The 72089-nt window shown below is 31.8% G+C and overlaps 2 protein-coding genes and 1 pseudogene across 2 annotated transcripts; 1 reads left to right on the top strand and 2 right to left on the bottom strand.

Moving 5' to 3' along the window:
• Window positions 1–2326: 2326 nt before the first annotated feature.
• LOC145575636 (protein FAR1-RELATED SEQUENCE 5-like) lies at window positions 2327–10433 on the bottom strand (annotated as a pseudogene).
• Window positions 10434–22455: 12022 nt separating this feature from the next.
• LOC145574871 (beta-glucosidase 18-like) lies at window positions 22456–35503 on the bottom strand. The gene is made up of 12 exons (XM_081632742.1): window positions 35253–35503; window positions 35084–35150; window positions 30924–30982; window positions 30646–30721; window positions 30404–30478; window positions 28220–28307; window positions 27597–27849; window positions 27123–27238; window positions 26743–26998; window positions 26112–26214; window positions 24237–24339; window positions 22456–22873 (listed from the first exon to the last, which is right to left on the bottom strand). The coding sequence occupies exons 1-12, from the start codon at window positions 35451–35453 to the stop codon at window positions 22678–22680; spliced, it is 1593 nt and encodes a 530-aa protein (XP_081488868.1). The 5' UTR covers window positions 35454–35503; the 3' UTR covers window positions 22456–22677.
• Window positions 35504–46852: 11349 nt separating this feature from the next.
• LOC145576790 (ABC transporter G family member 9-like) lies at window positions 46853–52843 on the top strand. The gene is made up of 4 exons (XM_081634492.1): window positions 46853–47098; window positions 50349–51152; window positions 51498–51823; window positions 52105–52843. Exons 1-4 carry the CDS (start codon window positions 46972–46974, stop codon window positions 52771–52773), a joined length of 1926 nt encoding a protein of 641 aa, XP_081490618.1. The 5' UTR covers window positions 46853–46971; the 3' UTR covers window positions 52774–52843.
• The last annotated feature ends 19246 nt before the right edge of the window (window positions 52844–72089 follow it).

Below are 72089 nucleotides of genomic sequence, written 5' to 3' on the forward strand. Positions count from 1 at the left end.
TAACTGACAGAGGAGTTTTTCAGTATAAAAGATTTGTTTTTCAAACTGAAGTTGCTGTAAGTTTTTTTTTCCTTTCTTTACTTCATTCAGAAACCAATTTTATTTATTATATTCTGTACTTAATATAATTTTTTGTTTTGTAGAATGTTACCTGGAGGTACTTAGAAAAAAGGGCAGTTTACAGAAAAGAAGTTGCTAACATAAAGGAAAAGGAGGCAATTTTGAAAACTTTGAAAAACCCAGTGGAGTATAATAAGTTTAAAGAGAAATTGTTAAAAATGGAGATGGATTGTACATTGAATATGCATAGAGGTGAGGACATTTATGACTGCATTAGCAACTGGGTTAGGCGTTTTCCTTCATTCAACATAGCCGAAGCCGATTTGGTAAATTTTTAACTTTATTTCTTCTTTATATACTGTATATTCAGGAATAAGCTAAACCTAGTATGATTCAAGCTTTTATTAGTCAGATTTTATATTATTTTAAGTCAGGAATTATATTACTATAATCAGGAAACAATTTATTTATGTTAGTAATTAAACTATGTTAGTAAGGAAAAAATATTATATAGTTAGGAATTAAATTGTTTTAGTCAGGAATAATATTGTTTTAGCCAGGAATAAAATTGTTTTAGTCAGGAAAAAAATTGTGTTAGTCAGTTATAAAATTTTGTAAGTCAGGAATATAAATGTTTTACTCAGATAATATGATCTTTTAATCTGTTATTTGGTTCTTTTATTCAGTTAACAAATGTATTACTTATTGTGAAAATTATGTTTTATTTATTTTGCAGCTATTCTTTCCCATCGCGTTCGATAATCATCATACTCTGCTGGTTTTCAATTTCATTGATGGTATTGGTCCAAGAATAGATTGGATAAATAACAGGACTGATATTGATCGAGATAGATTAAATGGAATAGACAGAGTGCTGGTAAGCTAATTTTAAATTAAATTTGTGAAAATTATATTTTTAGATGCTTTTAAATTTTATAATTTATATATTTATAATTACAGATTAGAGCTGTTGGTATCTTTCTGAAAAAGCATGAACATCGACATGGTGACATAAACTTGGAAGAATTGGATTGGCATGAACCTAAGTTTACATGGCAAACAAGCCATGAAAATGAGGATTGTGGCCTTTTTACATTAATGTGTATGAAAAAGTACAATGGTGTATCTGGAGGTCTTGTCGATTTGAAATATGTAAGTATTTTTTCTCCTTTGTTTTTGGATTTATAACTACTGTTTTTTAGTGTTCTTATATTGTTTTTTATATAAATTTATAGAAGCAAAATCGGAAGATATATAGATGCCAACTTGCTTATCAAATGGCTACAAGAGAAGAGAATATTTTGCGGAAGAAATTGTGGAATGATTGCATTGAGTTTTCAATTAACAAGCTTAAAATTTGGAAAGCTCAACCTGCAAGAAAGAAGCTAGAGGCCAAATATCAAAAAGAAAAGGAAGCCATTGAAAGGGAAAAAGAGAGGCAGTGGAAGTTGATGCAAAAACAAAAAGAAAAAGATGAAAAAGAGAAGCAGCAATTGGAAATTGATCAACAACTTCAGAAAAATGAAGAAGAAGAGGAAGAGAAAGAGGAAGATTAGATTTTTTTTTTTTTTTTAAACAATTAATCATACATGTACATATTTTTTTTTTTTTTTTTTTGTAGTTAGGCATTATTTTTCTTTTGTATAGATACTTATATATGTATATATTTTCTATTAAATCCGTTTTCTGTTAATCATACATCTATATATTAGTCATATATTAAACTACTTGTGTCAGAAATTAATATCAAATTTTAATTTTAAAAATTTTAAATATCAAACTTAAAATGAATAAAATGTTTGTCATAAATTAAATTACTCTTCTCAGAAATTACTTTATTTATTTTAGCAATAAATTTCTTTTGGTTAAGAATAAAATTTTGTTGGTCAGGAATAAATTTGAGTCAGTCAGCAATAAACTTCATTTAGACAGGAATTAAGTTGAGTTACTCAGGAATAAACTTGAGTTAATCAGAATTTAGTTTTTTTAAATCAGGAATAGAGTTGAGTCTGTCAGGAATAATTTTGAGTTAATCAGGAAATAGATTTTTTAAATCAGGAATAGAGTTCAGTCTGTCAGAAAAAAACTTGGGTTAGTCAGGCATAAGATTTTTAAAGTCAGGAATGATATTGTGTTAGCCAGTAATACAATTAGTTTACTTAAGAATAATATTCTAGAAGTCAAGAATTAAGTCAGGAATTAAATTTCGATTATCAGAAATTAAAATGTAATAGTCAGTAATAAAATTGAGTTATCACAAATTAAATCAGGCATGAAACTGTGTAAATCAGGATTAAAATTAGTTTAGTCAGGAATAAAATTAGATTTTTAAAGTCAGGGATAAACTTCAGTTACTCAGCAATAAGATTTTTCAGAAGTAAAATCAAACCTCAAAATGGCAAAATATAGTATTGTTTAGACAAGAATAAACTTGAATTAGCCAGGAATAAACTTAAGTTAATCAGGATTAAGATTTTTTTAATCAGGAATAGAGTTGAGTCAGTCAGGAATAAACTTGAGTTAGTCAGGAATAAGATGTTTATAATCAGGAATTAAAATGAGTTAGTCTGTGATACAATTAGTTTATTTAAGAATAAGATTCTAGAAGTCAAGAACTAACTCAGGAATTAAAACTCGTTTATCAGAAATTAAAATGTAATAGTCAGTAATAAAATTGAGTTATCAAAAATTAGTTTAATCAGGAGTAATCAAACCCCAAAATGGCAAAATATAGTATTGTTTACAATTATCTTGAATAATAAAATAAAAAATTTGAAGATTGACTTTATGATAGGAGAAGGCAGCAATAGGGATAAATTAAATGAGTTGTGGATTAGGAGTTATTGTTCCAAACTCATTTGGATCTCTTGTTGCTGTTCTTCTTCTTTCAAAATGTCCTCTAATTCTTTTGTTCTTCTTTGGCCTTCCCTTTGTTTTTGGTCGTTTTGGATCTTTAACTGTATTTCTTCTTTCTTCTTCTTCATCAAGTTCACGAATTTTTTCTTCATTTGTTTGGAACACTTTCCTTACAGATTTGTACATTTGTTCCAAAGCATCATCACATATTTTTGATGCTTCTTCATTCCCTTGGCATACTGTCACAAGGTTGTAAAAATTCTTTGTTATTGATTGCCTCCAAGGAGTGTTTATTAATGAATAATCTGTGGTTGAATTTCCTAATAAAAAAAAAAAAAAAAAGATTACTACATTTTTGTTAGTAATAAGAATAATAATATTATAATATCAAAAATATAATTATTTATATTATGAAAATAAAAGTCAGCAACGAGCTATGTGATAATATTTTTATTTTCTGTTTCAGCCATAAATTTTCTGACAAAATTGATATTATTCCTGATAAATTTTAATTGTCAGTAGAAATGTCAAATTATTGCAAAAAGTCTTACAAAACAGAATAAAGTAATTTATTGCCTCATTGAAAATTCATTATAATGTAGAAAAAGTCATTTATTGCATCATTAAAAAGTGATTCTAATTTGACTAAGTTAATAAATTTTTCTGTTAAATTACAGATTAATTATTACTGTTCATACATAACTCTTTTCTATTTAAAGGCTGTTCTAAATTAAGTTTTTTCTATTAAAAGAGTTATATTATAACAACCTCTATTGTGTTCTATAAAAGGTGCATTCTTGTAAAAATAACTAATATTTTTCTTCATCTAATCTATCATCAAAATAATGGCTGATTTCTATGCAAATAAGGAGAAGTGTACAATTATTGTTAAACCAATTGATCGCATTAGTATGGTAAATATATTACATTAACTTTTAAATTTATAAATTTGTTTTGTGTTTTTAGTAAAGATTAAATGATATTAAAATTGATTTTTTTTTCTTTCAGGGTCTTCCTGATGATTGGAAATTTTTTCTTCTGAAATTCAAGAACTTTGTTAGAGTCTTTGCTGGGAAGAATGGCAGAGAAGATAGACATTGGGAAGTAAGTCTTAAGCATACCAGAAAATACAGGTTGTGGTGGTATGTTGATTGATCGTGAATGGGAAAACTTTGTAGCTGCAAACAACATAGTTGTTGGAGACAGACTTGATGTTTATCATGATCATTATAACATTTATATTAGAATTTTTAATGCTGATGGTACTGAAAGGCTTCCTAATGAAGGAGGAAGTGGTACCAATGTATAAGTTTTTAAATATTTATATCATTTTATGTGTAAAATAAATCTGATTTTATATCAGAAATAATAATAAATGTATCAGTTATTATAATATTTTGTTCATGAATAATAATATTATAATATGTTGTTCAATGTTCATTATGTTCAGGAATTAGATTGTTTTTTTCATTTATTAGAGTTGTTTTGTCAGGAATTAAATTATGTTTGTCAGGTATTAAAATTTTTTGACTACATGGGAATTAGATTGTTTCAGGAATAAAAAATTTTCAATCAGAAATTAGTTATTATAAATTAGAGAGGATCAGGAATAAGGTATATTTTTTCAGTTTTAAGATTTCTTTGGTCAGGAATTAAAATATGTATGTCAGGTATTTTAAATTTTATTCAGGAATTAATCTGAATATATCAGGAATTAAATTGTATGTTTCAGGAATATACTTGTTTCAATCAGTAATATTATTATCTTTTTCATGTATTATACATTAAGAAAATCTATGTCAGCAAATTATTTATGACAGTAGTTAAAATGTTTATCTCAGGAATAAAGATATTTTTTTTTATACTAAATAAACATGAAATTAATTTTAAAATAACAAAGTATGTACGTACCTAATTCACTGCCATCCCAAATGTTTGATTTAGCAAGCTTGGTCCAACGTTTCAGAATGTATCTCTCTGGTATAGCATGTATGCTGTACATTTGCATTATCTTGATAATGTGAAAGCACAGCAATCCAGTCTCTGTGAAGCACATACAAGAACACATAAACTCATTGTTTTGAGTGTAATATATGACTTGATAGGTGTGCATATAATCTTCATCAAGAGAAACATCAAAGAATTTGACATATTGCATTGAAGTGGCTTTTTCTCTTGCATATGCTCCAAGACTTGTTTCAAATTCCAGCCTAAAATCCTTGTATATGTTTAGAGTATAAACTTCAGCTGCATGTTTTAATATCTTTGTTGTTGTTCTTGGTCTCTCAGTAGTACATCTGAAGTTGTCACTCTTTTCAGTGCTTCTCCATCTTTTCACAGTAGCCTCAAAAATATGAAAGAACTCCAAAAGCTTTGTGGTTTTGTTGGCCTTAAATGAAATTGCTCTGTTTGTTACTTCTACCCTTTGAGATGAAAGAATTCCAGCTGAGAAAATATCCTTGCTCAATGCTGTGCACCATTTATCTCGTAGACCATATAACCTATCAAACCATTATTTTTTCTCTAGCCCATGTTTTTGAACCATCTTGTGCCAACAATCTTCAAAGTCAGATTCAGAATCACATCCACTTAAGCATTTGTGAAACATATTTTTGAATTCAGGATTTGTTTTTAGAGTACCAAAGTGTGAGACAAAATTCTTTTGCAAATGCCATAGACATAGCCTATGTCTTGAGTTTGGATAAACCTGCAACAAAATTAAAATTATTGTAGTCAGTAATATGACTATTATAATCAGAAATTAGAAACATTTAGTCAGAAATTACATAAATTATGTAAGATATTAGTATATTTTTCTCAGGCATAACAGAGTTAGAAATTAGCAATTTGATTATTTGTATAATCAGGAATTAAAACTATTTTGTCAGGAATTACATACTTTTCCTCAGGAATTAGATAACATAGGTAAAACAATGTAATAATAATAAAAAGGAATATATTTAAAAATTATCTTTTTTTTTAAAATATTTTTTCTTTGTCTATAAAAGTATTATTTACTCATACATTTTGCATGTTTTTGTACTTTGGTATATTCTCTCTCCTACAACAAACTTTTTTTGCAATATTCCTCAAAAATGGAAAACAATTCTCAGTCTTCTACTTCATCAAACGATCCTCAATATTTGTCAAATATGCAAAACAATTCTCAGTCTTCTACCTCAACAAACGATCCAGAAGAAAATGCAATTGATAACTTTGAAAAAAAGTTAAATGAACTGTTGGATAGAAGAGATAGAATGAAGAATGGATTGATGAAGCTCTATGAAAAGGTTGAAAAGAATGAAATCGAAGAACTAAGCAAGAGAAAGAGAGCACAAGAGATATGGCAGGAAACTCAGAACAAAAAGCAGAAAGAAGAAGATCAACACAAGAAGGAAGAGAAAGAACAAAAAGAAGATCAAAAGAAAAAACAAGGTTAATATCTGAGGAAGAACATAAAGAAGATTAAGATTTTAGGGTTTTTTTCTTTATTTTTATTTTCTGTTAATTTATAGTCACCATCAATATCATTAAAATATATGGAAAATATGATATGCTATTTTGTTTATGTTTCTGTATTTCCTGTTTTTATTATCAAAAGATTTATTTAGTAATGGTTTAAAATGATGTGGTTTTGTTGGTTTTTATTCATATATTGATTATTTTTTTTAGTATTAATAATTTTTCGTCAGGAATTATATTATTTTAGTCAAGAATTAAATATTTTTAATCAGGAATTATATTACATTAAATTATGAACATGAAATATATATTATTAGTCAAGAATTAAACAGATATTTATCAGGAATTATATAATTTCTGTCAAGTATTGATCTGTTTTTATCAGTTATTAAGTTATTCTAATCCAGGAACAAAATATTATGAAGAATAAAATTCTTACCTCTGGTATGGCGTTACTCATTGCAAGATCCTGATCAGTGAAGATTGATTTTGGTTCGATTCCACACATCGACTTTTTGAAAATTTTAAGAAGCCAAACAAATGTGTCAGTCTTTTCGTCACTTATGAATGCACATCCAAACATTGTTGTTCTCCAGTGACAGTTTATACCAACAAATGGTGCACATATCAACCCATATTTGTTTGTTCTGTATGTTGTGTCAAAGATTAAAACATCACCATAGGCTTTGAAATCTTCAAGCATTTGAGAATCTCGCCAAAAATAGCTCACGACATTGTTTTCTTCTCCAAATTTCAGTCTGTAAAAGAATGAAGGATCATTATCTGCTCTCTCTTGAAGGGTATCCAATACATTCTGCATGTCTCCACCTTCAACCATACTCATTTTCACCCTTGATACATAGTTTAGGTGATCTCTTTTAGTATGACCTACACATTCTTCTCCTCCAGCTTCATTGGTGATATAATTGTAAGCATCCATTGGTTTGATACCACTTTCAACCATGCTTTCAATTAGTTCACCCATTGGTGCTGATATTTGCCTTTCTGATCTTAGATGATTACGTTGAACTGCTATAACCAATTCATGATTATGTTCCAACTCATGTGTAACAGCTTCGAAATTTCCTTCTTTGGTTTTCTTGAAATGAATATGAGCTTTGCAACCAGTTCTTGTCTCATTTACCTCCCTATCTTTTCTCTTTTTTTCATCAGTTTTACCCAATATGGGTATTTCCGCTGAATGTTGTTCAGCTGCCATCTTCATTTTACCCTTTGTATGCCCTTCTTTAGAACACCTAAAATAAAACTCATACAATTGATTATTATTATCTCTTCTCTTTGTTGATTTTCTGACACTGAAACCAACAGTCCTTGAATGAGCTTTGTATAAAACAAATCCCTCATTGTAGTCTGATACAGTATAACCTGCTAGACATTTACTTATGTTTTCATCCTTCTCATATTTGTAATAATCTGCAAGAAAAGTATATATGAAACATATCATAATTTATTTTTGTCAGGAAATAAAATATTATACACAGTAAATAAATGTTCTTTAAATTTATGATACTTAAGTATTATCATGTCGTCAGGAATTACATTATTTAAATCAGGAATTATTAAATACTAGTCAGGAAATAAAATATCTCAGTCAAGATTATGTTTACATTTAATCAGGAAATAGATAATATAAGTTAGAAATAATAATATTTGTATCAGATTATAATATGTTGTTGATTATTTTTTCAGAAATTAGATTATTTATGTCACTTATTAGTTTTGTTTTGTCAGGAATTAAATTTTGTATGTCAGGTATTAAAATATTATGATATCAGAAATTAGATTATATATCAGGAATAAAATTGTTTCAATCAGAAATAAGATTACGTTTGTCAGCTTTAAGATTTCTTTGGTCAGGAAATAAAATATGTACGTCAGGAATTAATTTGAATATATCAGAAATTAAATTGTATGCTTCAGGAATAAACTTGTTTCAATCAGGAATAATATTAATTTAATTTCAGTAACAAAAAATAGTCAAAATATCAAAATAATGTTCGAATCAGAAATTAGATTATAATATTCAGGAATAAAGTCATATTAGTCAGGAAAATAGATAATAATTATTTAGGACATAAATGATATGGTCAGGTTTAAGATAAATATAGTCAGGAAATTAGAATTTAATAACTCATGACCTTCCCTCTTCTCTTTTCAAAAAACACGTAAAATCATTTACCAGACATAAAATTAATTGAATAAAAATGAAATGAATTTACTAGAAAAGAGGTTAATTATAAATGAAAAGACATAATTGAAAAGGTATGACTCTCCCTCTTCCAAAATACTGCATCTATTCACATTCTTAACATTATATATAAGTAACCATATTGTTAACAAACTGTATTCAGAAAAACAAAAACAAAAATTCGTATAAACTGCTTCAGTTAGAAATTTTAATTAATCTCATAAGAATTTAACTACTGCTATTACAAAAGGTATATTTTTTTTCGTATTATGATTATACCTTTGTTACTGTTGTTTTATTGAGTTTTGTTATGATTTATGTTTTCATTTTGTTTTGTTTAGATGGCTAATCAAATCCCACACCCAATTGACGCCTTAGAAGATGCACATCCAGCAATGGCTGTTGAAGAAATACTTTGCATGCATATTTTCCCTAGGTGCACATTCAAAGCCCAGGCAATGATTAACTGTACATGTAGATATTATAATGAATTATGGTATTATAAATATTGGATTCCAGAAACAGTAAGAAGAAATCAAAATTCAAATGAATGGTGGGTTGCATATGACATTATGAGGCATAAGGGTTATGGGTTTCATAATGGCATGGTGCAAGACTGGGCTGAATTTCTGAATGGATAACGTTTTGTTTTTGCTGAAGAAGAAGCCAGCAAATTAAAGAGAAAAAGAGAAGAGGCAAATCATCCATGCAGAGAGGCAAAAAGAATTAAAATTGAGGAAGATTATCTTTGTAGTTTATTTTCAATGTTTTGTACTTTATCATAATTAAATAACATTTCAGTAATATATAATTTGGAAATTTAGTTTATGTATTTTATTTTTTGAAATTTAGTTTATGTATTTTATTTTTGGAAATTTGGTTGATGTTATTTTATTTTTGGAAATTTGGTTGATGTTATTTTCTTTTTTGTTTTAGTTGATGATATCAGTAGCTTATACTCAGGAATTAGCATATCTTAAACAGGAATTAAATTCAGAAATAAAATTAACTCAGTCAGGTTTAAGATAAAATTAGTCAGGAAACAGATAATAATAGTCAGTAATTAAATGTTTGAAAATTTATTATACCAAGGAATTACATTATGTTAGTCAGGAATTAAATAGTTCTTGTCAGGAATTACATGATGTTAGTCAGGAATTAGATATGTATAGTCAGTTTAAAAATAATAATATTTTGATACATTATAACTCGTCAGGTTTAATATAATATTAGTCAGAAAATAAATAATAATATTCAGGAATAATAATATCTATATTTAAATAGAGTAATTACATCATGTTAGTCAGGAATTAGATAGTTCTTGTCAGAAAAAAGATATGTATGGTCAGTTTAAAAATAATAATATTCAGGAATAATAATATCTATATTTAAATAGAGTAATTACATCATGTTAGTCAGGAATTAGATAGTTCTTGTCAGAAAAAAGATATGTATGGTCAGTTTAAAAATAATAATATTTTGATACATTACAACTCGTCAGGTTTAATATAATATTAGTCAGAAAAAAGATAATAATATTCAGGAATAATAATATGAATATTTAAATAGAGTAATTTAATGTTTTAAGATTTATAACATTAGTCAGAAATTAGCATATATTAGTCAGGAATTAGATAATTATTGTCAGAAAACAGATATGGATAGTCAGTTTTAGGATAATAATATTCTCATGTATTATAACTTAGTTAGGTTTAAGATAATATTAGTCAGAAAATAGAATTATCTGTATACCTATTATACTTGCAGTATCTTCATCTCTTTCTGCATCATCTCTTTCTTCATTTATATTTTCTTCTAGAATAACATTATCTGCTGCATTCATCATTAGTGTTAGTATATTTGAATTTCAATCTGAAATTATCAAAAATAGTTTTGCATGCAAATCATAAGTTGAAATTGAATTCGATCGAATACTATAGTAAACTGAGTATCTGAAAATAAATTAGGCCTGATTTCAAATTATAAGTCGAAATTAACTACGATCTGAAATTCGATTGGCATTAATTGGTAATAATAAGTAGAAATTAACTCCAATTTAAATATGATCTGATATTAAATTGAAATTTAATACGATCTGAAATTCAATTTGGCTTGCATGCGAATTATAAGTCGAAATTCATATTTCAAAATCGGTATAATACAATCTGAAATCATGCGAATTATAAATCGAAATCAATATTATATGAAATTTGAAATTACATGCAAAGAAAATTATGAATTAGATTGTACCTTTTTCAGCAGTAATTGAGCTGCAAATTGATTCTATAGGTGAATCAGAATCTCCTTCAATCATCATCCTATTGTTTGATTTCTCCATGTTTTTCTGGAATTTGCAGATTTGAATTATATGAATTTTGCAGATTTGAATTTTATGAAATTTTGGGAAAATGAAGTGGTTGAATTTCAATGAATGACGGCGCTCGAAATTTTATGAAAAAGATTAAAATGATGAAAACGACAAAATTAAGACAATTTATAAAATGGCGCGCGGGCTTTGGTCGGGTTGGTCAGGCCCGCGCCTTTTTAATTAATGAGCCCGGACTCACGTGAGTCCGGTCTCACGCAAAACGTTCTGTTGAGTTATTGATGCCTCTAATTAATAATGTTTTTTAGCGTTTTATTGTGCCTAGATGATATTATACTTAATATGTAATACAAGTAACAAAGAATTCCATCAAATCATATACCAACAATACGGTTGGTACTAATGAAGAAGTACATATATTGAAGTGAAATTTTTCATATTTTAAAATTATGAAATTAAAGATAGTGATAAGTAAACAATATTAATCTTTATCTCATCTAATACTAATTTGGGAAATATAAGCTTAATTAATTGAATTGAGCAGTCTTAATCTTGTCAATTACAAATGATTTATAATTAAGTCTAACTAATGGGGGGGGGGATATAATCAAACTCTAAAAGTCTAACTTATGGTGGTAATCAGATTTTATCATAGATCACAATTACAATGGTTGACGAGCAATGTTAGTTTGATTCAATCATTTTAGATTTATTTTTTAAAAAAATAAAAAAATAGAAAGAATATCCGATGAATGTAAATCATTTTCCACCTTCAAACATGTGAGAATGTGGGACTATTAATATGTACCACATGGGTGCAGAAATTCATATGAGACGTTTTTGAGTAATTTTTAGCCTACTTCAAAGTTCATACTCCTACTTTAAGATTCATTATTTGGATCGATCATTGGATGCATACCAACGAGGGTCCATATTCTTAAAAGGGCGATTGTTTTAATTTTCTTCTAAACTTTTTTAATTTTTCATAATAAGTACTCTGGTTGTACGTATTAATTTCCAATTTTGGATGGATTTATTAAGGAATGGACTCACTAAACTGAGCTGAACTAAACTGAAGTGAACTGAACTGAAATGAATATTTAATGAGAGAAGGAAATTAGAAACTGAACTGAATTGATTGGAGCTGGACTGAACTAAACTAAAATTAAGCTGAAGTGAACATGCTTTGAAGCCATCAGAATGAAGAACATCATAACAATAAATGTAGGAATTCTTCTATATATATAATCAGTAGAGATTATAAACAACAATTGATCCTGTCAAATTACTTACAAGACCAAGAACATCATAACAACGATGTAATCGAAGTGTCATTCACCCATACTCCTTTACTAAAGAGCATAGAATTGGTTTCGCCTCTTGAACTCTATGTAGAATTTGACTTTCTTTAAAATATGGAGAAAATATTTCTATACATACTAGTATACAAATATTTCATGGATAATTTTGTATAATCATCTTACATTACAATTGATACCGCATGCATTCTCATGATCCGGCTAAAGGAACGGTAACACAGGTTCAGTAATTATAATAGCATGTACGAAGTAGCACTCAATCAACAATATTATTTACACTCATAACTTTCGATTAAATTATAAATAGTACTAGCTTCGGACTTTTCATAATTAAAAAAAAAGGCATTAAATTTATTTGTATTTATAATTTCGACGTAAAATAGTTGTGAATCAAGGGAGTGACATAGTCACAATTTGAAATTAAATCAATATAATGGCAAATAAAATCACCACTTGAAGTAGTGTATGTTTCTCTTGGATGCTTACCCAATTGATATATTGGAGTTAGGTTTAGCTAAGCAGTTACAATCACCACACTATTCCCCGTGATACCGTAGTGAAAATACTTTTTAGCACGAAAGTTAAAGTCACTTGCTTGCCCCATAATTTCATGATTCACATGATCTTGTTTAAGATAGCCCTAAAATATTCGACCAACTCTTTATTAATTTGGCTTGGAAGTTGGAATCCATTATATATCTAATCATAAAATGTACCTGTCGTTTATCTTACTAACTTGGGAAAATACGCATGATTATTCCACTTTTTCCTTACAATTAGTACGTTTTAAGCTAGTAACGTACGTTATCCTTTCGTTTGGTGGTTGTAGTGTATTAATGATTTGTGACTTTTTGATCAAATAGTTTTTATAGCACAATCTTGAGGGAGTGTGTTGTATATTTAAGCTTGTTAGTTTATAGAAGTATAGTACTACCTGAATCGATCACTCTGTATGAATGACAATCTAAATCAAATCATACGGCGTATTTAAAATTGTGCTGTAAATGAAATCAATTTAACCAAAATCCAAACGATATCCGAAATAAAATGATGTGAACTAAAGATGATGACCCAACCTAAATGAACCCAACTTAAAATTATTGATCTAATTTTTATGCAAATTCTATAGATCGATAGAACTTGATCTGATGCATATGTATGTAACTGATCGAACTGAAAATCTCTTTACCTTGTTAATATGATCATAACCTGACCTAAAATGACCAAAAGCCTCCTCACTTAAGGAAGACTCAATTTAACCCAAACCCAAACCCAAACCCAAACCAAAACTTAAAGTTACTTATAATATACCAGAGGCCTGTTCTGATACGATTATTTTCAGTTTAGTTCAGCTCTAATAAGTCCAGTTCAGCTTTGATAAGTTCAGTTTAGTTCAGCTCCTAATTTCCTTCTCTTATAAAATACAAGTATTCATTTCAGTTTAGTTCAGCTCCTAATTTCCTTCTCTTATAAAATATTTATTTCAGTTCACTTCAGCTCTAATTAGTTCAGTTTAGTTCAGTTCAGCTATAATAAGTTTAGTTCAGTTTAGTTTAATTCTAATAAGTTCAGTTCAGTCAATAAAAACTGGCCCTAAGTCAAAATTCAAATAAGTCCAATATTCTATGCACTACTTAGGATAAGAAATGCTAAAATTAAACTAATATAATGATCGCCATATATATTCGGTTTTGCAAACTAGTTTCATTAAGAAGATATTGAGGACTGTAAAGCTTACAAATTAAAGTTACAATGAGAAAGTGAAAAAACATCATTGAATCAGTTGAGTTGTTCCTTTAATTTAATTTTGCATCATAATGATGTTTATTTAACGGATCACTGAACAAAGTACAGCATACAAACTTTAGGTTGAAGAAGATCAACTTTCTCCATCTATCCTATTATAATTAAGGTTTCATTGATCCATTCTTTCAGCAACAGTAAGTCAGTAATCCCTATCCGACCATCCCTATCAAGAGTTAAGGTACGTAATTAATATATGGATTATTATCAAGTTCCATTGTGTCACACAAAAGGATAATAGAAAATTATGTACTAAATCTATTCTTTCCGTTCTCTTATATTATACTCACTTTGTCCCTATATTATTGCCCCATGCATGGTATTTTTTGGCATGGTCAGAACTTTAAAACTTTGACAATTAATCCTCTCTAATTTATAAGTGATAATATAGACAGTCAAGCGGGTATAACATATCTTTTTATTATATTAGATTCATTTTAATGTCTAATTTAAATACAATGTCAATTTTTTGTAATAATATTTTAGCTTATATCTATAAAATTAAACTCTTCATGTTTTAATATCGAGATGTATCTTGGAGGTCATGCATGCATAGTCAAATAATTGAGCAAAAAAATGGGGACATAGGGAGCATGTATGCTCTTAGATTCAAATCTTGCTCTTTTAAACTAAGAGAGTGACTTTAAACTTCCTTCTTGAATACCCTCTCAGTTTGTTTATTTTTTTTTTTTTTTTTTTTTTTTTTTTTGAGACGGGGTTGTGATATTAGCCTCGAAGGGTAATTAAATTTATTTTCATCTTCAATTGAAATCAAATGATACGTATAATTTTTTTATTTCGACCAAATAAATCAAACAAGACATTATTCTCCTTGCCCTATATAAACAAAGCAACTTAGACGTGAAGAAATCTACCCACTGAAAAGATGCAATTTCATATTTTTTTTCATTAACATACCAACTTTTCCAAAATCACAAACTTTCATCCAACAAATTAGGGGCCAACAAATTAGTGATTTTCTTCTACAAAAATACATTATGCACGTGGTCTTAAAACTAATAAAACCAATAAAAATAGGAAATTCATAAGAATTGAGTACTCACCATATATATGAATTTGAAGATATTTGTGGATCTACCTTAATTATGTGTAACTAGACAAATATGTTTATTAGTTTTATTAGCTGGATTTTTATATGACTTGGTCTTCATATCAAACAGTATTTAGCAAAATATAATTATTATTATTAGTACCTAGTCATCATGAAATGACCAAACAACCACCTTTGTGTCTTTGTAATGTACAGCAACATTCCTGGCTCCACATATCAGCACTTAGCTGCGCCTGAGATCTCCATACTACCTTTTTTCCACTCAAATATTATTACTAAATATTAATTAATCAATCAACTAATTTAATCAATTAATTAATTAGGTGTAAATAAAAAAGACATTTTTAATATTTGTTTTCTACCTATTGTCTTCACTTTATTATAGAGTATTCTTGATTATTAAATTATTGATGATTCTATGATATAGAATACCAACCACCATCATCATCTCATTAGCAAAAGGCCAAATTATCTCTTTCACACAAATGTAAAAGTTATTAAAGTTGATAATGGATTATTATTGGTCTTTCTTTTTATTATTCTATGCATGAATAAAAGTGACCACATTATATTGTCTTTTGATTGCACTATTGAAGAAGTTTAGGATTTAACTTTTTTTATCTTTACCTATATAAAAAAAAAATCCTTTTTGTCTATACGATTTGTGTAAGCTTTTGTTTCACAATGCAAGTTAATCTCCTTCCACTACTTCCCTTTAATGGATCACACATAAAACACCATCAATCCATCATGCTAATTATTCTTACCTTTATTTTATTTTTTTCTCAAAGAAAAAAATACTCTATAATAATTAAAATTCTAAAGTGAAAGCATGAAAATTGGTCGATTAATAAACTTAAATTGTTAATTAGCGTGTGTAGATATTAGATATAAATGGTTCATCATTTGTTATACAGTAGAACTTACTAATTATCACCATGGAATATAATGAATTCAAATTAAAGAATAATTTAAACTAGCCATTTAAAACGACTAAAATTTAAAGTTGTTTATATGTAATGAAGTTAGGTTAAGGTTTAAGGTTCTAATTGTTCAACTCGGTAACAAATTAAGTAAGATTCAAGGATTTTGATTTGAATTCATGTTGAGTAAATAACATATCAAGTTGGAATTTATATCAAGTCAAAAAAGAGGTCAAGTTGAATTTGGGCCAGACCAACTAAACAAGAATACATGTCATTTTGTATTATAGGTTACATCAAATTCAAGTTTTTCTTTGATTATGCACTAGCTAGTTTAATTTGGGCTCTAATTAACAATGAATGATCCGTTTGATTTAGGTGTTTTTTGAAATTGAGTGTGGACGATTTCATGGAATTTTTGAATGAATTGTCACTCTTTTTTTTTTTTTTTTTTGAGAAAAGAGGAGCAAGCTTAAATTAAGTTAAAGAGTTGTTGGCTTCCCAAAGAGTTGCCCAAAAGTACAGACCGTGGTTCATCCGTCCTACTGATATTAGAAATGTTTTGTTCTACGGCCTTAGTACAAATATTAGGAGGAACAGATATAATACAGAGCTGATTCAAAAAATTTAGGGAAATTCTCTCTGGTAATCACAAACTTTTGTTTTTTCTCAGTGGTAAAGTTTAAAACTTTTGATTATTAATGGTAATCACATATTAATATTATTAAGCTAATGGTAACTTAAGTTAAACAATTTGTTAAAATCTTTACCATGGTTTAGCTATTAGACAATAAAAAGACATAAATACCCTTATGTCTTTCCTCCTCCATCTTCTTCCTTACTCTTTCCTCCTCCATCTTCTTCCATTAGAGCCACCACCACCATTGTTAAACTGTTGTTAAGGTCGGAAAGGGAGTGCAACGGCACCACCAAAAGCGGCGGCACCACCATCTCCCCCTCTTCCCCCTCCCTTATAACACCCCAGCGCATAACCACCTCACGCATCGACACCAACCGATCCTACCCATTTCCCCCTCCTTGAAACCACCCTAGCCACCACCTCCACACGTATCAAACCTATGAAACCTAGATTTGACCACTAACTCGACCCCAAATCAACATATTTAACCAATTCGACTACAAAAATAAACAAATTCGACCCTTAAAGTAGCAATTCGACCCCCAAAATCAACAATTTTGACCCCAAAATCGACAAAGTCGACTCCAAAAATCAACAAATTCGACCCCAAATCAACAAATTCGACCACAAAACCAACAAATCTGACCCCAAAAACCAACAAATTCGAACCCAAAACCAACAAATTCGACCCCAAAAATCAGCATTTTCGATAAATTTGACCCCCTAAAGTCAACAAATTTGACCCCAAAATCACAAAAAAAAAACCTAGAAATTTCAAACCAAATTTGGGAAACGAGAGGGAATCGGGGAAGGGAGAAGGGTGGTTGATTTTGGCTAGGGAGGATGGCTGATTTCGGCGTTCCGACAAACGGTTTTAATTTGGTGGTTATGAAATAAGAGAGAGGGTGGGTCGGGAACAAGGGAGGGGTGCTCGTTTTGGGATTGGGTGTTGGTGGTGGGGTCTCCGGCGGGGTAGAGGGTTGAGACGTCGTCCGCCGCACCGAGCTGAGCTCGGGCTGGTGGTTGGGGAGGGGTTTGGATTATTTGTTTTTATTTTTAAAAAAATAATTTGAAGGATATTAATGTAAATCTATTGTTACTTAACCTAAGATTAACCCTGGTTAATTGTTTAATGATGTTTTAATATTAATAATGTTACCATTAGCTTAGTTTTATTAATTCGTGATTACCATTGATAATAAAAAGTTTCATGCTATTGGAGGATATATTTTAGGAAATTAATTGGATATATTTAGTTTCCATATTTTATGCTTAGTATATATTTTATGCTTAGCATAATATCTTTTTGATATCTTTTATTATTTCCTAATTCTATCGGGTTAGGGAAACGGTGTATTATTTATTGGCCATGGCCATCATCATTATGAATAAAGTGATTGAGTTTATTCTATTTATCATATTCTCTCTATAATTTAGCATGGTATCAAGAGCAGGTTAAATTTTTTTTTTACAAACTCATACAATGACTGGAGATGATGAAACATCATTTTTATCACCCCTTATCCAATACGGCCGTGAGGATTTTTGCGTCCAGGGGGGAAGTATTTGGTTTCTGACGTTAATGCAATTACGGGATTGTTTGGTAATGTTAATGTTCCAAACAATTGTTTGAATGGAAAATTTGACGTTACTTCTTGGATTATTGACACAGGGGCAACTCATCATGTAACCGGAGACAAATCTTGGTTGTTTGATACACAAAGTTTTGAGTGTCCCGTTGGTCTTCCCAATGGTGACACCGTATTGGCTTCTTTAATTGGTTCTGTCCGTTTGTCGGACAAGCTCATCCTAACCGGGGTTCTTTATGTTCCTAATTTGAGTTGCAATTTGCTTTCTGTGTCACAAATTACAGATAACCTTAATTGTATTGTCCAATTTAATTCTTATATGTGTGTTGTACAGGATCAAACGAAGGAGTTGATTGGAACGGGAGCTAGGAGAGACGGACTATACTATTTTAGCAATTCAAATTCGGTGAATCATGTTGATGTGAACAATGCAAAGTCGACCTTGGAGTTGTGGCATCGTCGAATGGGTCATCCTTCCGAAAAAGTGGTTAAGTTACTTCCTCATGTTAATGGCAATAAACATAATCTTTCTAAAGGGTGTGAGGTATGTATGCGTGCTAAACATCCTAGAGATAAATTTCCTTTGAGTGATGGTAGAGCTTCTAGGATTTTTGAGAAAATACATTGTGATTTGTGGGGTCCGTATCGACATGTTTCTTCATGTGGAGCTCGTTATTTTTTTACTATTGTTGATGATTATTCTCGAGCTGTTTGGATTTACTTGTTGGTTGATAAAACTGAGGTTTTTCGAATGTTTTTAGCATTTGTTGCAATGGTTGATAGACAATTTTCTCAAACCATTAAGGTTGTGCAAAGTGATAATGGCACTGAATTTAATTGCTTGCGTGATTATTTTAGTGCTACTGGAATTATTTTTCAAACCTCTTGTGTGGGGACTCCACAACAAAATGGGAGGGTCGAGAGAAAACATAAACACATTCTTGAAGTTGGGAGAGCTTTGAGGTTTCAAGCTAATTTGCCTATTTATTTTTGGGGGGAATGTGTTCTTGCCGCTGCTCACCTAATTAATCGTACACCCATTCCCTTGTTACAAAATAAAACTCCATTTGAAATTTTGTTCAATAAACCACCCTTATTTGATGCACTTCGTACTTTTGGATGTCTATGCTTTGCTCATAATCAGAAAACAAATGGAGACAAATTTGCTAGTCGTAGTAGAAAATGTGTGTTTGTAGGATATCCGTTTGGTAAAAAGGGATGGAGGTTGTTTGATTTGGCTACAAAAGAATTTTTTGTTTCAAGGGATGTGAAATTTGTTGAAGAAGTCTTCCCTTTTGTGAGTCCCGAGGTTGTGAACATTGCAAATAATGAGTATGAAGAACATAATATTCATGATGATTTTTCACAAATTATCTATGACGAATTAGAGGTTGGGGATTTACTGGATGAGCAAGCAGTTCACTCACCAAGCCCAATCCCAGTTTCAGCAGCCACGGACTACCCATCGCACGCTGGGCCTCCTTTCCATCAGCCCGGTTTACTTTCTGATCAGATCGATGGATTTCCATCGCCCGATGGGTCCACGGGCAAGCAGCCCACTGCTCATGCTGAGTCTTCAGCGCATGTAGGGCCTCTTGGGCTGCCCGATTTAGCTATTTCAGATCAGTCCACTATTCAATCCGGTCCTCTTGAGCAAGATGATTTGAATGGCTCTAATAATCAACAATTGGGTCGTGGTTTCCGCCAGAAGTTTCCAAATGTTAAGCATCGTGATTTTGTGACACATACGGTTTTTGCTAAAAGTCCGTCTCCGTCCACTCCGTCTCCAATCCCTCCTTCAGGTACGCCTTACCCTCTAGCACACTATATAAATTGTGACATGTTTTCTGTGAATTATCGCAAATTTCTTGCAGCTGTTGTTTTGGGAAAGGATCCAAAATCCTTTAAAGAAGCGATGAAATCCAAAGGTTGGCGAAATTCTATGAAAGAAGAAATAAGGGCATTGGAAGATAATGGGACTTGGACATTGGAGCATCTTCCTCCCGGCAAGAAAGCTCTAGGTTGTCAATGGGTGTATAAGACGAAATTTTTGTCTAATGGTGATATTGAACGTCTCAAGTCGCGTTTGGTTGTTTTTGGTAATCATCAAAGAGAAGGCATTGATTATGGTGAGACCTTTGCTCCGGTTGCAAAAATAACTACTATTCGCGCTTTTCTTGCTATAGCAGTTTCAAAAAACTGGGAGATTCAGCAGATGGATGTTCATAATGCTTTCCTACATGGTGATCTAGAAGAGGAGGTGTACATGAAATTACCTCCTGGTTTTGAGAGCTCGGATTCGAGTTTGGTGTGTCGTTTGAGAAAGTCTTTGTATGGGTTGAAACAAGCTCCAAGATGTTGGTTTGCAAAGCTCACTACGGCTCTGAAAGGGTACGGTTTGTGATTACCAGTGAGAATTTTCCAAAAATTTAAAGTTCCTCTTGCATTTTTTGCCAGAATGTCAGCCACGATGTTCTTGCCCCTCTCTCCATAGAATAGCTTCACCTCATGTTGCTCCTGTAACTGCTGCCTGCATATGTTCAACTTTGGAGTTAGAAAATAATCTGTGCTTTCGTTTATATCCTGTACTATAAATTTGCAGTCAGATTCAATTAGACATTTTTGCCATCCCCGATCTTCAGCCAAGTCAAGGCTAGAGAAATGGCTCGAATTGCTACCTCCTCGAAGAAGTATAGCCTCTCCATTGAAAGCCTTCTATCCAAGACCCTTTGTTGTCTCTACACACACTAACACATCCAGCTTCTTTGGAACCAAAAAGAAAAGCAGCATCAACATTTATTTTGTAGAAAGGAGAGGGGGAGGAATCCAATGATGGGATGTGGGCTTTGTTCTAGTGTCATGTTTTGTGGAGTAAAACCATTCACTAGCAGCCCACAGACGACATTGATTGGGTTGTAGAGGTTTTGATAGGGATATTTGCTTTAGAGAATAACCAGTTGTTTCCTCTTTTCCAAATTTGCTAGATAGAGAAGCAAAATATGATGTTCCAAGGGAGGTTATTGTGTGAAGAAATTTTTGTTTTGAGGTTTCTGAAGAGCCATATTTTGTATGACTCTTAGTGTTTTATTGGAAAACAAGGAGGGGTTCCAATTTGATTCCAAAATTCAGAGGCTCTGTTGCAATAAAAGAATATGTGTTGAGCATCTCCCCATGAGGAAGGCAAAAGGTACAAAAGGATGATGGAGTGACTTTCCTGAGATGCAAGTTTGCTGCAGTAGGGAGTCTATCCCAAACTAGCTGCCACAAGAAAACCTTTATCTTTGGGTAGGTGTTACTGCTCCATATAATGTTCCAATCCTAGTCATCTAATTCTGGAACCCCGGGCATTTGTCTCCTGTTGTCAATGTCTACTGTTGTCAATGAATTGTCACTCTTTAAGTGGTGGAATACTACTTGTAGTATATTTTCATACTAATATTTGTTTATTTCATATAATTTAGGCAAAATTGGTCTCAACACTCTAAATTATAGCTTGGGTGCACTCAACACCCCAAATTTTGATTAATAACAGGCACACCACTAATTATTGATTGAGCTGCAATAAGTGTCATATATAACCTCTTAATTATAAAAAATGTCTTACTTTGAGTGCCCAAAAATTATTAATGGTATGCGTTGGACTTCAATATAATCAATAGTTGGTGCCTTGGTGGTGTACTTGCTAGGCTGCTACTACTTAAAGTTCAGGGTGTTGAGGTCAATTTTATCTTAATTTACAATGCCTTTTTTTCCTCTAGTAGTGCACTACACGTCTACACTGGTTTAAAAAAAATATATATATATAAGTGGTGACACGTTAATTTGAAATAGAATCCTTGTGTCCAAATAAATTATACTCTTGATTTTTATGCATAAAACAAGACAATGTGTGTTTATTAATGTATACCTAGTATATAATTAACATAACAAAGCTGTAAAACAAATGGGTAAATACAAGTTTATAAGCCAAAAAAACGAATATTTGTTAATCTGGTGACATTTATGTAAATATATTGAAAATGCGTGGTTATTTATTCAGTATTTTTGGTGAGTTGTCCAATTACTGTTTGCAACTTGCTTTTATTGTTTGGTAAGAAAATTACACATGTACCCCTCAACTACTTGTACATGAAAAGACGCATGTACCCCTCCACTGATACCTGAAAAGACAATTATACTCCTGGATAAACAAATTTTGTTTATTTGGGGAATTAACTGGGTACAACTCAAAAAAAAATGTATAAATATGTTTATTTGGGGAATGAATTGGATACAATTCAAAAAAAAATTTATAAACAATTAACATAATGAATTGAACAGAATTTGCCAAAGAGACCTTATAGTCATGTTATCATTAAAATTGCTCATACTGTCATACATCATTTTCCTAGGTATGTGCAACAAACAATAATTGGGTGCTAAAATGTACTAATAGTTGATGACTTTTCACCATTTGCAATGAAATCTTTAAACCACTTGGCGGAAAGTCTGGGCGTTCGTTTCATGGTGTTCCGATCCACATAATAGAGCCCAAAGGTGATGTTATAGCCTTGTATCCATTCAAAATTGTCCATAAAACTCCATACAAAATACCCTTTTATTTTAGCTCCTTTCCTACCATTTTGTACCAACAAAAAGCGTGCTCAAATTAGTACAATAGCGTCCATATAAACTTTGAAGCAAGATAGTTCTACAATTGAATTATTCAATTATCTTTATTTATTTTTTTCGAATATATAAATCTCATGTTTTAGATATCACCTCTCATAAGCTCTATATATATTCCTTAAATCGAATTGACTTTTACAAGAAAAAATGAAGGTTAATACTAACTGCTATATAATCAATAATGATTGTAACAATAATAATACTCGTATGAAAGCTGTGATTGTAACGTTATTCGGACTATAACATTGTGTGTGTGTGCGCGCGTGTGTGTGAACACTCTTTATATTTTAAATTTTTACTCTTTATGTTTTAAATTTTTACTCTAGTGTTCTAAACTTTTCCTCAGGTGTTTTAAATTAAATTAAATGTTCTAATTTAGTACTCACATGTTCTAAATCATAAATTAGTTAAAATTGATGTTATAAATTTTAAATAACTTGTTCCAAAATTTGAACTTATATGTTCTAAATTTTTAAAGGTGTATTCTAATATTTTTAATTGTATGTTCTAGATTTTAAAGCGTATGTTCTAATTTTTGCTCGTATGTTCTAAATTTTTACTCACATTTTATTTTATATCAGTTGTCTAAAATTTTATTCACATATTCATAATCTTAAATCAAATGTTCTAAATTTTATTCATACTCCGTATGTTCTTTCATAAAGCAGATTTTCTAAAGTTTTAATCACTTATTCTAATTATTAAATCAGTTGTTCTAAATTATTACTCACACAAATGTTCTTAATTATTACTCATATGTTCAAAATTTAATTTGAGTCACGTGTTCTAAATTTTAACACGTATGTTCTAAATTTTAGATCAATTCTCATATAAGTATGAATTCTCACATATGAACCTATTCTCACCGCATCCCTACAAAATTTTGCTCATTTACCGATGTGCTTTTAGTGGCCAATTATTGCGGTCGTTAAATGTAGCGAATCTTGTTGTAAACCCTGATATTTAACCTACCTCCGTTTTTTTAGTTGATGCGTATTCATTTTGGAAGTTTATTTTTAGTTGGCACGTTTCCTTTTTGATAAGTTTTTATCACTTACATTTATTAGTACAATGTATCCAACTTGCTCTATCATTCTCTAGCCTCTCCTTAATTTGTGTGTCTAAATTGAACATGCCAACTAAATAGAAACGAAGGAAGTAGTATATACATTCACTCAAAAAACGTGATAGCATGTTGTTCCACAAGACCTAGGCCAATTAATTAGCTAGAGCTTAATTAAATCAGACAGATAATGATGCATTAGTAGTTTAATCTAATGATAATATCAAGAGAATGTTGAGTTCTGACCTCATAGCCTTGGACATAGATGCGAGATATGTTTGGTGGAATTTAATCCTTGTAAAATCTTGTAGCAACTCTGTTCCTTCTTGGTAATTCGGTGGGCAGTAACCTGAATATTACACCGGATAAATAAAAATATTATTTACGTTCTTTTCATTTTTAACATTACCAAAAGCATTGTAAATATCTATAATATTATTAAAACTCATGGGGACAACATGCTCACGACATGTGTCACTCAGATCATACGCCACATATTAACATATGCACTGCATGTCATGCTATGTGTCATTCCTCTTTTCTCACCATATATTGAATTGTATTAATGTTTAATCTTTTTAACAAAAACTCTTCATTGGCCTAACTTTAATGCTATATAATACAGTAGTGTTTAATGTAATTAAATTTTTTTTTTTCATATTGACCTCTTATTACATTTCATTTAGTTATTAATATTGTTCAACATTAACTCTTCTAAATTAATTAAATCAAACTTATAATTTATTATGATCCGGGGCATCGCCCGGGTCAATAACTAGTTAGCATTGTTAAAATCCAATATATTTGCCTTAATATTTCAATACAACTTTTGTCATACACTTATGATTTATTTAATCATAGCTAGCAATATTAGGGGTGAACATGGTCTGGTTTGGTGTGGTTTGAGTCTAAACCAAACCAAACCGCAAAATACAGTTTGGTCAATTTTCCAAACCAAACCAAACCATATTAGTATTGAAACCAAACCAAACCAAACCGTAATAATGCGGTTTGGTTTGCGGTTTATGATGAGATGACATTTTTTCCTAAAAGTTGTCAAATATTAATACATTTATAATAAAGTTCAAATAATTAGTCCAAAGGGATTAAATTCTACCACAAATTTTTAATAAAAATAACAACCAACTAATCAAGTGATAAGTGCTAACACAATAACACATAATAAAAATAATACATAACAAATTAACAGTGGAAAAAAACATAATACATTTGTCCAAAAAAATAATTCACACTACATCATACTACATTATAGTTATATGAGCTATTGAATATTAAGTATTGATATTTGAGATTGAGTATAGTATAGTAGTATACTGACCATATAGTCTTCTAATGATTTTTTTCATGTTTTTTTATTTATTTTTTTTATAATATATAATAACTATTTTAATTTATTTAAATATTAAAATGCGGTTTACTGGTTTACGGTTTGGTTTGGTTTGGTTTATAATTTTTGAAAAACCAAACCAAACCGCAAACCGTATTTCCCAAAAAATCGAAACCAAACCGTATTTTTTCAAACCGCAAATCAAACCAAACCGCTAAAATGTGGTTTGGTCTGGTTTGGTTGCGGTTCAGACCAAACTAAGTACAGCCCTAGCTAGCATGGCTAGCTCGGTTCATTAACATCGTTATTGAATCATAATTAAATCTATATTTGTGTTTTCTTATAATTTGATTTTGCCTAATCTTTCTTGCATTTTTCTTATCTAATTTTGTCTGAATTTATTTTATATAAACTTTTTTTTTTTAAATACAGAACATGAATTGAAATTATTATAGTAGTATTATTTTATGTAAATTATATATCTTGCTTATTTTAATGTACTTGATTTTATTTCACTCTGTTTGAACTTATTTTTTAGAATTTTTTGAGTTTATTTTGTCCGAACTTATTTCATCTCTAATTTTTATATAAACTTATATGGAACATTATCTAAAATTATTTATATATACTAGAATAATATTAAATAAATAAGAATAAAATGAAACAAATAGACACTAAGTTAAGTGCAATTTTTAGAATGACATTTTGATCATTTAAATTACAGTACCTTTAATTTGATAAATCAAAATTGATAATAGTAGTGAATTACTTACCATTTTCAGTAATATAAATACTGGTATTTGGATATCTCAAACTCAAACGATTCAGAAGCTTCTCCATTCCATAAGGTACTATGCGAAACCCAAAAACGCCCATCTGATAACATATTTAGAAAGTATATTTAGTAGTGTTGAGTTAAATTCCGGTATCACTGATTATACTAAGGGTCTGTTCTCGTTAATTGACTGAACTCAGCTGAACTGAACTAAACTGAACTTATTAATTAGAGCTGAGCTGAGCTGAACTGAAAATAAACGTATGAGAACAGGCCCGGCCTAAGTCTTAAAAGTGTATATTCTATTTGATTAAAAAAAAGGCAAAGGGTCATCTTTATTTCTCCTAAACAATTACTGGTACTTAATATAGTACGGAGTAGCATTAACACTTTGGTTGGATAAGAAAAAAATAAAGAGGGGAAAAATCAAAATTCCTTTATTTGGACAAGGGTTAAGGCCGGATTTCCCTCGTATTTAATTTGTTTCGAATTGGAAAGATTTGGAGAGAACATGGAACTCCACCCTCACCTCTAGTTTTCTTTAAATTATTTCACTCTTCTTCCTTTCTTTGTTTTGTTATCCAAACAAAGTGTAAAAGTTGAATTGTAAAGCAGACGAGAAAAATTACCTCGTCTCCAATCGGAATACCATTACGAGCTATCGCTCTGCCATTATATCCTCCAATAGCGCGATTTTCCGTTGAGGTACAATCATTGGAATTGAAACAGTCAAGTGCATAAAATGTGGAGTAATGATTTATGCCTATGAAATCAATACTTCCTTTCAATAACTCTACTTCTTCTTTACTAAACTTTGGTAAGTCCTTTCCAAGATATTTGCGCATTAAAGCAGGATAATTTCCATATATTAAGGGATCAAATATCCTGCATACAAATTAAATCAATGTGTATAAGCATGGACGCATTTGATTAACAAATTAAAGTTAATCAAGCAAGCTAAGCTTATTAATTTCATATGATATATGTATATATATATCATACGACATACCAGTCGACATTGAAAGCATATGACCTTTCTACAGCTTGGTAGCTAAATTCATCATTTGTGTATGGTTCATAATGGAAGGCATTCGCCGTTAAACCGACAATTCCACCTTGATTAGGCTACAAGAAGAAAGCCATGTCAAAATGACATTAGTTATGGTTTTAATTGAAGTACTAGTACATTAGGGTATGGTACGTGTTAAAAGACCAAGTCAACCAAAAGCTTAAGCTGATGGTCAGCGTGATCTTTGTGTTACGCTGGCTCTGATATCATGTTAAAGGACCAACTCAACAAAAAACTTAAGCTAATTGTTGAGGCCCAACAATATGTTTTATACTGTACGTAGTTATTATTCTGTATGCCGGATAATAATTTACATACGAAATATAAAGGTCATAGTTGTGCATTAGCAAGTATGTCAATAAGTGATACAGATTCTTAAATAGATCGAGGGGTATATATAAAGGTTTAGCATACCTGAAAATGGTTTCGATATAGTTTAACGGCCTTAGCATGTGCAATCAACATGTTGTGAGCAGCAATTAGAGGTTCGACATCTGAATTACCAGCAGAACAGTTACCAAAAGGAAGTGAACAACGCCTTGGGGGAAATGTTCCTCTCATATAAGCGAATTGAGTGAATACATTAGGCTCATTTATAGTCATCCAATTCTTCACTCTATCACCGAACTTCTCAAAACATAGCTTTGCAAAATAAACATATTCTTCCCTACACAACGTATGTCATTATTAGAAGTCGGTTGGTTAAATATGTTAATGTTGTATTTATGTTAAGTTTATCTTATTAGGAGCTTTAGGTTTGTTAGGGTTTTTTTTTGTATTGTGTATATATATTGTCATGGTAATCAATGCAAAGTTTAAGCCATTTTCTCTACAATATTCTTGACTTTAACCGTTATAATTACTTAAATTATGTGTTACATTTTTTGCAAATGAAAGCAAATTACTTCTTTGAAGAACAACCAAAATAAACGTGTTTAATGCAAGTGTGTAAGTATTATGTGTCCTACATATTGAAAGATAAACTAATACAGCAGGATTTTAGGGTGAAATCTAGCTTTATTAGTATTGTGACTTACTGCATGTGAGGACTTAGCCAGCCTCCATATCTATCCTCGAGTTCTTGTGGCAAATCAAAGTGGTGAATTGTCACAAATGGCTCGATTCCTGCACAAAAATTACATGTTAATGACTAAACAACCTTGAAATTACCTTTATAGCCAAAGTGGAAATAATTTTTATTATTATCATCTTTGATCCTTTAGTGAATATTGATTTCCTAATTATTTTTTTTTTTTTTTTTTTTAAAGAGCCACAAGGGTGAGTGATGAGAATCGATCCCAAAATCACCTAGAACCAGGAGGAGAGATCTAACCACTTGAGCTATCCCTCACTCTCTTCCTAATATAATTGTGGTTGCTTGCTAGATTCAAAGATAGGGTGCAAGAGGTTTAACTAAGATACATTTATTCAATCACAAAATTTGACTTTGCTAATGATGTTGACCGAAATTTGATCTTAACTCTTATTTACCACCCTCCAAGACTATGATCAATTATTCTACTTAGAAGTTAGAATCCTTTGTTTGATATGATTATGGAATCAAATTGCAAGAATGTTACTTTAAAAAAGTGCTTAACAACTACACTTTCTATCATATATTCATATTCCTGGCTTTTTAATTTATATGCACTAGATTTATTTTGAAAAATAAAACTTGAGACCCTTTTAGTTTGGGCCTTATGGTAAGGCCCACCTTGCACACCCTCTCAAATAAATACGTACGTAGTTGATTTGTTAGTTGTTTTCAATGAATTATGCTTTACAATTACCAATAGAGGTGCCTTCAAAAAAAGAAAAAAAAAAAAAAAAAAATTACAATAGAGGTAGATAAGCCACTTTCCATGTTTTCTTGATTATATCAACTTCTCTTCTCAATTATTTTATGTCAACTAAACAACTCATGCAGTTCTTAAAAGTTATCACTTTTTGGTTTTTCCTCTATTTGCCTGCAACTATATTAGCATTTGGAAATAGAAAATAATATGAAAATAAATAAAGTTTGGATAAGTTTGGAGTTTAAAATAATATCTCCGTTTCGTATTATTTGCAACGATTAGACATTTTCCCTCTCTATTTTATATCAAATCGTTGTAAATAATATAAAACAGAGATAATAATGATTGTTCACTATGTGACACTCATAGGCCTGTTATAATATCAATTTAAGGTGCGTTCACTTCACTTAAAATTGACTTATCTTGCTTGTGTAGATACATTATTAAAACTAATATAAACTTAGTTTTTCTCAACATATTTTAACGTAATGCAGTACAATAGTTGTATGTGGTCATACATACAATAAAAATATAACAAGGTGAAGGGAACAAAATCTTAAAATATAATATGGTCATATAGTTTAAATTATTATATAAGGTCTTGTTCACTTCACCTTAATATATTCAGCAAAAATAATTTCAGTTCAGAAAAAAAACAGTAAATTTAGAAGAAATATAATACTTTGGAGTATAATTTTAGATAAATAATTTCAATAAAAATAATTTCAGTTCGGCAAAAATAATTTTAGTTCAGTAAAACTAATTTCAATTCAGCAAAAATAAGATGAAATGAATGGAAATTTGAGCTAATGATAGACTAAGGGCCTGTTCATATTTACTGAACTGAGCTGAACTGAACTGAACTGAACTGAACTGATTGGAGCTGAACTGAACTGATTAGAGCTGAACTGAACTGAACTGAACTAAGCTGAAATGAATATTTTATGAGAGAGGGAAATTAAGAGCTGAACTGAACTGAACTGATTGGAGCTGAGCTGAGCTGAACTGAACTAAACTGAAATGAAATGAAAATAAGTAAATATGAAAGGCCCTGTTCATATTTACTTATTTTCATTTCAGTTCAGTTCAGTTCAGGTCCAATCAGTTCAGTTCAGTTCAGCTCCAATCAGTTCAGCTCCAATCAGTTCAGTTCAGTTCGGCTCTTAATTTCCCTCTCTCATAAAATATTCATTTCAGTTCAGTTCAGTTCAGTTCAGTTCAGCTCAGTTCAGTAAATATGAACAGGCCCTAAGTTAAAATATTTCTAATCTGATTCGATTTGAACGGACCTCCAATTTTATCTAGCTTTTAGGCTTGGACAATAATTTTTTAACAGCCCTACATACCACATTGCCACCCTAAAGAAGCACTACTTGTACAAAATTATTAAAAGATAAGGTTAAATAAATAAAATAAAAGTCATACCTTTTAGCAGCAAATTGTCAATAATATTGTTGTAGAACATGAGCCCACTTGGATTGATCTCACCAAACCTTCCCCCTGCATTACGTGAAAAGTCGTCTTTAGATATAAGAATAGTTGCAAACAATTTAAAATATATACGTAATTTAAATTAAACAGCTAATTAATATATCATTCGACAAAATCAATAAATAAAATAAAATACTCGTATAAATATGATCATATCTATAAATCGTGTTACGTACTTGGTAGGATTCTGGTCCATGAGATTGACAATCGATAAGCATTTACTCCTAAATACTCTAATTTATCAATATCTTCCTGTCAAAATGCGACATTTTGCAACATATATAAGTATAATACGGAGTAGATTTATTTGCATTAAATTTTATACTCCCTCCGGTTTTTAAAAAGTTCTTTTAATTTATTTTAACAATATTATTTGAATAAGAATATCATTTAGAGACAAAATGATGTAAAAACACAAATTTGAGAAATGGAAAAATAAATAAAATAAAATAACCATGTAACGATGGTAATGGTCATCGGCTATATCTCCGTTTTCTCCTCTCCCAGTGTTCCCTGCAAGATAGTATCCTTTAATAAGTATTCATGTATATACATTATAAAAATTGATGTTCTAAAAATACATACGGAATATTATAAGATTTTTTCTGATGATAATTTTTTCTTGTCCTTAATATATTGTGGCAAGTATCTCAATTCTCAATATGGAGGGAGCGAAAAGTTAACAATGTTAATTGATGCAGAGTAGACTACCTCCGTTTATTATTATTATGTTCAGTATTTAGTAAAAATAATTGCTACACATTATGTACAAAAAAAATATTTTCTTTCATATTTAAGTTGCATTTTTCCCTATTTCTCTCCATATCACATGTTACACTATTTTTCTCTCTCCATTCAATACTCAAAAACAAATTGTGATTACAAATACTCCGTATGAAACAATGGTAGTATTTATCATGTCTGAGGGTCTGTTCTCTTACGTTGAAATTCAATTTAGTTCAGTTTAGCTCGGTTCAGTTCAGTTCAGTTCAACTCGGTTCAGTTCAGTTCAGTTCAGCTCAGTTCAGTTCAGTTCAGTTCAGCTCCTAATTTCCTTCTCTTATAAAATATTCAATTCAGTTCAGTTCAGTTCACTTCAGTTCAGCTTAGCTCAGTTCAGTTCAGTTTTGTTCAATTTAGCTCAATTCAATTCAGTTCAGTTCCGTTGAGTTCAGTCAATGAGAACAGGCAGTCTGTTGTTTGGTGTTTGAATCTCATGCACGCATCAAGCATTTGAATGTAATTTAAACTTTATTGTGCTCCCTTCATCCAGAATTAATAACCAGCATCTATCCTATACATTTTATTAGATCAGATCATTTTAAATAGATTACATATAACCTATGCTTAGTTTAATTACTACTTCTCCGTAGTCCTTAGATTAATGTTAATATAAGTCATCAGATCTAAAAAAAAAGTCTTCATATGGCAGTCCAAGGTATATTAAATATCTAATTTAATAAAATACTTGATGGCTGGTACAACATTACTTACATTAGTATGTCAAGGATCAATAATGTATCAATTTGATGCAACATCAACTAAATATAACTTCTACCAACAAAGTGTTAACTCAGTTGGTAATGTTCCTACCTCAAATCCTAGAAGTTTAAAGTTTGAACTCTACCAAATGAGGGTATTTAGGGGTAGGGGTTCCTTAACCCTTCTCTCTAATCCCAACCGTCTGGTCTGCAAATACTGGACTAAAAAAGTTGTGAGGGTTGAGATATGATTAGGGTACTCCTTACCAATTAAAAAATCAAAAATACTAAATATAATTCCTTAAAATGTATGTACAAATTCCTAAAATTGTGACTTAAACTAAATATTTTAATAGCCATCCCAACCCCCCCCCCCCCCCTCTTTTTTTTGGTAAACAAAATTGGCTTCAGCTATTGCATGCTTGAGTGCAGCCAACAATACGACCTTAAGTACGTAGGTGCAGCCCACACCATGAACTATAAGGTTAGGTAGGTGCATGAAATGACGACATAAGAAATAATATACAAGACTATATTCTCTAATCTATTTTGAAATTATTCTAATCTAATATTATTATATATATAAAGGGGAGTTTTTTCCCGAGTTTTTAGAGAGCTACGTAGATCTAATTTTCTCAACGCGCCATTTAGGATTATAAATATTAATAGTAGCCAATTAAATAAGAGATTATTAATTTCTTTTTAGAATTAAATAATTCAAATGGCATGTAAGCAAAATTGGCGAATGAGATTTTTAAGATTAAATTAATTAAATATTATATATTATCTTTTAATATTAGGAATTTTATCTAAATATATAACAAATTTTAGGCTCATAAATAAAATAATAAAAAAAACATTATTTAAAAAAAAATCAAACAAACCGTGCATCGCACGGGCTTCGTAGGATTTATTTTTCTTAGCGCGCCATGTATGATTATTATAAATTTAAGTTGTATCCAACTAAATAAGAGATTATTAATTTATTTTACAATTAAATAATTCAAATGTCACATCAGCAAAATTGACGAATGAAATTTTAAAGTTTAAATTAATTAAATATAAAATATTATCTTTTGAGATTAGAAATTTTATCTAATATTTTAAAGCTAATATAATATGTAGTAACAAAAATCACATAAATATGAAAACTATTTTTTTAAAAAAAATACTAACAAACCGTGCATCGCACGGGCTTCATCTAGTACTCGTATTAAGAAATCTACATTATCAATAATCAATAACTATATACTAAAAGACACACCATCAATGACACATGTCAGTTTCTGATATGTCCTTAGTATTTTTTTTAAAAAAAAAAATTAATAGAAAATTTATTTAAGGAAATTATTTGTAAAATTTAATTACTATATAAATAGAAATGATATTTACCTTTTTTTTTTAATATTCACATTCAATTAACTAATTAATATGGAGAATAGAATAGCAAAATATAATCTTTGTAAATATTTTTAAAAAATATGATCTTCTACTATAAATTTCATAATATCGTTTCAAGGATACAATTGAGATAGACAAAAGTTAATGACTAAAAACGAGATATTACAATATATGATCACTAATAAGTATATACGCACATAATTTTTTTTGTCAATAACCGTGCATTGCACATTGGCACGGGACCTAACCTAGTAGTATTATAAAGTAATGCCAAGGTTATTAAATGCTATAAATTTCAAAATAATATTACAAAAATAGTGTAAATTGGTGTAAATAATATTTCATATGTCCTTATTTTTTTTTTGCCCCATTTAACTTTACGATTTCTAAAATGCATCTTAAAATGTATATAACTTCAATTTTATATGCATAAAAATAATAAAAACTGCTACTAATAAAATAGACAACGAGACAAATCCATCAAAATCCCACTGGATTATATTATCTCATATAGATTAATGAGAATTTATAGAAAAAGTTTTACCAGTTTGGCTCAATTATTTGCAATGTGGCAAAAAAAATGACAGAGGGAGTACTTCCTCCGTTTTTTGAAGTGCTTGAACTTTTTATGTATAGTATTAACTTAGACCTACTTTAACCAATGTTTGTGAAATATATGTAAGATAACATCTTATCTTGTGGAGTTGTGGATACTCATTTAAATCGTCTCAATGAATATATTAATAATATCCAGTTGTTATAATTTATACATATTGATAATTAAAGATATTATTGATAAAGTTATGCAACAACATATGTGTCAAGTCGCAGTAGAACACTAAAAAAAACATAGGGAGAATATTGTTGTTTTTTTTTTCTCTCTTTTAGCCTACAGACTGCATTTCCTAATTCATTAAAAAAAAATTATAAGAAGTATATGATCAAAATGATATCTATCAATCTATATGTGTCCGCGGTGCATTTGTGTAAGAAAATTGCTTCATGTTTATAATGTGTGATTAAAAGTGAGAGATAGGTTAAGTGGTTAAAATTTCTCTTTCGGTTTAAGGTGATCTATTCCCATCATTCGCCCTTATGGTTCTCTGAACACACACAAAAAAAAAAAAAAAAAAAAAAAAAGTGTGGTTAACAGACAATGTGTTTTATAAAGACATCGTGTGGTGATTGCCCAAGTATTTGGTTGCTATAACAACATTAATGTTGATATACATTGTCATTCCATTCTAACGTGTGGCACACAACGGAAACTACTTTATGGCTATGGTCCTATGGTACACTAGTAAACAGCTGGATTTATCTATTCGTAACTTATTAGCTTGTTGAGTCTTTGCCTTGTGAAATTTAAAATTCTGACGCAAACCACCACACCAATATCCTTCTTGTATAACAGTCAAAGGATATGAGTGTATAATGCACATGTTATTACAAAACTTTTTAGTTTCCTTGAATAATTATGAAGTATTTAAATTCATTTCCTTCTATTTATGATGGACCATCTAAACTACTACTTCATCGGTTAACTATTAATTGCAACAAAAGGGTATTATTTGTGAGACACAAAATATTCTTTTGTTCTAATTAATATTTAACGGATGAAGTGAAAGACTAAACTGATAATTGAAATCCAAAATAGTTTATATACTATATCATATAGTATTCAGTATTAAAATCGAAAGAAACTTATGAAAAGGTATGAAAATTTATTACATACCAGGATGATGAGTGAAAACATCCCAATTATTGAGGCTCTTTCCATCTTCAAGATAAGCTCCTTCTATCTGATCACACACAAAAAAACACAACTAATAAGTCAATATTTTTTTTTTTTCTCATTTTTTGTTAGAAAAGATGAGATAATAATAGAAAGGATGATGCTATACTTGGTATGCAGAAGTGGCAACCCCAAATATAAAATCATCGGGAAACATCGATCTTGTTACGACTTCTTCTTCCTCTTCGACTTCATGGTTGTGTTTACTTTGAACAAGAAGAACCAGAGAGAATAAGAAGAAAGAGAGCAGAGTTTTTTGTAGCAACATTCTTTTTTTAAAATAAATTTCTTTTTGGTTATTTTCTAGCATTTTCCTTTTGAACTTTCTATTTTTATAACACGATTAGGGACATGACGAATAGAGGAGTATATTTAAATGATCAATTATTATACGCAACGTTGTTTTTTCTAATTTTTGTCATTTTTTATTTTATCTTATTAAATTCTTTGGTTGTCAACCAAATTTTGTTGTTCTATGAATGCTATGATGTGACCAGGAAGAAAATATATGTGGTGATTGGTCCAATGGGCCATGAATTAAGCATTTATGGGGATGGACTACAACATTATTATGTACTCTTTAGTTCTTCATGGGTGTATGGAACAAAACATAATTGTGAAGGTAGCTGTTAGATGTCAACAAGCTGTTAGCTGTGAAAATAGATAATTTAAGTATAAGTGTATTCGGTAGAGTAAAAATTGACTAGCTGTTACATATAATAAAAAATAATTTCTTATGTAAGAGCTACCTCTAAGGCTCTAACTTCAAAATTTAATATTTCTAACTTTTAATAAAAACTACCTTTACCACTTAAAGCTACCCCAACTACTACATTGCCAAACATTCAAATTTTTTGTTAAATAGTGGTTTGACCTAGTCAAATCACTAATGTCAAACACACCCTATATAGGGGCTTCATAATTGAGGGTGTAGTTTTTCAGATTAACCATTGATTAGAAAAAAGACCAGCAACTAATATACCCAATTAACAATAGGTGATATTAATTAATTAATTAATTAATGTTAGTATGTGTTGAGCCCACAAACAAACCATATGTGATTGAAAGTATTTTTTTTTTTTAATACTAAAGTAGTAAAGTAATTCACTAATAAATTGTCATATAACATATACAAACGTGATTAGACTTCAACAAATACATAAGATATTGAATTAAATAAAAATTTCTTTTATAAAAATTACGATCTTCGAGTAGATTTTGTACCATGCAACATCTCTCGCTTATATCGTTGGATTATACTGCCTTGTTGGAGAGAATAATATAACGATCCTTTGTACGTAGCCATGAAGAAGTTTTCTTTCTGATTTATCTGGTTGTATTCAAAAACTTGAAAACCCTTGCGATCTCGCATAATTTCTCACCAACTAAATAATTTAATTATAATCTATTATATCTAATATCATGGATTCAACCTAAGAAATTTCTCCCCCAAAAAGATGAGATAAACCTTGTGTCTCGAAGGAGGTCGAAAAACCCTGTATCTTTTGAAGGAGATCGAAAACCCGTGGCCCTTTATTTTGAGGGAGAAAACTTCCTCCCAAAAAGAGGAAGCATTATTATAAACCTAAAAATTAAGGAAACAAGGATTGGGGTTTTCCACCGGTTAAAATCGATGGACGCCCCTTCAAAAATAACAATGGAGGCTAGGGTTTATGGGATGTGATTGAAAGTATTGTACCACTACATTAATCGAGTATAAAAGTAAGAGTGGATATTGGGATGTATAACCCCCTTTATAAAGCAAAGGAGATTGTCATATGGTTTTCAGTGAACCACTTTTGGACTTATAAATTGAACACTTGTGGCAGATAATCCAGATATAGTCTAGACCTGTTTGTCGGTAAGCAATTGTAATACTACCTACATTTTCTTTTGATTGAATCATATTGTATGTTAGGACTTTTTTTCATTATTCGTACACATTTCATTAACCATCTTTTATGATTTTTATGTTAGGAAAATATAGTCGTGTGAGATCTTGTTAGATTTTTCTCGATTTATAATTTTAAAAAAATTTATATTTGTGATATTTATTAAAATATAATTAAAGATGTTAATGGTTTAATTTTTGGCTTTTTACATTGAGTGTGAAATACCAAATATTGCAATTAAATAGAACATACAAAGTAAAAAAATAAATAAATAAATAAATATTACTAAAACAAAACATTGTTAACATCATCAACACTCAAACTATTTGTTGGGAAAATTAGTATTTCCCTCTTTGTGTATTCAAGATGGGAATCACAAAATAATAAAAGAAACAAAATAACACAAGAGATTTTTGGTAACGCGGAAAACCCAATAATGGTAAAAATCGCGGGACTAATAGTCCAAAACTTTCACTATAATATAATAGTAGGATTACAATATGACTTCACCCAAATTGGATGGATAACAATATTTTTCTCACAAAGTACAATTGTGGAACACTCACTAACTTGTAAATGAAGATGATCTCAAGCTTCTCACTTTTCTTTGTGGCTCTCTCTTACTCTCTTAGAGGTTTTCTTCACAATGCTTATTGTGGAATGACTTGCATGTCAGGCTCCTCCAAGGTTCTCCTATTTATAGATGTCCAAAGACATCCTAGAATCTTCCACACAAATGTGGAGAAAAATGAATCTAGTCACATTCTCTTAATCTAGAAAACATGACAAGTTCAAGGTACATACTAAGTTCATGATCATACATGAACTTCCTTGTTCACGAAGTAGTACCATTTGTGAGTTCCAAGGTCTTCACTTCCAATTGACTAAAAATTCATCTCCCCTTCTTAATTTTTTATTTTTTTTTAATCTTGGGAATCCCATAATTAAGGAGGGAGTCCCAACAATCTCCCCCTTCCCGACTTAATTAGGGAATTCCACCTCACCAGCACCATTGCAACAATCATTGAATTTCTTGGTTGGTGTTGCCTTAGTCATCATGTCTGACCAATTATCATCGGTGTGGACTTTATCAAGTTGTAACATCCTTTCATCTAAAACATCCTGAATCCAATGATATCGAACATCAATGTGCTTCGTTCGGGAATGAAATGCTGCATTTTTAGCCAAGTGAATGGCACTTTGATTGTCGCAAAAGAGAATATATTTTTCTTGCTTTTGGCCCAATTCGAGCAATAAATTCTTCAACCACAACATCTCCTTGCAGGCTTCGGTGGCGGCAATGTATTCTGCCTCGATTGTAGACAAAGCTACACATTTTTGAAGCTTAGATTGCCAAGATACAGCTCCCCCTGCAAATGTAGTAAGATATCCAGATGTAGATTTTCTGGTGTCAACATCTCCTGCCATATCTGCATCTGTGAATCCTTCTAACATAGGCTTTCCTTTTCCGAAACATAAACACCTCTTGGTTGTTCCCCGAAGGTATCGAAATATCCATTTTACTGCAGCCCAATGTTCCTTACCGGGATTTGACAAATACCTACTCACAGTTCCGACAGCATGGGCAATGTCGGGTCGCGTACATGTCATGGCATACATGAGACTACTGACTGCAGGAGAATATGGAATACTCTTCGTTTCATCTTTGTCTTTCTCACTTTTTGGACATTGCTTCTTACTTAGTTTGAAATGTCCAGCAAGTGGTACACTGACCGGCTTTGCCTTGTGCATGTTGAATCTTTCAAGAATCTTCTCAATGTATCTCTCTTGGGATAGCCACAATAATTTCTTTGATCGATCTCGAGTTATTTTTACCCCAAGAATTTGCTTTGTCGGCCCCAAGTCTTTCATAGCAAAAGACTTACTTAAAGCGTTCTTAAGAGCTGTAATTTTCCTTTTATCTTGACCAACAATCAACATATCATCAACATATCATCAACATATAGTAAAAGTATGATAAAATCACCACTAGCATACCTCTTAATGAAGACACAATGATTGGAGAGAGTCTTTTTGAATTCATGTTGAGACATGAAGGAATCGAATTTCTTATACCATTGGCGTGGTGCTTGTTTTAGACCATAAAGACTCTTCTTAAGACGACACACAAGATGCTCTTCTCCGGGAACTACAAATCCCTCAGGCTGCTTCATATATATTTCTTCTTCCAATTCTCCATGTAGAAATGCAGTTCTGACATCGAGTTGTTCGATTTCCATGTCTAGGCTAGTGGCTAGACCCATTACGGCTCGAATTGAAGACATCTTCACTACGGGGGAAAATATTTCATCAAAGTCAATGCCTTTCTTTTGATTGCACCCTTTTACAATGATTCGAGCTTTGTATTTTAGCTTAGGATTGTTTTCCTCATTGAGTTTGTACACCCACTTGCACTTCAAGGCTCGTTTTCCCTCAGGCAATTCTACTAGATCATATGTATTATTACTATGCAAAGACTCCACCTCTTCTTCCATAGCTTTCTTCCATTCATCTTTGTAATCACTAGTAATGGCTTCTTCATAATGTCGAGGCTCCCCCTCATTAATGAGAGTCACATACTCATCTCGAAAGTACCTGGTAGAGGGATGTCTCTCTCTAGTAGAACGTCGAACTTAAGGAGTTTCTGTTTCTTCTATTACTTCTTCATTTGACCTAGGTTGTTGATTATATGTAGATTCTTCATCTATTGGTTGCTCAATATTTTCATCTTCATCATGAGTTTCATGGCTGTGATCAAACTCTTCCGCTTCCGCCGCTTCATTTGGCACCACAGGTGTTAAATCAGATCGTATTACAATCCTTGACTGTGACTTTGTTGAAGTTTGAAAGTCTTGAATATTCTGGTCTTCAAAGAAAACAACATCTCGAATTCTCACAATCTTCTTTCTAATTGGATCCCATAATCGATAGCCAAACTCATCTTTTGGTGAGCCGAGATAAATGCACTCCTTCGTTTTTGAGTCAAGTTTGGCTCTTTCATCAGTTGGGATGTGAACAAATGCTCGATAGCCAAATACCTTCAAATGACCATAAGAGGTCTTCTTTCCTGACCAGACTTCTTCGGGAATTTCTCCATTCAAAGGACTTGATGGTGAAATATTTATGATATCAACAGCGGTCTTCACAGCTTCTCCCCAAAATGAATTAGGAGCTTAGCATGAGATAACATACACCGAACTCTTTCTTCAATGGTTATATTCATTCTCTCTGCAACACCATTGAGTTGAGGTGTTTTTGGAGGTGTTTTCTCAAGTCGGATGCCATGTAACTTGCAATATTCTTCAAATGGACCACGATATGCACCACCATTGTCAGCTCGAACACACTTCAAGTTCACTCCCATTTGTCATTCTACCATGACTTGAAACTCCTTGAATGCTTGAAGTACCTGGTCTTTAGATTTCAACAAAGACACCCACACTTTTCTTGAATGATCATCAATAAAAGTAACAAAATATAATGCTCCTCCAAGAGACTTCTCTGTCATAGAACATACATCAGTATGCACCAAATCAAGAATACGTTTCTTTCTATGTGGTCGGTTAGTCCTATTAAATGAGACCTTGTGTTGCTTGCCAGCTAAACAATGAGTGCAAGGATCAAGTGTTTTACCTTTCACTTCTGGTAAGAGGTTCTTTTGAGCAAGAATTTGTAATCCTTTTTCGCTCATGTGTCCTAGTCGTTTGTACCAAAGCTCCAAGATTGAGTTGTCATGGACAACATTTACTTCATCGTTGCATATGCTTCCATGTGTGAAATATAATGAGCCTTCCTTTTTGCCTCGGGCAATGACCATGTTTCCACTAGTGAGCTTCCACTTGCCAGCACCAAAATGATTTGTAAAACCAGCATCATCAAGCTTCCCAGTAGAGATAAGATTAAGGCGCAAATCTGGAACATGCCTTACATCCTTCAAAACAAGCTTACTTCCAGTGTTGGTCATCAATGAAATATCTCCTAAGCCAACAATCTTACTTGTGACTTGATTCCCCATTTTCACGACACCAAAATCACCATTTTGATAAGATGAGAATAACCCCCTATGTGGAGCTATGTGAAAAGAAGCACCTGAATCAACTATCCACAATCTATCATCATAAGCAAGATTGAGAGAATTATCTTCTCCAATTAAAAATACATCTTCTTCATCATTGACTACGATAGCGCTTGTGCTCTTCTCTTCTTTCTTCTTTGAGTCAGCTTGGTCTTGCTTGACAGTACCGTTCTTTTGATCTCTTTTAAGATTACGACACCCGGCCTTCCACAGTAATAACAAGTGACTCTAAAGCGTGACTTGGACCTACCTCTTGACTTATCACGTCCTTTACTTGTATTCTTCCCACGAAAAACGCTTCTTCCTCGATTCTCCACAATGTTAGCCTCATATTGTGTTCATGTCCCACGTTCTTTTCTTCTTGCTTCTTCATTTAGAAGGCTGTCAGCAACGACATCCATGGTGAGCTTTCCTTCTGGGGCTGAGTTACTGAGTGTGACAACTAAAGTGTCCCAACTCTCAGGTAAGGAGCTTAAAAGTAACAAGGCTTGCAACTCATCATCAATTTTCATTTCAATCTTGGTTAATTGATTCACCAAGCCCTTGAAGTTATTCAAGTGTTCAATCATGCCTTGACCATCTTTGTACTCCATTTTCACCAAACGTCTTACCAAATTAGCTTTATTACGAGGCGTCTTCTTTTGAATCATGGACTCAAGTTTTGTCCACAATTCATATGCATTAGTGTAAGAAGAAACATGCTCAAATAAACTACGATCAATGTACTTACGGATCATGGCAACTGCTTTTCGATTCAAGAGCACCCATTCTTTGTCACTTTTTCCTTCCGGCTTATTCTCGAAAGTGATTGGCTCATACAAATCTTTGCAATATAAGTGATCCTCCATCATGGGTTTCCAATAAGAAAAATTCTCTGCTGTGAGTTTCAACATGTCTCCTTCATGAGTGACAATATTCTCCATCATGAAAGACACAAGAAAATAAATAAGGCCGTTGAACCAAGCTCGGATACCACTGTTGGGAAAAATAGTATTTCCCTCTTTGTGTATTCAAGATGGGAATCACAAAATAATAAAAGAAACAAAATAACACACGAGATTTTTGGTAACACGGAAAACCCAATAATGGTAAAAACCGCGAGACTAATAGTCCAAAACTTCCACTATAATATAATAGTAGGATTACAATATGACTTCACCCAAATTGGATGGATAACAATATTTTTCTCACAAAGTACAATTGTGGAACACTCACTAACTTGTAAATGAAGATGATCTCAAGCTTCTCACTTTTCTTTGTGGCTCTCTCTTACTCTCTTAGAGGTTTTCTTCACAATGCTTATTGTGGAATGACTTGCATGTCAGGCTCCTCCAAGGTTCTCCTATTTATAGATGTCCAAAGACATCCTAGAATCTTCCACACAAATGTGGAGAAAAATGAATCTAGTCACATTCTCTTAATCTAGAAAACATGACAAGTTCAAGGTACATACTAAGTTCATGATCATACATGAACTTCCTTGTTCACGAAGTAGTACCATTTGTGAGTTCCAAGGTCTTCACTTCCAATTGACTAAAAATTCATCTCCCTTTTTTTTTTTTTTTTTTTAATCTTGGGAATCCCATAATTGAGGAGGGAGTCCCAACACTATTCTACATATCATTTTAACATTTAAAAATTTCCCTTCAATTTTATGTGTGATATAATCCATTATTAATGATTTATTATTATTACTACCTCCGTCAACATTTACTTGCAACTTTAGGGTATTATTTTAGAGACATAAAATATTCCAAAGTTACAAGTAAATGTTAACGGAGGTAGTATTATTTTTAATCTATATTTTCTACTTCAATGCATAAGAGGGCATGTTCACATTTACTAAACTGAGTTGAACTGATCACTGATTGGAGCTGAAATGAACTAAACTGAAATGAGTATTTTATGAGAGAAGGAGATTAGGAGATGAAATGAAATGAAATGAACTGAATTAAACTGAACTGATTGGAGCTGAAATGAACTGAAATTAAACTGAAGTGAACAGGCTTTAAGTGTCTCCTAGATTATAGTTTCACATAACAAAGTTGTTTGCTGTTTGATCTTTTTTTTTTTTAATCTAAATTATTTTTATATCTAAATCTAATTTTCATGTACAATGTAGTGCAGCTGATCTGAACATTAATCATACGAAAGATTAATTCTAACCATGCATCATATAGGTATAAGTATATTATAAGGCATAAGTAAAAAAAACAAAAATAGATCAAGATCCAAAAAAATACAGTCTCGTAATTAATAGACGAAGAGCTAGCGTATTGGTTTAAGTTGAGGCTGACTCTGAACTGGTTCTTCGTATGCTGACAAATCCTACACCCCCAACTCCCCTTTTATTCATATAATCCGCAAATGCAAAGCTCTATTAAGTCGTCAAGGTTGGGAGGTCAGGTTGAGTCATTGTTATAGAGAAGCTAATATGGCGGCTGATTTGCTTGCTAACTATGGAGTCCGGTTGGAGCAACAGATGATCTTGATTGAGGCGATCCCTAAGGATCTTTTGGCCGTTTTATTGGAGGATCTTAGTGGGGTGTCGCGGGCTAGGATGGTTCCTACTATGATAGGATAGTTTTTTGCTTTTTATTCTTATTTCACAGATTATTTTCTTTCTGTTTTTCTTTTGTTAAGGGTTTCCCTTCTTTTGCACCAAAAAAAAAAAAAAAAAAAGTCGTATTGGTTTAATGTAAAATTACTCAAAAATTGTGCCAAACATAAGACCAAAGTCTCATCCTTCCCTCATTTTCAAGACAGTTGGCAGATTTCCAAAGATGCAACAAATTTCAAATCTGAAAGTATTTGTCAAAAATTTAGGCAATTTTTTTTAGGCTAATGTTTAAGGCTATATATAAGCATTAAATATACTCTTAAAAATTGTATAAAATTAGGCATTTATGACAAAAAAAAACGCGTAAATCAGTGTAATTAGTGTTTATATTTTGATGATTTCTAACGGGCAAATGCAAGTTTATTTGCCAGATAAACGAATTTTTGTTATTATGTAAATATATTGAAAAAACGTGGTTATTTATTCAGTACTTTTGGTGAGCTGTTCAATTACTGTTTGCAACTTGCTTTTACTGTTTGGTAAGGAAATTACACTTATACCCCATAATTAGTACATAAAAACACGCATGTACCCTTCCACTGATACTTGAAAAGACAATTATACCCCTAGATAAACAATTATCTGGGGAATTAACTGGGTACAACTCTTTCTTAACTTTTTATGATTTTTAAGTTTAAAATTTATGCTTATATGTAGCCCTAAGGGTTAGGTATAACATTTTCCAATTTTTTTTTATACTCTCTTAATAGTGGTGTATCAAAATAGATTAATACGAGTAGTGTGTTAAAATCAATTTTCCAGAGAGTATGAATTTTTTTTTTTCTTTTAAATAAAAGATTTCCATAAATATTGCAAGTACCGAAGTACCCCGTAGTAAGAATGAAATATGGCAATCCTATAGTATCGCAAAAGATTTTGACAAAATCATAATAATATTTCCTGAAATCATGGTAAATTTTAGCAATTATGCCAAAAAAATAAAATAAAAAATAACCAAATGGGTAATTTATAAGCAAATTGGGCCAACCCATTATTTACTTTTATTGTTGGCTGTACCTTACTAACACACTAGCGCATACTCTCTCATCTCACTATCTCAATTAGGCCTTTTGAGTTTTGACTACTTTTCTCACCTACTCACTCCCAATATTTGTTTAATGATAATTAGGTGCTTTTAATCAGTTAATCACCCTTCTGCATTTTCTCATCCCTTTATTAATATTGAGATACGTATCACGTATGGTAAGCTATCGCTAATCGATTAAGGGCCTGTTCACATTTACTTAATTTCAATTCAATTCAGTTAAGTTCAGCTCCTAATTTCCTTCTTTCATAAAATATTCTTTTCAGCTCATTTTAATTCAGTTCAGTTCAGCTCCAATCAGTTCAGTTCAGCTCCATTCAGTTCAGTTCAATTCCTTGAATTTATTAAATGTGAACATGCCCTATATATTTAGCTAATTACTTGAATTTTTATACTTGATTACTTGTTTTACTCCCTTCGTCCATAAATTACAATCCTACTTCTATCATTTATTCCTCACATAATAGAGAGTAGGAAAGTAATTTAGCCATTTAGGAATGGAGGGAGTATTTCTAAAACACACATCATTCTATAAGATGATATGAGATATTATGTTAAGATATTGTAATTATGCATTTGTTAACTATTACATTTGTTAATTATTATTAGAATAAAACATTACTGACATCCTCTCTCCTCAAAACTGTACAAGTGTCAATTTCTTATGAAGTTTTTTCCTTGCCTAAAACCATTAATGATATCATTTTTTTATGATAGTTTTTTTAAAATCTAAAAGGATTTTTTTTTCCTTTTTTGTGATGCTTCGTGAACAAGCTAAGCAAATTCTTTCAACAACTTTAATCTAGAAAAAAAAAATAATTCAAAGTATAACAAATTGAATAGCAACTGTATTCTTTTATTTTTTTTTTTTTTAATTTTTTTTAATTATAGATCTATGATTCCTTCTTCTTAATTCCTTAACACTAATATTCAAATGTCTAAAAATTTCTTGATATATTCAAACTGGTTTTCTGTTCTCCCTTTAATGAATTTATGAAAAAATGGAAAAAATTCATTGTAAATACGAGTTTTATACTATAATTTTTTTTTATTAAAATCGTGCATCGCACAGGGATAATCTAGTTGAAATTATGTAAAAAGTAAATTGGTAAAAAAAAAATAAAATAAATAAAGACAATTATACTTGAAATGGGGATATCATAATATCATAATATATATATATATATATATATATATATATATATATATATATATATATATATATATATATATATATATATATATATATATATATATATATATATATATATATATATATATATATATATATATATATATATATATATATATTTATATATATATATATATTATGATATTATGATATCCCCATGTACTACGTATCAGCTTTTTTTTTTTTTTGGTAAGTAAATGTTTTCATCACATTGGTACGATTTTGATTCTATTTTTGTATATCCTTTATGATTTTACAAATTGAAATTCGGATTGGTTATATTACACTATTAGTTTTAATGGAAAGTGTTCCGAATAAAACAACAATTACATTAGAGTGTAAAAAAGTTCACACAAACTACTAATTAAAAAGCCTAATCACACCCATAAGTGCAAGTAAATTGACCTTATTAACCCACCCACACCAAACTGTATTCAATATATATAGGGAAGTTAGACATTGAGTAAGAACACAAAATTTTGTTCTATTCTATGCTTATATGATATTATATTTTTCTTATTATATATAATACGAAATATACGTTCTTTTTTTTTTTTATTAAAAAACTTTTTTTTTTTAAAAAAAAATTGCTTTTAAACTACAAAATTACAAAACCCTTTTTTCTTAATGATGTTGTTGTGTTGCCGACCCCTCATCTCATGGAATCAAAAGTTACACATATTAATTCAACACTTCTACCAGAATTGATAGGAGATATTTCCGGAGATTTCTAAACAACTTTATTTTTTGTTATTAAAATTACTTTTGAATTTTGATTTTCTTTTTAAATATAAAAAGAAAAAAGATAGAAACGTGAGTACTTCTTTCATATATACTCAATTTTATCTTTTTATAACTCTTATATTCCTCTTCATATATCTTGCATGTAAAGCTAAACACTTATTAAATTGTAAAATTTAATAAGTTTGTTATATTACACATAAACATACCCTAATTTTGATTATTTTATCAATATTTTAGTTACATAGTTTTTTAGAACATTAATGCGAGAAGAAAGAAATATGGATGTGGAAGAAGTACAAGTGAATGATTTAGAAGCTCAACAAAAGAAGACAATGGAATTTGATCGAACCAAAATTCAGAAAAAGGCTAAGCAACCCGTTACATTGAAGGTAATTTTGTTTTTTATTTTGTTTATATATCTTTATTTATTAATCTTTAATGTAATAATGTTGTTGCATGAAGTATCACTTCACATGTAGTTAAAAATACGGACTCCATATCAAGAATTTTATCGGACTCGAATCTGAATTAGTCGGAGTTTAATAATATATTCTTTGAGGATTTATTGAATTTGTCAATGAATTAAAATCCTTGCTGGGTTTTAGATGCATCTATGTTGAGTTTGGCGTTGAATGTGTATGAGAGTTATCAAGAAAAACGGAGGTCGGAGGAAAAAAATAAAATCAACATCATGAACTGGAAAATTCTTTATCTTTTTAAAATTTCCTAGATGAATGTGATTTTTTTTTTTTTTTTTTTTTTCGGGTGTTGTGAATGTGATTTGATGCATAGTCAATTTTTTTTTTTTTTTTCTAATGGTCTTTGCACTTTTAGGTTTACTAAAGTGACACATAATTAATACTACTCATAATCCTATAAGATATGAGAGTGGGGTATATATCAAGTGGTTAGAGTTCCCCTTCCGGTTATAGGAGATTTTGTGATCGATTTTCATCAACTGCTTTTATGGTTCTTTACAAAAAAATCCTTTAATATGTGTGTTCAACTATGGCATTTTTAATCAAAAATAAAAAGTTGTACTTCGATTGTAATTTATACTTTGTAGTCTTGTAAATGTTTTTTATCTATTTTTTTCACGAACAAAAGTGTAGTTATTATAGTAGCATAAACTCTTAGTTATTGTAGGATGTCTAAAAAAACAGGTATATCCCTCATTATCCTAAGACATATATACAATAACATTTATTTTTATATAAATTAACATATTCCTTTCTTATCAATCAACAACCAATCTACTATACGTTTATACCAACACAAACCATGGAATATAATTTGTAGGGACTAAATATAAAGTTGTTTCTTTTTTCTTTATTCTTCTAGGGTAAGAAAGTGTTTTTTTTTTTGTCTGATATATATAATTAATAGATTGAATGAGCATTAGGGTGACTGGTGAGGTAAGTAAACATAAAGTTTCTACTTTAAAAAATTAAAACTTTAAAGAATTATCTAGAAAATTGATTAACATATACTCCATACTATACAAATATTGCACACTATACGTATGTAAGCTCATGTAATCTTGTATAACTAACATTGTCAGTTTGCACTGAACCTACAGATGTCGTCTAACCATGTTAAGTGTTACAATTACTATACCGCATTGTCCCGACCCTATATTGACCCTATAAAATGTGACCCACCCTGACCCGCAACCGACCTGCACCGACCCTAACTTGATCCGCCCAATAACCAGGTCTAGTTACAATTACTCAGAAATAAAGTAAATACTTTAAGCAAAAGTTTTCTAATCATTAACAATATAACTTGTTTAGCACTTGTCAAAAAAAAAAAAAAAAAAAAAAAAAAAAAAAAAAAAAAAAAAACAATATAACTTGTAATTTTGTTGGTGAAAATTGATGAAAATGAGGTTTTATTAACTTGTGATTGAGGAGTATCTTACTTATAAGAAAAGTAAATGTCATTAATCATGCATTAAGATTAATAGATGACCAAGCTAATTTGATTACACTTTACTTTATCTTTTCTAATTTTAGTGAGCTATAACCGATCAAGAGGGTCCAAAATACTCTTCTTGGAGAAATTTTATAATGTCATCATCAAAGGATGTTATATTATCGAAAAATCAAAAAGACTTGCATGGACCTGGTCCACAATAATATTATTGTGGACCCGAGGTCTATACACACGCAACTGACTTTATATTGAACATAGTGACCATTATTTTTAACATAGTAACCTTATTTTTAACCTAGTAACCTTTGTTAAAACTACTACAACGTTTAATAACATTGTGAACTTGAAATACGACGCTATTACCCTAATTTTGTGGCCTTTATTATTCATATTGATCACTATATAAAATATTTCATTACAAAAATAACCACTTAGGCCTATATATTACCAAAATGATTTTTATTTCAATATAGTGACCTTTTTTTATAGTTATAGTGACCCTTTTTTATTAATAAAACAACCATACTTTCTCTAATGTTAGTGGTCCACAATAAATTAGTGTGAAGCAGTTCCATTTAAGAATTTGTATCGAAAAATAGTTCATTTCTACAGTCATCATAATATATGATGTTACCTTTGTCTATATAAGACACATAATTACGATGCATGCTACTATGTCTTGTTGATGCTCCTTTGCATCTACAATGATTTATACGGCCAACTAAAGTATATTTAAAGAATTGCATGATTAAGGGCCTGTTCAACTTAATTTCAGTTCAGTTCAGTTGAGCTCCAATCAGTTTAGTTTCTAATTTCCTTCTCTCATAAACAATTCACTTAAGCTTTATTCAATTCAATTCAACTCCAATCAATTTAATTTAGCTCCAATCAATTCAATTCGATTCAGTTCACTTGTTTTCAATAAATTAGAACGAGCCCTTAAAAGTTGATTACGAGTGTAGTGATACATTACTCAGGGCCAGCCCGGAGGGGTAGGCCTCAAGTGCGACCGCCTAGGGCCCACGCCAGAAAGGGGCCCAAAAATTCAAAAAAAAAAATCAATTTGCATAGCTGTAGAATTTAAACTGTCTAAAATGTAGTTTTTACTCGTTAAAAAATAAGCTACTTTTAAAAAAAATAATAAATGCATTTAGTTAGCAATTAATATTAAATTACTTAGATGTCAATTAGGTGGAGATAATTATGCAATATAACCTCTTCTTCTTCTTCTAATCTTCCGATTTTTATGAGTATCTGTTTCAAAATATTAATATTTTCAATTACACCGTTTCATATTTATTCAATTACCGAAATATTATGCAAAGTTATTACTCAGTATTGTGTATGGAGACTTACTATTCAAATAATTTAAGTTATTTTCATTGCCTTATATTTAAAGCTATTGCGTGTAAAAAAATTTGTTAACGTAAGGGGTCCTTTTCTTACATTATGCCTAGGGCGCATAAATATCTAGGATCGGGGCTGACATTACTATTCATGGTCATGGAACACAATTTATTTTAAAAGCTTACTTTGATATTATGTGCTATATAGTATGAAGTATATTTTATCAAACTTTCATATTATTTGCAATTTTGGGTATTATTTGTGAGATATAAAATATTCAAATGTTCGGAAGTATTACATTTATCATGAATATGTATCACATGAACTGAAATTTTTTTTTTTTCCCCTCATTTGCAATTTAAGGATGTGGTATACCAGGTGAAATTTCAGATACCGAGCAATAAAAAGGTTAAAAACACTACAGATTCACCATTACGAGAGCGGATCATCTTAAATGGGATATCGGGTGTGGTAAAGCCCGGCGAAATGCTAGCAATGCTTGGTCCATCAGGAAGTGGTAAAACAACCCTTTTAACGGCCTTAGGTGGTCGACTAGGCGGCCACCTTACAGGAACCATAACATACAACGGGAAGCCATTCTCGAACCAAATGAAACGTAACACCGGTTTTGTAACACAAGATGATGTGCTCTATGCTCATTTAACTGTGACGGAAACTCTAGTATACACTGCATTATTAAGACTACCAAACACATTTACTAAAGAACAAAAGATTGGTGTAGCTGAGGATGTTATACTCCAAATGGGCCTAACTAGGTGCAAAAATAGCATTATTGGGGGCCCATTTATGAGGGGTATATCTGGTGGTGAGAGGAAGAGGGTTAGTATTGGGCAAGAGATGTTGATTGACCCGAGCCTTTTGTTCCTCGACGAGCCCACATCGGGTTTGGACTCAACCACGGCCCAACGAATCGTGTCGACGTTGTGGGACCTAGCACAAGGAGGGAGGACAGTTGTGATGACTATACATCAACCTTCAAGTAGGTTGTTCTATATGTTTCATAAGGTCTTATTGTTGTCTGAAGGTAACTCTTTGTATTATGGTAGTGGTTCTGATGTTATGGACTACTTTCAAAGTGTTGGGTACGTGCCCAAAGTTCCGATGAATCCGGCTGATTTTCTCCTAGACCTTGCAAATGGTACATCTCTAATGTTCCGACTTATTTATAACATATATGTACATAAAAAAGCTTAGGATTCGTTTGGTATTATTGTATTTTTTTATTTTTTGTCATTCTGATTTTTAAAATCATATAATAGATGTCATATAATGAATATAAAAATAATCAAATTTATTAAAATCAAAATAATTTCTGACAATAAAAAAGTAGAAACACCTTTTTCTTGTTTCTTGCTTTTGGTTTTTTATTTTTAAAAAAAACAGAAAATTGAAAAAACAATGTCAAACAAGCCCCTTTGTTTTCTTAGTGAAACTGTTAAAGCAATTAGCGAGACTCTTTAAATTTAACCTTTGTGAATTTCAGGGGTGTCCCCGGATGAGTCAGAAGATCAAGTGACGGTGAAAGAAAGACTAATTATGGCATCCAAGAACCATATAGCAACCAAATTGAAAGCGGAATTGCAAGAAGAAGACGGTGTGGTTGCTGATCATAATAAGAATGAGTCTAATACAAATGTTGGGAAGTGGCCAACTACTTGGTGGCAACAATTCACCGTACTTCTTCAAAGGGGTATGAAAGAGCGAAAGCACGAATTTTTCGACGTTCTTAAGATCACACAAGTCATTGTTGTAGCTTTCCTAGTAGGACTTTTATGGTGGCAGTCCAAGATCACTCACTTACAGGACCAGGTAACACAATTAATTACTTCGTATATAACTATTTATTTTAGGGTAACGTTATATGTAGCCCTTAGGGCTATGAATAAACATTTAATAACAATTGCATGACAAAATCACGTGCAAATCAGTTTAATAAATGTTTTTTATTCAATTTTTTTAATTTTTTTTTTCTTTTCAATTTTAGCTTCTTATATGTAGCCTTAAGGGCTATGTATAGTCTTTTCCTTTTTTTTTTTTTTATGGTTCATGAATGTATAATTTATGACATTGATATGAATTTTATTTTACAGATTGGATTGCTATATTTCTCAACCGGATTTTGGGGTTTCTTCCCATTATTTCAATCCATCTTTGCATTCCCACCAGAACGTATGGTACTCGCAAAGGAACGATCATCAGGAATGTACAGACTATCATCCTACTTCATAGCGCGAATGGTTAGTGATCTACCAATGGAGCTAATACTACCCACAATATACATTGCCATAACTTATTTTATGGGTGGACTAAAGTATAAGGCCACATGTTTCCTCTACTATTTGTTCTCTCTTCTCTTAAGCATCATGGTTTCGCAAGGCCTAGGCCTTGCGCTAGGTGCACTTGTCATGGACCTTAAGGCCGCGACAACCTTAGGGTCAGTGCTCATGCTCACATTTCTCCTAGCAGGCGGCTTCTACGTTCAAAACATCCCTGCCTTTATTAAATGGATTAGGTACTTATCGATTATGAACTATAATTACAAGCTTTTGCTCGGGTCGCAGTATAAGCCAGGGGAGACTTACCCCTGTGGTGAAGGTAAATTGTGCTTGGTGGAAGATTTTCCTTCTGTTAAATCAGTAGGACTTAGAGGGCAGCTTGTTTCCGCGGTCGTTTTGGTTGTTATGTTTGTTGTGTATAGGGTAATTGCTTATGTTGCACTTATGCGTATTGGTGTAACGCGAAAAATTAAGAAAGCTTAAATAATGTATGCTTAGCATTCTACTAGAGATTTTGGTAGTATTTTGATCTTTACCCTTTAGCAATAATGTTTGCAAGATTTTATACAATGTATTATAGTAGCTTACAGACTAACAAACATTATGTTATATTGTTGTTGATATTTAGAATGGTTTTCTGAAGAACAATAGTCTGTCCTTTTTGTGTATTGTAGTTTTATCCAAAAGAAATTGAGCTTTTTAGTTGCGTTTATTTGGGCTTTTTAGTTGCGTTAATTGGGCTTTATTACAATGCAAGCTTCCCAATTCCTACCACACCTAATAACAATTTGAAAAATCTAGCCATGACCTAACTCAAAAGAATTGGGAATTTATAAAAGGTGTTCATAATCGGATACCGGACCTGATGACAACTTTTAAAAGCCAGCCATGACCTAACTCAATTTACTAAGCCGAGTTGTAGGGTATTGGATATTTTGCTCAAACTTGTTATTTAAAAATTATATTCCGTAAATTCTTACATGCACTCAGGTGTATTTAGAGTTGGTACACCCTGAAAACTTTAAACAACAAATATAGGAAGAGACTTTTTCCAATCCCCCGAGTTTATTTATACCACCTACATACATATTAGATGTGATCAAGAAATTTGAAACAGTATGCTACAACTCTAAACTTTACGGTTGATGCTATGATAATTTGATGAATGAGTTGTTACCAACTTGCCACTCTTGCGGAAAACAATTATTCCAATACCATATTAAACATGTTTAGTTGGCATCTACTCTACAGGGAACAAAGGAACAAGCTGTTACAAATATTTTGAGATCCAATAAATTAATAAGACACAATTATTGAGAATCGCACACTTATAAAAACAAGTATCACCAATTTCATACTATATAAACGTATACATTGGAAAGCTAAATTATAGAAATAATGATCAAGGTAGAATTTTAAGAATTAAGTAGGGAAATTCTCTTTGGTAAACTCCAAGTTTATAAAATTCTAAGTGGTAAACAAAGTTTTTTAAAATTATCTTTGGTACTCCTAAACTTTTTATAATTATTAATGGTGCCATTAATTATTATATTTTATAAAAAATTTAACTATAGTTAGGTTTTTTTTATTTTTTTAACAATAACATTTAACTATAGTTAGGTTTTTACTTATTTTTTTTAATAATTTAATAATTAAACTAAAATTTTTTTTAAAAAAAAAAAAATCAACCACCCCTTCCCCCCACCCACTGCCAGATCCCCCTCCCCTGCACCCACCCACGCCGGCGGCCAACCCCCAACCGGAACGCCTGGCCTCCCCACCTCCGACCGGCGACGCCCGGCCTCCCTCACCTCTCGCACCTCCTCTCTTTCTCCTTTCCCCCACCGTCGCCCACCCCGCACGTTCTCTCTTTCCCATTTCCCCCACCACCGCCGGCAGAAATTCGACCAAGAAACAACCAGAAATTCGACCCAAAACCCCCAGAAATTCGACCAACAAACCCCCACAAATTCAACAACCAAATCGCCAATTATCTGAGCAAATTCGACCCTAAAGTCCCATCAAATTCAACAACAAAATACTAATCAAATCAACACCCATAATCGGAAAAAATTCGGAGCTACAATCCCCCAATTTCGAGCAAAACACCAAAAAAAAACCCTAAGAAATTCGAACCTACACCAACCTAGAAAAATTGAGCAAATTCGAGCACCTCCATTTAGAGCAAAAAAATCGGGATAAGGGAGGGGGTTGCCTGAAATGGGGAGGAGAAGGGAGAGGGTGGCCAGAATCGGGATCTGGGTTTGGGAGATATCGGGATGGGGGAAAGAGAGAAGGTAGGGCGGGGGTGACTGGGCGTCGACGGCGGTGGGGGAGGTCGGGCATCTCCGGCAGAGGCATGGACGCCGGCAATGCAAGGAAGGGCTGCCGGTGGCTAGGTTGGGTGGGGGAGGAGTTTGGGTTTTTTTTTTTTTTTTTTTTGAAATATATTTTGAAAATAATTTAATTATTAAAAAAATAAAAAACTAACTATAGTTAGGAATTTTTATTAAAATAACACTTATCAATGGTAATCAATAATTTAAGTTTACCATTGATAATAAAATTTAAGAACGTTTACCACTTAAAAAATGAAAAAGTTGGAGTTCACCAAAGAGAATTTCCCATTTTTTTTTTTTTTAATGATAAGGAGGATCCTATCAAACCTCAACCCTCACAGTTTTTTCGTCCGGTATTTGCAGGCCAGGCATTTGGGAGTAGCGGAGAGGGTAAGAGATCTTTATGACCTTATCCCCAAGTACCCTCACTTGGTAAGATTTGAACCTCATACTTTTAGGATCTAAGGTGAGAATTTTACCAGATGAGTCAACACTTTGTTGGTTTAGTACATACATACTTGATAGTCATAGATTGGAACCACTAATGGAAGCAAGAAAGATTATCAAATCAACAAACAAGAACACAGATTTACGTAGTTTACTAACAATGAGTACGGATTAGTAGTTTAAGGACAGGGGAAGGGAATTTTAATTGAACTTGATAATAGTAAAGTTTACAGAACAATATTGGCTACTTTAAATCCAAACTGCAAATTTAACAATTACATTACAAACACTAACATCCATAGCAGAAGAATATGGATTGGAGTGGGCTAAAAGAATAGGTTTTAGTAAGCTGCAAGTCCAAATGGATAATCAAGCTGTGACTCAGATTCTGAAGCGCGAAGTGGAGGGGAGTGCATCCATCACAAATGCATGCTAATTGCAAAATTTAATAGCTAATCCGAGCTGGGAAGTGGAGATTAAGTATATCTATAGTGAAGGAAATAGAGCAGCATATTGGTTAGTCAATCAAGAAATTATGCAAAACAACATTATCAAGTTAATTCAAATTCCCTTTTAACTTAAGGTCGTATTTTGCATAATGATATAGCTAACATATTGTGTATCTCCTTCATTTTGTTTTTCGCTTTTAATAATTTGGGGCCTAGGCCCCCATGTGCACCCAAAATAAATAAATAAATAAACATTTTCAGATATTTACAATATTTATACTCTCACCGTTTGTACTAAGCACAATCACTGTTAAAGTTTCTCATTTATCTTATACAAGTATTTTCTTGACCTTAAATTTTTCTTTAATTAGATAATTGATTAATAAAGCATAATACTCAAAAAGTACTTAAATTTTTCTATAATTAGCAAGTTGCATTTTTTTTTTTAATTGAATAGAGAATGTGCACTGGATGGTTTCCTCGTAAAACTTGCTGTGTGCTTTAAGTTCCTTTACGTTTTGTTTTTAATTTCCGCATAAGTTCCGCGATTGGAACCTACTATCATTCATCCCCCTCTTGTAGTAGTTCATCTAAACTAACACCATCGAAGCGTTTTATCTCTATCTCAAAATAAGCCAATCTCCAATAATTTAGATTTGTAAGTGATTACCAAAGATGTTGGGCAGATAATGGAAAAAGGAAAGCCATCCTTAACCAACCAATTGAAAAAGGGGGATTAATTAGATAAGTTCTAACTAAAGTAAGTACTATTATTCCATACAAAGACCAACCAATAATGTCGGCTTTGTGAATTGAATCAATTCAAACTATATATAATACTCAAGTTTAAGTACTTCATAAATAATTTAATTAGGTAGAACTACTTTAGTTAATTAATTAATTAATTAAGTCAAGAAATTGTTGATTTTGTGTACGTTAATTAAGTTAGTCTAGCTTTATTTTTCTTTAAGCATTTAAAAGGCATTGGTCATTTGCCTAAATTTTTCCACCTTTAGACTGTAATCCGCGTGCAATTGTGTACTATGTTCATTCGCATATTATAGCCCACAACAAGGATTGGGACCAATTAAATTAATTAATTCAAAGATTATGTACAAGCAACCCATTTTATGAATGAATTCACACTTAGTGTTGGAATTTTGCCTAGTCTAGTGGAAAAGTGGAGTCACAAACTAAGTATAATTTTCAATCTAATATTATTAAATTTGCATTCATCTATGAAATTTATTCTCAAATGTAGTAACTCAATAATATATTTCCATTATATATGGAGAGAGAAACTTTCCACTAAAAAGCTAGCAACAATAGTAAAAGTTATAGAGTACAAAAATAGCTGATGTCGGGATCGATTCTCATCATCCGCCTTTGTCGCTTATACAAAAATAGCGCACATGCGATAGAAAAGGATCAATAGTTTTCCATGTAGAAGAATAAAGAAAATAAGAAAGATTTAAATTAAAATTTTTGAACAAATTATTGTCAGTTGGTTTTAAGATGGAATTTTTTTTGGCTTATACTCGTACTACGTAAGTGATCAAACATTTAAATGTTCCTCTAGCATGAACTTATATGTGGATTGTGAACCGATGAAGATTTTCCAAAATAAATAAATTAAAAAATATAAGTACCTTAAATAAATATAAGATGGAATTTCAGCTAACTGTGAAACTATTTGTTGAAATGGTTGGATTTGCCCATTGCTTTTCACCAAATAGAGCATTTAAATCATAGATCGATTATTACAATCAAGTCTCTTAATTATTATGAGCAAAATATTTATTAATGATTGATTTGTTAGAAATAAACGACGTGGATTTTTAAGGAGAAAATTAATACTGAACAATGATTTATAAATCTCTAGGGTTGGTAATACTTTAATTGTAATTATTCAATAACGAATAATCATATAACTTTTATGACATTTTCTTTTTCAATTTATTGCATTAAAGACATTTATCGATGTATTTCTTAATCAGTCATGAACGTTGCCAACCTAATGATCGATAATTATAATAATAGTATCATACAATTGATACGCTACCAATTCGTTGATTAATTATTAGCTACAAGAATTATAGGTATGCATGGTATGTGCATTCATAATCCAGATGTATAACAACAATCTTTGAAGCTAGAAACAGTTGCAATTAGGCCACTTTTTTTAATATCGTTATTATCGTCCATTAGTTTTTTTTTTTTTTTTTTTTTCAAAAGATTTGGTGCATCTCCTGGCCTCGTCGTGTATATGAAGTAGCTAGTGATGATATTTTTGGTCAACAACAAAACACTCGTGAATATCGATAGTTTTATTGCCGTCACATTTAAGAGCCCATGCTTAATAGAACCCACATGCTATGCTGGCCTATACAACGATGCAACATATTTGAAAATGATGCTACACAATAATAATTTGTAATTATTATTACTCTGTACTATTATTATGTAAAAAAATATAGAATCGATCCTAGGTTTCAAATATCAGGTTAACCCTTTGGTAGAATAAGTTCTCTAACACGGTCTTAAGAGGTAGCATGACACTGCACAAAGCTCACAAATTCATATCTCATCCACCCCCAACTTTCAAGTGGAATATTTCGCGCTGTGTATGAGGGTAATAAACATGTCACATCTACAATTCAAATCCAAAGGCTCTCATGTGAGGGGACATGACAAATTATATAAACGATCCTAAGCTTTAACTATCATCTTAAACTTTTGGTTGAGTTGATCTTGGTCTTTTAATTATTATTATTTTTATTATTCACTATGTCCCATTTTGTTGCATCATGGGCCCACTTTTGTGAAAGCTTTTTGGATCAAATGGTACCAACAATAAGGAACAGAGGGAGTATAAAATAAAACTTTAACTATTGGCTAAAACTTTTGGTTAAGTTATTATTTAACATGGTATCAAAACCAGACACCATGACGAAAAGTTTACAGCTTCAAATTTTATTTACCCCTATATTTCAAAGTAAAGAATATGAGGAAACTCATGCTACATACATCCTTATTGTCAAGTATTCAACACTAGATATGCAATGTTATATCACTTTCTTGGTTTGTTCCAAATCACTTGCGGAACCATCCATATATATCCCGACCACATGTTGCTCAAAATATATCAACTGGTACATTACTAAAACTGTACCACAGATGACCTTACGCTACAACTTGTATAACAGAATTGCAATAATAAGAATGAGGAATATACTCACATTATTACTACTATTACAATGTCACAAAAGTCGTTTTCGATCACATGGAAGCATAGGTTATATGAAATAGCTAGATCAAGTGATGATCAATTGAAGTGACAAATGTAGAGTATGATGTATAACAGGTACACTAATACTCATAAAAAGCACGTGAAAGGTGTGTGTAAGTGTGTAACGGACCAAGTTGTTAAAATAGTGACAAAATAATGAAATCTGGTAATTAATACTTAAGTAAGATTAACTTAATAATCAAGTGAAGTGGCCTGGAAAATATGAATTTGCATTAAGTGTCCGAAATTACAGTCAGCTAAAGCCGACCAAATCTTTTGAAAACAACGGAGTTATATTATTATTTTATTAAGATTTATAAAGACGCACGAGGGCAAATAAGAAAATCAAAAAAGAAAATTCATAGTACTTCTTCATTCTAATCTCAAGTCATAGATGTACAGTTGATTGATCCTTGAATTGGACTTTTTTTTTTTTTTTTTTGTTGAATTACGGTTGTCAAATGTCAAATTTCCGGCCGGATTTTTCTGGATTTTTCTCCTATTTAATGTTTGTTTTATCCACTCATTAATTATAGAGTACGAAGTACTCCGTATTGAATATGTGATAATAAAAATAAAGTTTGACAGTAATTATAAATTATACAACTGTTACATACTCTCTTTGTCCTTTAATTACGTGTTTATTTTTCTTTATTATGTAAGTACTCGTAATAAATATTATAAATAAACACGTATTTAAAGGATAGAGGGAAAGTACCTTAACATTTAAGGTTATGTTGAATTCATTACAATTTTATTTTTACTCGTATAATTTATAATAATGCACAATACATTCCCCGCATCGATTTGTACCACTTTGGTTTATAGTTATTTTATTTGCGTTATTTTTTTTTTTATATATAATTTATTGGTCTGTTGAAACAACGTGGATTTTATTCGTTGATCAAAATATAATACGGAATATACACTTTATTCATAGTTTAACGGAACAATACACAAATATCTCACAATCTCTCTCACTCTCCTCTTAAAAACGAAAGTACCCACAAGATGGCCTGGGTGAACAGTGAATTGTTGACCTCCCATTTAATTTCTCCTTTGCTTATATGTTGATTGTTACAATAACATAATTAAGTATTTGCTCGTTTGATTAACATGATAAATTAAAAAATTTTGGAAAATAAAGGATGTTGCTTACCTAGGTACTTTGTAAATGAATTTATATCCAATCTTCAACCAAACAACATTTCTCACTTTCTATGAATGAATACATACAATGTAAATTAAATATTTCTTCATATAAAATTTTACTTTCTATGTTCAACTAATTAAATTCATTCAATGAAGGTTGATAAGGATTTTAATTAAAAAGTTATAGAAGTGGGTGCTTTAGAGATCCCACAAAAGTCAAGTGTGTAGACTATTAAGGAATGGTGGGAGACACTTGATGTGATAGATAGATTTTGAGTTTAATATTTTCTTTTCTCATAACCTAATGATTTTTGAGTTTGAGCTTTTAATTTCTTCTAAACATTAATGAAATAATAGATTTTGAGCATGAACATATTTTTTTCTATAGATTAATTTATTTTTCCATTAATCATACATGCACTTTATTATTATTATTATTATTATTATTATTATTATTATTATTATTATTATTATTATTATTATTATTGATCATGCAATGGGACAAATTTTATTGGCTTTCAACCCCTACCTTAAAATCATGACTCCTCCACTAATATATAACTTGTTTAATTGTTCATATTATTCTTAGTGATTAATTGATTATCTTAAGAAAACATTGCTTAAAGGTTGTTGCATGATAATGTAAAAGTTAACATAAAAATGAAGAATCACTACATAATTTTAACACAATGAAACCCTAGTCCACCTTTTATGTTATCCAAATTATGCAGAAAAAAATAGGTAAAATACACTTGTTATACATTCAATTATTAAATTAGACTGAGGTTAGGTAATTAAATCTTAATATGTCTTTCTTTTTAGTCCAAGATCTACCATTATGTAACGTAAAGATATCTATTAGCAGTGTGAGATAAGTCAAAAAAAGAAGAGTCATACAACATATTAAATTACAATCAACGAACTACAGGGTCAATATACTCTATAATGACGATCTCTATTAGATTAGCTAATTGAGATGGTCGAGCTTCAAATCTATCACATATTACTTTGCTAATAAGGCTTTAAATCTATCACATAGTACTTTGCTAATAATATGAATACGTGGATATAATTAAGTTTATGTATGGTACTAATAGTGGACACACACCACCCTGCTCAACAACTCAATAGTTGAACACGCAAAAAGCTAATAAAATGTACGTAAGTATTTACGTCTGAAGTGACATCATAGTACAAATGCACACGAGCGAAAAAGATTAGAGGAGAGAGAAAAGATGGTAGATTTCTTATCTTGATTAAGTAATGCAGCTATTGGATGAGAACAAGTTGATTTTGTTCAAAAGAAAAATAGTAAAGATTGAGGTTCGTTTAACTCATAATTTGACCAAAGAATAAATACTTCACCTACACATTTTACTTTCGTGCATAAATCCATAATATTCTAGGATTTTGACATATATAAGACATAGAACTTAGACTTTATTTTTTTATAATAAGGTTTTCTACACTCAAGCTATGATATCTTGCATATTATTGGTCCACTTAACACCTCTTCTTCATTATACCACACAAATGTTTTTTCTAACAGGTGTTACTTTGACCCACCAAACTATTCCAATTATAGATGTCCCTATAAATCTCTTGAATGTGAGTCCTCACATGTGTGATGTGGCTTTTCTTGATTAAGACATTCTATGTTTTGAACTAATCCGTTAAGCATTTTGAGGCCACTTATCACATAAAAAGCAACTCGTAGATTCCAATCTTTTAATTCTAATCTAGCTAGCTTGTGCAAACAGTAAACGTTAAAAAATGTAACAAACATTAGAAAACGAAAGAACTACTGTATTAATATGTAGGAGTATTGTTATGTACTAAAGAAAAATTGAGGTTGATGATCATTACTAGTATCGAGAATTTGTACCCATTACCTAAAATTAAACCATGCCTGCAAAATATATTTTTCACAGTGTAAAATTTCAACTAGTATTACAGGTCAATCTATGTACATGAAGGTAGGATTCTGATACGGAGTACAATATAATATGTTGTAGTGCAAAACCATATTACTAATGAATTTATTTAAATATTTTCATAATAAAAATGATGGTTGAAATAGGAAAAATGATTTCAACGTGACCGTCCAAGAAATAAATGGGCGTAAAGATAGTCCTGTGATAGCATGTGAGTAAGGACCCTCCGAGAGATGCAATGCATGGCTGAATATTATTGAGTGCCTGCGTAGTCAAATCAAGAGATCGATTGATAGGCGGCGAATAAAAATTGTGATTTTAGTGAACTTTTTTTGTGAGGTTGAGGTTGAGGTTGAGGTTGCATTGTGACTTGTGTGGGAACTGCTCAAATGGATAAAGTTAGGGGAAGATTGATTAGGAAAATTCTCCAACCTAAAAGCTATTAGGAATTCTTATGTCAAAAAGATGAGTAATTCCCTTTTATTTTAGGTAGTAGTACATTATTATGAGTTTGGGTTAGGTTCGTCTTTTTTAATCGGACCAGTTTAATCACCTCCAGCCCTCTCGCTTCTCTTGATAAATCAAGAAAAATCCGAATTAACAGTGGTATATTATTTATGAACAAGATATTTGTCTAGTAGCTAGATAAGTTTTGTTGATTTGATTCCAAAAAATTTTTATTGTGGAAAGTGAAAATAAGCAACAAAAAATGCTCTTTTAAAAGTTACATACAATGCAACTATGCTACTATAGCTATACATTTTAAAAATTAGGATATTTTGTGATAAACTACCTTATAAAGCACTTTTTTTTGCGAGAAACTACCTAATAAAAAAAAATGTTGTAAGAAACTACCTTATAGAAGGATAAATGTTGTAAGAGACTACCCTTGGTCGAAAAATCATCGTTGACTTTTTTTTCCGGCGTTGATCATGTCACGTGCCAATTAAGAAAAATGGAGGGAAAGGGTGAACTAAAAGTCACGTGATTGGCACGTGATGTGGTCAACACCGGAATTTGAAAGTCAGCGGTGACTTTCCAATCAATGGTAGTCTTTTACAACATTTACATTTTATAAGGTAGTTTCTTACAACATTTTTTTTATTAGGTAGTTTCTCGCAAAAAATGTGTTTTATAAGGTAGTTTTTCACAAAATGTCCTAAAAATTAATACAAAATTCTTTTCATTTTATAAAGTATAGAATATTGCACTTTTAAAGTTGTAAAATTGATCATGTCACTATATGTGTACTAGGCTTTGAATAAGAAACCATAAGTAGGATCACAAGGTTGTAGGATCAATCAAATTAAAGTAAAAGCAGATACCAATTATTACGCCTTGGTTGAGTGTAATGAATTACATTTCATTATTACAAGGTTGTAGGATCGAATTTCACCCAACTATGGGCTCTTTAAAAGTGGAATCAATCTCCACAATTTATTTAATGTGTAAAGTATTTGTTAGTTTCCTAATCAATTTCTAAGGGATTGCTTGATCAAATAGTATTTTACCAAAAAGTCGGTTGTGGATTCAAATTCCACAAATTCAATTTCTATTTTCTTATACTCCAATCTGTTGTAAATAAGGAATTTTCTTAAATAAAATTAAACAAAGGATTACTACATGATAGACAATCTAAATCAGTTTTCCATCTCAATTGGGAAAGGTATACATCTTATACTTTTCTCATAGAAAGGTTTGCCAATAATTTTTCTCGATCAACCCACACATAATTCATGTATTCTCTTGATTTGTTTCATGCTGGTTAAGTGCATTCATCATTTGACTTTTACGTTAATCACATGTTTTAGTTCATTTTAACCATAGCTTTTAATAACACATGCATGAAAGTGAATTATATATGATGTTCAATACTTGTATTTAGGGCATGTTCTGATTTACTGAACTAAGCTGAACCGAACTGAACTTATTTGAGCTGAACTGAACTGAAATGAATAGAGCTGAAATGAATTGTTTATGTAAGAAGTAAATTAGAAACTGAAGTGATTGGAGTTGAATTGAATTGAAGTGAACTAAAATTAAGTTGAGGAGAACAAACCCTTACTTTAATGATATTTTCAACCTATCAAATTTTCATAATTTTCATCAATATATATGTAGATAATTATAGATTCGATTTGATAATTTGTGGACAAATCTACCAATTTTAAAGTGTTGCTGCATTAAACCTAAAACGGAAGTATTAGTAACGTCAAAAGTGCAAAGCAATTTTCATTATATTTCCTAAAATTGGGAGTCAATAATTTAAACAAAAATTCCACGAACAAGTGCAAAATAGGGAAGATCTGATACAATGTAGAGGATCAGGTCCGCATGACAACAAAAAACGACAAAACAAGAACCGTCCAAACCATGTAAAAATCAATCCCTAGTTCGAAATCTCAACACGTGGCATTACAATATTAAAAAGATATCAATCATATAAACAACAAAACAAAGAAAATGACGCCCATATTTTGGATCATACTACCTCTTTATAATCTACACTTACCACGTATATACATTGATTTTTATATTAAAGTAACGTCTTCCCATCCTCAATCAACATAGAACTGTCCAGGCTTTGGACTTTTGACCTCCATTTAACTTGTTAAATATAATAATATAATTAATAACATACACCACCTTATGGGATACGTATATACTCGTATTAGAAGTTAAGCTAACACATCGAGTATTCCCTATGTTTCTTTTTGATATAATCGTGTTTATCTGTGATCGTTTGTTAATGCACGTCATTGATTATTGATATCTCTAATTACGTATTAGCAATTTTCATAAAAAATACGTGATAAGCAAGAGCTCGAAAGCCTAGTTTTAGAGCACAATTTTATGTATATGAAAATAAAAACATAAACAAAAGAAACATATATGCGCATTTGAAATCTTCTTTTGAATTTTATTTTTCCTAATAATACTTTGTCTTTTTCGATTTTTCTAACCTTTATAAGAAAAAATTTGTATAATACAAACATTTTAAATATTAAACCGACATATTATTCTAATTAAACATATGTAATATAATCAAGTATTTAAAAATTAGTAAAATCTAAAAAAATATATTTAATGTTTATATTCAATAAAAAATATGTATATTAAAAATCGAAAAAAAGCACACTTATAAAAATATCAAAATAGAAAGGGCAAATATCAGTTTGATGCTACACTTGGAAAGGTTGTGCTCTCACCAGCTCAAAGAAGTTAAAGAGTGAAAGAAACCACTTACGAAAAAAAACGTTTCTCCTTTAACAAAAAGCCAACTTCTTTTTTCTTCCATGCTTTCAATTTTTCTCCCCGGCCCTAACGTGTCCTCATCCTACTTTTTCCCACTATTACACTTGTACCATACCTATTTTTTCCCATGTAATTTTGTATATTTTTTCATACACTTTTTCTTCCCCTAAAATTTACTTTGTACAAAAGTGTGTTGAATCCTCGGCGAAAATTGATTTAATATAATCCTGCTAACGTATTTCCTTAAAAAAAAGAAAAATAAATAAAAAAAAAAAAAAAGTGTGTTGAATTGATAGCTAATTAATTAGCTATAAATTGTGATATTATTTTTTTTTATTTTTTCAAATTTACCCCAATTCTTGTTACTGTAAAAAATACAGAGTACAAAGAAATGGATTCATTAAGCTAGCATAGTAAATTGATGTTTAAGGCCCAAAAAATGATAATAGAAAACGAGAAATATCTAATAATTATATGTTTTGTCGACGAAGAGGTGATGGTTATTAGGGAATCATTAAGATATTTTTAACTTGCAATGTATGGTAGATATACTTTTAGAAAGTGAGAGTACAACGTAAATACCTTACCCAAAATATCTTACCCAACTTTTTTGGGTTTATTTGCTAATTCGACCGTAGTATTAATTATCCACCAACAAGAATTTTAAAGTTGCGATATTTCAATCTAAAAGTATACATACATTGAAATTAATCCTACAAGTACAATAATTATATGATACTTCATCCACAGTTCTGTCCCAAATTAATTACAATATTTGATTTTACAAGGTGACCATTATTATATTTCATTATGTATTAGTATAAGCTGTAAAAATTTGACATGATGAAAATAAATAAAAATACAAATTTGACAAGATTTTATTTGATGAGGTTTATATTGTATTGGAGATATTATTGTGATATATTTTAGGAAATATATCTTTAGGAAATATATCTTGTGAAAAGATATGGTAGGATATTGGGGTTTGTTACCCTAGTAGTGTATATATATATGTATTTGGCCGTGAATATCAAAGGAAGAATACAGAGAATTATTTTCATATTAATTTGTCTCTGATTTAACATGGTATCAAGAGCTTAGTTGAGATCCGATTTTTTTTCCGTTTGATTAATTTACATAATTAACGAACGATTACATCCATAAATTATTTTTCTTTTCCCTTGAACTCGTGAAGAGATGACTGGCGGTGCTTCAGGTTCCGGTGGTGGTGGCGATGAAGGGAAAGGTAAGGTAGACATGACTTATCACTTAGGGTCGAGTGATGGTCCGGGAAATATTATTACTCCGATTCAGCTTCGGGGTGAGAATTATGATGAGTGGGCGAGGGCGATTAGGACTTCGTTGAAAGCAAAGCGGAAATACGGCTTCATTGACGGTTCAATTGCAAAACCAACTGACAGTGATAAATTGGACGATTGGGTGGTTGTTCATGCGATGTTGGTTGCGTGGATTACTAATACCTTAGACTCTTCGGTGAGGGCCACTATTGGTGAGTACGATGATGCTCAATTGTTGTGGACTAATCTCAAAAATAGGTTTTGTGTTGTGAGTGGAACCCGAATTTGTCAATTGAAGTCGGCTTTGAGTGAATGTAAGCAGGCTGCCTCTGAATCGGTTGCTGCTTATTTTGGCAGAATATCAAGAATTTTTGATGAACTGAATACCTATGTTGCTGTACCTATTTGTAAGTGTGGTGCTTGCACTTGCAATATTGTGACACAAGTTGAGAGATTGCGCCAGGAAGATTTTGTGCATCATTTTTTGATTGGGCTTGACGACACATACAACTCGATTAAGGGTCAGCTTCTAGCAACAAGATCCTTTACCTACTGTGGATAAAGCATATCAGCAAATCATTCAAGCAGAACGCTTGAAGGGAAGTGAATCAGCCGTGTCTGCTATTGCGGCTCGTGATAGTGCTATGGCGTTTAAAGTACAGCATGATTCCTCTACGAAGCCACAGCGTTCGGGTGATACATCGAAGCTATTTTGCAACCATTGCAACAGAGTAGGACATGAGGAGTCTGACTGTTTTCAATTGAACGGTTATCCTTCATGGTGGGGTGACCGTGGTCGTGGAGGTCGAGGACGGGGCCGTGGCGATTTTGGAGGCAGCAAAGGCGGGGGCCGAGGTGGGCGTGGCAGTGCGCCTGCTGCTCAGGTCCGAGCACACAAGACAGGGGGTCACAGTGGGTCACAGACCACCCCAAACAGCAGTAGCACAACTTCTGATGGGGCTGCTCTTTCGGGGGTGACACCGGCACAAATTCAGCAGATTCTTGATCACCTTTCTTCCGTGAAAAATAAGCTTCATGGTAAGGATCAATTGGGTTGGATCGTTGATACCGGCGCATCCAACCACGTGACTTGTGATTTGTCTTTTTTGACGAATGTTTCTAATGTGCCACATTGTCCGGTAGGACTACCGGATGGAAAAAGTGCTAATGCTTCTAAAATCGGCTCCGTGATTTTGCAAGGGGGTTTGAAAATTGATAATGTTCTTTTTGTACCTCAATTAAATTGCAATTTAATATCCGCGACGCAATTATGTGATGAATCAAATTGCACTATGCAATTTACTAACAAACTTTGTGTTATACAGGACCTAACGACGAGGAAGGTGATTGGAGCGGGTGAACGAGTGGATGGACTTTATTATTTCCGTGGTGTTCCTGAGGTGAAAGCTTTGAAGATAGATGGGGATCGATCGGCAGAGTTGTGGCATCAACGAATGGGACATCCTTCCGGAAAGGTTTTGCAACATCTTCCTGTTATGAGTGGTTCTAATAGAAGTCCTAAAACTTGTGATGTATGCCCTCGGGCAAAACAACATAGGAGTAGTTTTCCCTTGAGCAAAAATAAAGCTAGTCGTTTGTTTGAACTTATTCATGTTGATTTGTGGGGTCCTTATAAGACCGCGTCAACTTGTGGTTCCCATTATTTTTTAACAATAGTAGATGATTTTTCTAGAGGTGTGTGGACGTATTTATTACGCAATAAAACTGAAGTTGAATTGATGTTTCTCAATTTTGTTGCTTTAATTCGACGTCAATTTGGGTATGAGATCAAAATTGTTCGTAGTGATAATGGGACGGAATTTAATTCCTTGAAAGAATATTTTTTTGCTAATGGGATAATATTTGAGACTTCGTGTGTGGGTACGCCTCAACAAAATGGCCGTGTTGAGCGTAAGCATCAACATATTCTTAATGTGGCCCGGGCTTTGAGATTTCAAGCCAATTTACCTCTTAAATTTTGGGGGGAATGTGTGCAAGCAGCTTGTCATTTGATAAACCGTACTCCGTCTAGATTGCTTGATTTTAAGACTCCATTTGAGGTGTTGTTCGGTAAATCTCCTATGTATGAACATATAAAAGTTTTTGGATGCTTGTGTTATGCTCATAATCAACGTAGTAAGGGGGATAAATTTGCTAGTAGAAGTCGACGTTGTGTGTTTATAGGATACCCTTTTGGTAAGAAAGGTAAGAGGGTGTTCGACTTGGAAACTAAGGAGACCTTAGTATCACGTGATGTTAAATTTGTTGAACATGAATTCCCATTTAAATTGACTATTGGCAATGATATTTCACGGCCTACTCATGTGCAACATTTGGCTGATTGTGTGAGTGATGATGAATGGGGTATGGAAGAAGGGGGGGAGTCGGTGCAGCATGAAGAGATGCTGGAGCATGCTGCCGAATCCACCCAGGCAGAAGGGTCCACGGCCAGCCCGTGGCAAAGCACAGGAGACCGCGGCCACCCCGTGGCTGGGACTGCCAGCAGCTCTGCTCAGCTCGCTGGGTCACCAGCACACGCTGGTTTGGCCTCATTGGATCCCAGCGAGCATGGGCAGCCTCAAGGCGTGCCTGCTGTGTCCTCGAACAGTGAAGAACAGGCCTCTATCCCGCAGCAAATCCGTGAGTCGGCAGACCTTGAGTATATGGAGAATGGGGACGATATGGGTAAAGGAAAAAGAGAAAAATATCGTTCGGTCAAGCTTCGAGATTTTGTGACTCACACTATTCGGAATAAAAGTCTATCCACGCATCATCGTTCATCCACGTCACCTCCCTCAGGTACTGTTTATCCCATAACACATTTTGTTAATTCTCACCGATTTTCTGCACAACATAGACACTATATTGCAGCGATTACAGGTGGTAATGAGCCGAAAAATTTCAAGGAAGCTATGAGACATGAAGGATGGAGAAAGGCCATGGCTGATGAGATTCAGGCACTTGAGGATCAAGGCACGTGGGAGCTAGTAGACTTACCCCGTGGTAAGAAGGCACTAGGGAGTAAATGGGTTTTCAAAGAAAAGTATGATGAGCACGGGATTCTTCAAAGATTGAAGGCTAGACTAGTCATATTTGGCAATCATCAGGTTGAAGGCCTAGACTATAATGAGACATTTGCTCCGGTAGCCAAAATGGTGACAGTTCGTACTTTTCTTGCGGTTGCAGCAGTGAAGAATTGGGAGGTACATCAGATGGACGTTCACAATGCTTTCTTACATGGCGACTTAGAGGAAGAGGTATACATGAAAATTCCCTCTGGTTTTAACAAAGATAATTCAGGGAAAGTGTGCAGGATGAACAAGTCATTGTATGGTTTGAAGCAAGCTCCTCGGTGTTGGTTTGCAAAATTGACAACGGCTTTGAAGAATTATGGCTTTAAACAGTCATACTATGATTATTCTCTTTTTACTCTGACACGAGGGAAAATGCAACTTAATGTGCTAGTTTATGTCGATGATTTAATTGTTGCAGGGAACGATAAAACTGCCTTGTTGTCGTTCAAGGCATATCTAGGTGAGTGTTTCAAGATGAAGGACTTGGGTGTGTTGAAATATTTTTTGGGGCTAGAGATAGCCAGAAACAAACAGGGGATTTTCATGTGTCAGAAGAAGTATGCCTTAGACATTATTACTGAAACAGGGTTACTTGATGCAAAACCAGCAGATTTTCCTATGGAGCAAAACCACAGGCTAGCTCTGGCGGAAGGTGATTTTTTTCATGATGTCGAAAGGTATAGACGTCTCATAGGACGTTTGATTTATTTAGCTGTCACTAGGCCGGACCTGGCCTATTCTGTGCATATTTTATCTCAATTTATGCAGAGTCCGAGGGTAGAGCATTGGGATGCTGCCTTGAGAGTTGTGAAATACTTGAAGAAGAGTCCAGGTCAAGGTATTCTACTTCGGTCTGATAGTGCTCTACAGTTAGAAGGATGGTGTGATTCGGATTGGGCGAGTTGTCCTTTGTCTCGGAGATCGTTGACAGGTTGGTTTGTGTTTCTTGGTTTATCTCCCGTGTCGTGGAAGACCAAGAAACAACCCACAGTTGCTATGAGTTCTGCAGAGGCAGAGTATAGGTCCATGTCTGCTTGTACTCGTGAGTTGAAGTGGTTAAAGCGGATTTTGAGAGATTTAGGTGTGCGACATGAGAGTGGCATGCACCTCTATTGTGACAGTCAATCGGCATTATACATTGCGAAGAATCCGGTGTTTCATGAGCGAACGAAACATATTGAAGTCGATTGTCATTTTGTTAGGGACGCCATAACAGAAGGTCTTATAAAACCGTCATATGTACCTACGACGCTTCAGTTGGCTGACATCTTTACAAAGGCTTTGGGAAAGGTCAAGTTTGAATTTTTACTCCGCAAGTTGGGCATTTGTGACCCGTATGCTCCAACTTGAGGGGGGGTATTGGAGATATTATTGTGATATATTTTAGGAAATATATCTTTAGGAAATATATCTTGTGAAAAGATATGGTAGGATATTGGGGTTCGTTACCCTAGTAGTGTATATATATATGTATTTGGCCGTGAATATCAAAGGAAGAATACAGAGAATTATTTTCATATTAATTTGTCTCTGATTTAACATATTGTATACTCAGTATTAGTTTAGAACTACAGTCAAAGTTTACTAACTTTTAACTTTGAAATGTCAATTGCTGCAATTATATTATCATACAATTTTTTTTCATTAAGTTAGTTAAAAATATTAAAATAAATAAATTGTGTTTCACATCATTATGAGATTTATACTGTAATAGCCTTGTTATGAAAAACGTGGATGTGAGAGTACCTATTAACCGTGGCATTAACTCTTAATCGGAGTAGTCAAGTAATGAAGCAAGAGTCTGTCTTGTTAAAGCTTCTAAGTAGAGCAGCTTAAAAGAACCATGACCTAATAAGTATGTCGATTATTTTGCAAAGATTAAAAAAAAGTAAAGCTTTGACTTAGTCAAATCCTTAAAATCTACTATACAACCAAGCAAGCCATCCTTACCAAAATTAGCAACCTTCAACTATCAAAAACCCATTAAAAAAAAGGAGGGAGAGGGGGGGGGGGGGGGGGGGGGGGGAATCTCCTATGTATATAATTCACTTTTGCATTTACCGCATATACTACGGAGTATAAGTCTATGACAAATGTGCGTCTAATCTCCTGAAATGTCAGCAGTAATTAATCATTTGGTCTAATAATTACCGCAAATAACTCCAAAATTCACAACCTAACGCAGTCATTTGAAGCAGCACACGTGTAAGCACGTGTCCAAGTATTATTTCCCCTAAGTTTACCGACGTGGATTACTGCACACACACACATGAAAAATACCCCGCCCACCTCTTCCCTAAAACCTTCTAGAACATCTCCTTATTTTTACCGACACGTGTCCTTCTTTTAATACTAGTGACTAGGGCTGGCAATCGGATCAGGTCGGGTCGGGTCCGTGTTCGGGTTAGCTGATTTCGGGTCAGCTACCCCCTGACCTGAACCTGATCCGTTTAACATTTCGGGTTGAAAACCTCAACCTGAACCTGATTTTTTCAGGTTCGGGTCAACCTGAAAATGACCTTATTTGACCTGAATTTTTATTTGGGTTTAAATAAGGTTATG

Source organism: Chenopodium album, chromosome 13 (assembly GCF_948465745.1).
Source record: "Chenopodium album chromosome 13, dcCheAlbu1.1, whole genome shotgun sequence".
NCBI classification, from domain to species: domain Eukaryota; kingdom Viridiplantae; phylum Streptophyta; class Magnoliopsida; order Caryophyllales; family Amaranthaceae; genus Chenopodium; species Chenopodium album.

Coding starts and splice junctions, on each gene's coding strand:
- LOC145576790 (XM_081634492.1), top strand. CDS start 46,972: ATGCGAGAAGAAAGAAATATGGATGTGGAAGAAGTACAAGTGAATGAT. Junction 51,153..51,497: donor TCTCCTAGACCTTGCAAATG/GTACATCTCTAA, acceptor TGTGAATTTCAG/GGGTGTCCCCGGATGAGTCA. Junction 51,824..52,104: donor TCACTCACTTACAGGACCAG/GTAACACAATTA, acceptor TTTATTTTACAG/ATTGGATTGCTATATTTCTC.
- LOC145574871 (XM_081632742.1), bottom strand. CDS start 35,453: ATGCTAGAAAATAACCAAAAAGAAATTTATTTTAAAAAAAGAATGTTG. Junction 28,308..30,403: donor TGACAATTTGCTGCTAAAAG/GTATGACTTTTA, acceptor ATTTTTGTGCAG/GAATCGAGCCATTTGTGACA. Junction 26,215..26,742: donor GTATTCCGATTGGAGACGAG/GTAATTTTTCTC, acceptor ATATGTTATCAG/ATGGGCGTTTTTGGGTTTCG.